The sequence below is a fragment of the Gopherus evgoodei genome, chromosome 4, assembly GCF_007399415.2.
Source record: "Gopherus evgoodei ecotype Sinaloan lineage chromosome 4, rGopEvg1_v1.p, whole genome shotgun sequence".
Taxonomy (NCBI): Eukaryota; Metazoa; Chordata; order Testudines; family Testudinidae; genus Gopherus; species Gopherus evgoodei.
Genome location: NC_044325.1, coordinates 807,178 through 879,266, shown reverse-complemented (window position 1 = coordinate 879,266; position 72,089 = coordinate 807,178). Strand labels below are relative to the sequence as shown.

General features: G+C 45.3%; 1 long non-coding RNA gene across 1 annotated transcript; it reads left to right on the top strand.

Moving 5' to 3' along the window:
- The first annotated feature begins 25,317 nt into the window (after positions 1-25,317).
- On the top strand, positions 25,318-41,967 carry LOC115649681. The gene is made up of 3 exons (XR_003999889.1): positions 25,318-25,329; positions 29,197-29,202; positions 41,866-41,967. It is a non-coding gene; the product is annotated as an uncharacterized LOC115649681 (long non-coding RNA).
- Positions 41,968-72,089: the final 30,122 nt, after the last annotated feature.

Below are 72,089 nucleotides of genomic sequence, written 5' to 3'. Positions count from 1 at the left end.
CAAGTCAAACCTCCCCCAGATAACTGGCCCAACCCTGAAGCAAAGCTGTTGGCTAATGTTTTCTATTATTTTTAATTTTATATGGCCTGCACAACTTGGTTCCAGGCCAGGATCAGAATGAACATGCCAAAGCACAATGCTAGCAAATGTTCCAGTGGTTCCCAGGGCTTTCCTCGGGAAGCAGTTGGAGGGTGGGAATCCCATAATAAAGTGGTGTTGTGACAGCAGGCTAATCTCATCTTGTAGATCCAAATGGTTTGGTGGTTTGGATGTGTGTCTGATAAGCCCATGAACACTTGGATAAGCATTGAAATTAAAATGAACTTTTATAAATGCTTTGAGATTCAGCCATCCCTCAGAAGGAAAGGTGAAAATTCGCAGCTGGGCAGTGAGACAGGTCTGTGAATTACTATGTGTAAAAAATCTCATTTCAATGTTTTTTAAAAATGGGAAATTAGTTGGTTCAGCAAAACAAAAACCAAAAAACAAATAAAACCACCCCAGAAACAAACAAATAAACAAACAAAACAAACAAAACAAAAAAACACCCCAAGTAGCTGAATGCTCGTGGAAAGGAGACACCTATCAATGTGCTAAGATTGGAGTGGAAAACCACTGTGAGCAATGGCTATCGTTGATGCTTCTCAGCATTGCGCTCTCGTGCATTTTTCACCTGGCAGTAAGTACCGAGATAGTAAGACAAAGATCTGGAAACACAAATCAAGCCTCTTCTCTCTGTCCCCATCTCATATCTCCCATAGCTCACAATACATCCCAGGGTCAGTGACACGCTGAAATTGGAAGTCTGCTGAGGCCAATTCATCCAGCTTTTAGACTAGCTCACCCTAAAATCAATAAATACGATACGAATAAATGCACTTGCAGCCCACTAACTTCTGATTACATAAGTACCCACTGAAATTCCAGAGTGAGCAAGATCACTCCATTCTGAGAGTGGCTCTCCCCCCTGTGGATAAGAACACAGAAGATACATAGGTAAAGGTGGACTGGGTGCATGCCTTACCCTGCCTTGCTCCAGATTGGAATAAAGGCACCACAATGTAGTAAAGCTGCTCAGGCTAAAACAAAGAAACCCAGAAAAACTCTTTACGTTTATAAGAAGATGAACTAAGGGTTAAGTAAGAGGCCTTATAAATCTAAATGCAATCTTCTCATTACAGGCCACGTGTTAATGTCCCCTCGCTGTCCTGAGCTGAACATGCCCGGTTCTTTGCAGAGGCTGGCATCCTTCTCCTTGGGGCTATCTTTTTGCTGCAGCTGGTAAAAGTAGGCCTGGGAGCATCAGCCCTCAGGGCAGAGCCCTCACCTGCCCTTTCATGCGACTTTTTCCCTCTGGATCTGGTTGAACTAACTGAAGAGTTTGGTGCCTTTTTACCCACTTGAGAATGGGATTGGCTCCACCTTTGGAGATGTCTTACCGAGCATGCACCAAGTGTTCCCCCCCGACGCCCCGCTAGTCCCAGACTAGCTGAAATTAATGGAAGCTGCTCCACACTTCTGGCAAACAAACTGACTCCTACTGCTTAGAGAAGCAAGTGCCAGAGGCCTGGGCTAGACTCTGATGAGCCAATGTCCTATGAACCACATGTTGGGCCCAGAATGTAAATATCTGACACAAACTGTCCTGTACCCGCTGTGCCTTGCTAATCAAATGACTCTTCAGTAAGGCATTTGACACGGTTCCACATGGGGAACTGTTAGTTAAATTGTAAAATATGGGGATGAATATGAAAGTTGTAAGGTGGATAAGGAACTGGTTAAAGGGGAGACTCCAGCGGGTCATACTGAAGGGTGAACTGTCAGGCTGGAAGGAGGTTACTAGTGGAGTCCCTCAAGGATCGGTTCTGGGACCGATCTTATTTAACCTTTTTATTACTGACCTTGGCACAAAGAGCGGGAATGTGCTAATAAAGTTTGCGGATGACACGAAGTTGGGGGGTATTGCTAACACGGAGAAGGACAGGGATACTATTCAGGAAGATCTGGACCACCTTGCAAACTGGAGTAAGAGTAATAGGATGAAATACAATAGTGAAAAGTGCAAGGTCATGCACTTAGGGATTAATAATAAGAATTTTAGATATACGTTGGGGACGCATCAGTTGGAAGCGACAGAGGAGGAGAAGGACCTTGGGGTATTGGTCAATAGCAGGATGACTATGAGCCGCCAATGTGATACGGCTGTTAAAAAAGCAAATGCAATTTTAGGATGCATCAGGCGAGGTATTTCCAGCAAGGATAAGGAGGTGTTAGTACTGTTATATAAGGCGCTGGTGAGACCCCATCTGGAATATTGTGTGCAGTTCTGGTGTCCCATGTTCAAGAAGGATGAATTCAAACTGGAACAGGTCCAGAGATGGGCTACCAGGATGATCCGAGGAATGGAAAACCTGCCTTACGAAAGGAGACTCAAAGAGCTTGGCTTGTTTAGCCTGGCCAAAAGAAGGCTGTGGGGGGATATGCTTGCTCTATATAAATATATCAGGGGGGTTAACGTTAGGGAGGGAGAGGAATTATTTAAGTTTAGTACTAATGTAGGCACGAGGACGAAGGGGTACAAACTGGATATTAGGAAGTTTAGACTTGAAATTAGACGAAGGTTTCTAACCATTAGGGGAGTGAAGTTCTGGAACAGCCTTCCGAGGGAAGTAGTGGGGGAAAAAGACTTATCTGGCTTTAAGACTAAGCTTGATAAGTATATGGAGGGGATGTTATGATAGGATAGTTTAATTTGGGCAATTGATCTTGGATTATCACCAGATAAGTCTGCTCAATGGTCTGCGGGGAGATGTTGGATGGGATGGGAACTGAGTTACTGCAGAGAATTCCTTCTTGGGTGCTGGCTGGTGAGTCTTGCCCACATGCTCAGGGTTTAGCTGATCGCCATATTTGGGGTCGGGAAGGAATTTTCCTCCAGGGTGGTTTGGCAGGGGCCCTGGAGGTTTTTCGCCTTCCCCTGCAGCGTGGGGCATGGGTCGCTTGCTGGTGGATTCTCTGCAGCTTGAGGTCTTCAAACCAATTTTGAGGATTTCAATAACTCAGTCCTGGGTTAGGGGTTGTTATAGAAGTGGATGGGTAGGGTTCTGTGGCCTGCCTTGTGCAGGAGGTCAGACTAGATGATCATATTGGTCCCTTCTGACCTATGAGTCTATGAGTCTATGTGCCTCCCTGACTCCATAGTATCAATCCCAGCGTTGCACTATGACACAATGCAAGGCTTCCTTTCCGAGGCCTTTCGTTGATGATAGAAATTCCCAACAGCTGGAGCTTGAAATGATGGGGGGACAGGGCATGAGTGGCTGGACTCTCCTGAGCTCCATGCAGTTGAGATTCTCGTATGAGACTCCACTCCCAGTAAAAATCCATAGCACGGCTGGGTGAGCATTGGGCAGTGCAATAGTGAAGTGTTAGTGTTTAACTTGTCAACATTAGACTTCAAGGCTAGACCCAGAAGTGAGTGGAGCCAGTTCACCCCTCCTCATGCTGTGTTTTCAGGCTGTCTGAACACCTGCACAGCTGTCACTTGAGTCATTTACATCTATTTAACATTTTGAAGTTACTTTTCCAACCTTAAGGCTAGAGGCTTATTTTCTAATTGAAAGCTTAGGTTAGGGCAGCAGGATTTGAGCCTCCAGAAAATGCATGGGTTTGCTGAGCCGGACCAGTTTGACTCTTGGAGAGTCTATTTTTCCAGCATTGGGTACCTGGCTTCAGACACAGTGCTCCGAGTCTACCAGAAGATACGTGATTTGATGTGTTTCTGAAGATGGTGGCATGTCTGTGAAGTGATACAGTGCAATACGGTAGCATTGGTGCAATTAGACATTGCTACAAGATTCTACAGTTCCATGTCACTTCATACAGGGCAGAAAGAATCTGAAAGACAGTCCTTCTTGAAGTAACATATCTGCTGTGCCTTGCTGCATGTGATACTAAATGCTGCAACAGACAGAAAGTGGACCAGCCAATGACAGCCACCAGAAGGAAAGAAAACTTCAAAGAAAATCTCGTTGTATTTTTAAAATGTGTTTTATGTCATTGAAAACCTCAGGCCCAGGTTAAGATGAGAAGTTGTGACATTCTAACTCTGCAGGAGAGTTTTCAACAGGCAGGGGCAGCTCCAGGCCCCAGCACACCAAGCGGGAGGTCCTCCGAAGCCGAAGGCAGCCTGCCTGCCGTGCTTGGAGCGGCAAAATGCCTAGAGCCGCCCCTGTGAACAGGTCTTAGAAAAATTTCATTCAGAAATTGTTTTATATGTTCTCTGCATGAATGAAACAACAGTCAACAAAATTAATGTAGTTGAAAGTGGAAGCTGGTTGAGCCTTCCTTGTTCTTATTTTTCTCATAGACCATGGCAGTCAATCTATAACCATGGTGTACACTGGACAACTAGTGCGAATGGCACTGTGTGCTGGCCAGCCACTGACTGCTGTAAATAAATGTAAAAACCAAATCCAAATTCCATTCAGCTCTAATTCCTATTTGCTGTATAACAATAGTCATATGCGCTTGGATCACAATGAAATTGAATGCCTTTGTTTTCAACTCTTGGCGTAGTTCGCCGCTGTCTTACTCTGGTTTTATAATAGCATAACTGCATTGAAAAGTCAGCATTAAACTGCAGGTGAACAGTAACGAATCAGACCCCTTATTTTTTGCCATACATATTCCAGACCACAACATTTCCATTCATCTGTATGTGAACTGCATGCACTCTATCTTGAGCTAGTTGCTAACGCTGTTTGATACTCAGGCTACATCATCTCTTTCACACTTTGCAGTTGCAATACTCCATTGTGACCTTTCGAGAAGGCCTTTAGAAACTTGAAGAAATGAAGGAATAACTACTTTCCAGGAGCAATAATTACATTTTTCTTTTATAGTTTTTCCCCTAACCTTTAGAACACTGCAGGTACATTCTCAGTGACACTCAGGCTAAATTCATATTTGCTCTGTCCATCTACTTAAGCTCTGGTTTGTCGTGTAATTAATTGAATGGCACACACAGAGTAGCGCTGGCCACCTGAAGTCTTCTGAGGGCTGCTGGTCTATTGATCTGGCACTACAGCAGGAAGAAGGCTATTATAAGCACTGTGAGAGTCAGATCTATGCACCCAGGCCTTTCTGCACTCAACAGCTCATTTCTTTGTCTGGTGGCTTGAATTGAAATTGAAGAACATGAGCTGAATATTTCATGCTGTGGTAGAATGAATAGATAAAGAGTAGTGAAAGCTTTAAATGAAGTATTTTCTATAGTTAGCAGAGAGACTGCTGAAAGATCATTTTAGCCCTTTTCTCCTGGTATTATAAAGAGAATTAGAAAATAGCACATGATAGCAGTAAAAACAGAAACATTCCAAGTGGATTTGGGAAATTCTTTGTTCACACGCAGTGTAGACAGATGCAATTAATTTTTTATACATATTGCTCCAAAGGAACACTGTTACTTGAATGTTTCACCCACATCTCACACTCTTCCTTGAAAACAAGATTTATTGGCCTCAACTTGTAAACAGCCCCGTGCCTTGTTCATTTCCTTCTTTCTGTGCACAGCCCAGTAAGTCATAGGATTATTTAAGAGCAAAGCCCTCACGGAAATAGGCTCTCCTCCATTGAAAGCTATCCCATCGTTCTACTCATCTGCAAAACCTTGGCATCTGCAGGACTGTGCTGTTCATACAAAAATATTCTATAGGGTGGGAAAGCATCCAAACTTGCTCGTGCTCCCTACAGCTCGCACATTGCACGGCACAGCCTGGCCAGCATGCCACATGGCACAAGGCTGCAGCATAGATGGGGGTGCATACAGATTATTCTCCACAGTCGCTCCATCTCCCAAGAAGACCCAGTCTGCATCATCTAACTTACCATTTCTGTTGGGGTCAGTCTACATGCGGAAATGTTCCAGCAGAACTAGAGGGCTACAGTGATGTGCGACACCTCCCCAAGTGACCACTCCTCTTCAGCAGGCAAAGCGCCGTTTTCGGGGTTTGTTTATACAGTTTGTAGAGCAATTGGGGAGTTGTACCAAGACCAGCGTAGTGCTACAAAGCTGCTGTGGTTCTGCTGGTATATTTCCCTGTGTAGGCAAGTCCTTAATCATGTATCCCTGTTGAAAAGCAAAGCACAGTTAGGTCTGTCTCCCCCCATGCACTCAAATTTACACTGATGGCTCCATGCATTGCCACAGGAGAGACCAGGCAGAGCACTGGCCTGGTAGGGCCGAGAGCTCGGGGCAGGCACAATGGGTTCCCTGGGGCGAGAGGGCTCCCATCTGCCCCTTGGCTGCAGGCCACCAGCTTGCTCTGTGCACTTCCCGGACAGAAGTAGGAATCAGACAAGTGCCTGTGACTGATAGTGAGTCCCTGGCATCTCCCCGCTGGGGTGGTGGGCAGGGGGAAGGACCCTCACTTGGCTCTCAATGTAGCTGTGATGTTCTGTGGGGCCAGTGCTAGCCATGGCGTTCAGGGCGAGGAAGGACCAGACAATCACAAGCTGCTTGGCGCGGCCTCAGGTGGGGAAATGAGCAATGGCAACCACCTGGGTGAGGCCCAGACATGCCTAAGGACAGGGTCCTCGTGTGGTCATTGCCGTCTCTGCCTGGCAGGGCCCTCTCCACAGCAAACGTCAGGATCGCAGCAGCTTTATTGGCTTCATCACAGACAATAACTGTTGCCATATTCCTAGGCTGGCCCAGCCCCAACCCATCCAGGAACCAATCTATCACCCACAGAGGCCAACAGCTGGCTTCCCACTGCTGCCAGTGAGCGTCTCCACGGACATTCGGTGCCTGCAGTGAGGCAGTGTGGTCGAGTGACCAGAACTCTGGGCTTCGAGGCAGGAGACTTGGCTTCTGTTTCTGCCTCTGCCACTGACCTGACTTGCAGGGTGACCTTGGGCAAGTCACCTCAGCACTCTGTGCCTCAGTTTCCCTTCCAACCCTGGGCCTGTGTTGCCTATTTGGAATAAAAGCTCTTTGGGCCAGGCCAGTCTCTCAGTGTGCCTGTCGAGCCCCTAGCACAAGGGGACCCCAGTCCTGGTTGAGCTTTTCTGTGCTACTGCAATACAAACAATTTACAAAGGGCACATCTCCTCCAGGAGCCCCCTCCCCCTTTCGATGGGGACGTGGAGTTTGCTTTAATTTGTTTCCAAGCCCTTTGTCCCTGGCTGCAGTTGAGAGGAGGGAAAGGGATCATATCCCTTATTGTCGATTATCCGCCTGCATGTGGAAGAACATATGTTCTCCATTTGCTATGAAGAGTTGGCCATTTTCTCTCTTTTCAGCAAGTTCATCCTGTGCCTGAGCATGGCTCTTCCAACCACACCTCCCCTATGATTTGAAAAGTTGCAATCCTCACCAAGGACCAAATGGGTGACAGAGGCTGAGGACAGGAAGCACAGTAGGGAGCTTGGAATAAACAAGTGTCCATTGCAGCAGGGACCGGGAGGCAGCTGTGCCCTTTGTTCTCCACCTCCCACCTCAGGTGAGTGCCCTAACCACAAGTTAGACACCATAGAGTCATTCTCACTTGCTCTTCAAGGACTAAAGTGGAAATATTGAGCGAGCCTGACTCCAGAATACCCCAGAGCACAGGGCACTTGTGTAGGAGGTGGGAGACCCTGGTTCACATCTCTGCTTGGACTCAGGTCCAGTGGGGACTTGACCCTGTATCTCCTACACCCTATTCCTGGGTCAGTGTGCTGACCACAGGGCTAGCAGGTCCAACGGGTGCCACCATCATTCATTTTGCAGAGAAAATGGAAAATCTTTTTCTGTTCAACCAGCAAACTGAAAAATCAATTATTTGAACAGCTCTACTGGGAAGAAAGAACAGAAATCCTGGCAACGCGATCCGCTATTACACAATTTCTGCTCTTAAGGGGAGCAGAAATGACCAGAAATCTCTAGAAAAAGAAATCTGTTTCATAAGACACTCAGGCAACTTACACAACTAGAAGTTATTCAGAAAATTCCTATCAGCTTCAAAGCAGCGAGGTGGCTATCCAAACTTCTGCAAGGGTCATCGGACTTGTGCACTGCCCTTAGTTCCAGAACTGGGTCATAATGCATCAACGCAGACCCACAGCTCCCAGTTTGTTTGTGTGAAGTGCGGGCGGACTCAGGCCGCTGTCTTATCTGGATAATGCGACAATGGTGTAACTCAGCAGGAGAGATTGCGACTCACTGAAACACCCTCAGCCTGAGAGCCTGGTATTGCTCATTTGCATTTCATGTTCAGCTCCTGCTCCCCCAGCCTCTCGCTGCTTTGTTCAGAACTTTGTAACAATTTATAATTGTAACTATTTATTTTCCCTCTCTCATTTTGAGGTCCCAAGAGGCTGCTTTGGACAGATCCTGGAGCTTGTCTTGACTGGGGAAGAACTTCATCTCTGTAGGTGCAGTTACAATGGGGCGATGCCCTAACACTGACACTCTGATGCCTGGGTGGCTCATCTTCCAGGGGAGATGCACCTGTGTGGCTAGCTCCGTGCACCCCTGCTCCTGGCCACATGGCTGCGGGTGTCTATATCTGAACTGCAGTGCACCCTTCTTATCTGCAGGGGACCCGGTTCCCATCCCAGGTTCACCTCCGGAGCAGCATGCAGGCCTGACAGAGGAGAACAGCTGGAGGCTCACTAGGAATCCATTGAAGCAAGGAGCATCCCTGGCAGGCTGGCTCCGTCCCCTCCTGGTGGGTCCTGCCCACTCCTCTGGGCTGAGCTGACTGACTCCAGCCCCAGGAGAGCAATGATTGCAAGAGGGTTGCAGAGGTGGGTTACTGCCAGAGACGGCAGCCATGTGCCAGCAGCTCCAGCTCCAGGACTCTGCCCTTGGGAGTTGCATCGTTACGGTGCCCGCTCACCCAGGTACCCGCTGCCCTCTCTGCGTTTGCATGTTGACTAACTTGAGTCTCTGGGAGGGAGAGGGACAGGGATACTCTGGGGGCAGGGGCAGCCTCACACTCACAAAACTGGGGGCCTGTGGTGTGAAGGGCTGGACAGCGCCTTGGAAATGCTAAGTGCCACTAGCCTCACGAGAGCCAGGGCCGGCTCCAGGCACCAGCGTAGCAAGCAGGTGCTTGGAGTGGCCAATTCAAAGGAGTGGCACTCCGGCCGGTATCGGGGCGGCGCGTTCATGATTTCAGTGGAAATTCGGCAGTGGGTCCCTCATTCTCTCTCTTCGGCAGTGGATCCTCCCTCTCAATTCAGCGGCAGCTCAAAGACGAAGTGCTGCAGAAGAAGCTGCGTGACTGAGCTGCTGCCGAAGTGCAGCCACTCATCTTTTTTTCTTTTCTTTTTTTTATCCCTGCTTGAGGCAGCAGAAAAGCTGGAGCCGGCCCTGACAAGAGCAAAAGGCAGCTGAGGGCAGAGAATCAAGCCAAGTGCATCAGTGTATCGCCCCTAACTGAAAAATGTGGGGCTGCCCTTTGCTTCCCAGAGAAGCCTGAATCTAACACAGTCATGGGGTTTTGGTTCAGCTACAAACAGGGTGACCATATGTTCCCAAAGGGAAAACGGGACACAGCACAAGGCTGGCCCAAGGCCCCCCACACTTTGTCCACTCCCTTATGGGGCTGGCCCGGCCCAAGCCGCTTTCCCCTGCGCTCAGGGCTGGCAAGGCTGCTCTCCCATCTCTGCTTGCATGTTCCCCCATCCCCACCAGGGGTTGCTTCCACTTTTTTGACAAAACTGGGCATTTGTCCCATTTGCTCTTGCCAACTGATGAACAAATGCCTGACTTCACCAAAAAAGTTGGGATGGCTGGGACAAGGCTTAAAAAAGGGACTGTCCTGGCCCAAGTGGGAGATATGGTCAGCCTAGCTCCACAGCTTCAAGAATACAATCACGTGGCTTCCTTGTCACTACCATCAGGCAGAGCAGAGATTGTGGAGAAAGTATCTCCTGCTTTTAAACTCGGGAGTCAACCAACTTCCAGATCCATGAGAATTCAGTCACATTTCTCTGGAGAAAGTCTCCAAGGAGCCAGTTTACTCTTGGAAAATTGGAAATATGCCTGTAAGAGTTTGTGCTCCCACCCCAAAGCACACAGGGATGGAGCCACGCTCACATTCTGAAATACTCTGTAAACCCTGACTCTGGTCTGGCTTAATGAAAGGGCGTTGTCTGGGTTTTTCTTTGTTATTATAAAAAAGCCAATTTGTCCACTAGTGTCCTTCTTTCTAGCTGCATGAGAAGCAAGTTAATGCTGCACTCCATTCAGTCTCACAGAAAATAATTACAGCTCTCTGACAACCCAGCATTAGTCAATTGCTTTTTTCCTCCAGGGTTTCTTTGGAGAAATCTCTACCAAAAAAAAAGAAAATATCAACAAGGTTGTCATATATAGTTAATCATTTCTGTAAAACACGATTGAGGTTTTAAAAATTGAAGGGGTTTAGATAGTTTGGCTTTGATTGTGCTACCATGGTAACAGACGTGTACAGGATACTGTAAATAGCAAATTGCAGGGCAGCCTTTATCAATGCACAAAATAAGGGAGAGCATCCAGGATGAAATCACTGACTAGGGTGCATTTATCTAAGCTATTAAACAGTGAACTATCTGAAACTTGAAAGCAAAATCTTTGAAATGGGGTTTGTATCCCGTCCCACAAAGTCATTTGGATGGGTGACATTCCTTATTGTGACGGGATCCTCAGGTTGCAACCTGGAATTGGGGTGTCTCTGTGCCCCCTTAACTCTCCAACCTGGCTATCTCTCATAGTGCATTGCTAAATAGCAACCCCCTCCAGGCACTGTTATCACTCAGCACAACAGCATGTGGAGGCCCACACCCAGGTAGATTGCATGAATGCTCCCAGAGCCACTCATGAAAAACACAGAGAGAGGCACCAGCCAATTCCCCCCACCTTGCACCCCAGAGCTGTACCGTCCTGCCCTGATCAAAAGCCTGACCAGTTTATGACCCAGTCTGATCCCTGTCAATGTGGAGAGGACACGCGCCAGCCTTGGTGAACTGAACTGAGATTTCCACACACTTCAACCAAAACACACTGTTTTAGGTAAAATATAAAACAGTTTTATTATCTACAGAAAGTTAGATTTTAAGTGATTTTCAGTGGTAGGCATTAAAAGGTCAGAAGAAAATAAAAGAAAAATCTAAATCTTAAACATTATTACAGTAGGCAATATTTAGATGAAGTAATTTTCTCACCCCATTGGATTGCTACAGTTCTTAATACACAGACTTCTCCCTGAATCCTGGACCAGTCTCCACAGTTGAAGTCTTTGTTTTCTCAGTTGTTCTTGTTGCTTCCAGCGTAGGTGAGTGAGGAGAAAGGCAAAGGCAGCCTGCCAGTGTCCCCTATTTTATATCTTCAGTCCATGTGCCTAGAAGACACTTGCCCAGACATGTCCTGGAGGCTTCGCGGAGTTGAGCAATCCCTGTGGTGTGATATTGTGCAATTTTGAGTCATAGAGCTGAGCAATCCCCAGTGTGTGGTGCTTGGGCAGCCCTCATTAAATTATAAATCCCTTGATTACAATACCCCTAGTAATTAACAGTCGTTGAACACCCTCCCAGGCGGGGGTACTTTGTATGTGCTAGCAAATTTACAGCATAATTCAGTAACAACCATACGCAAAATCCCTTAACTTGATACATGCCAACAATATACATATTTGAACAGAAAAACAGGTTTCAGCAGATCATGACCTTTCATATGATATCTTACATGGCATGCTTTGTATGAAACATATCATAATTATATGACACTGATGAATATGGGGGTTTCAGGGTGCTGCTTTGAGGTACAGAATGCCACACATCTGCCTAAGTTCACTGCAACAGGGCTAGTCACTGACTGCCTTGAAGGCAGTGTGTGTCATGGTCCTTTCAAGTTTTAACAACGTAATTCCCAGTTGTTGCTAGAAAGCCTCTCCTTGTACTTTTGCATCACTGTGAACACTTCAGCTTTCCTCACTGGCGTTAACTCAGTGTAGACGTACAGTCAGGAAAATAATTAAAATGTTTTCTTCATGGACTGTATTTTCTAAATGGACAACCTACCTAATTCTCAATTACTTAGGGACAATCTCCACTCATTGGTATATTTTGCTTTCCACAATCAAATCTCTGTACAACTTTTCATGAATGATGTACCCGAACACTCGGATTCTAATATCTAAGCTGTATTGTTAAATCTGTTCACCTAAATTTGGATTACTGCCAATTATGTACTCTATGTATCATGTGACTTTTAAAAACTAACTTTACATTTGTGGATAATCTAAGCACTTTACCTAGATGTACAGACAATCTTTTCCCAAGCTATGTATCAGGGCCACCCAGAGGATTCAGGGGGCCTGGAGCAAAGCAATTTTGGGGGCCCCTTACATAAAAAAAGGTTGCAATACTATAGAATACTATATTCTCATGGCGGCCCCTGGGGCAAATTGCCTGACTCCCACCCCGGGCAGCCCTGTAATGTATTATATGTATTTGTTGACATTAGCTTTATTAAAGATTTCCAGTGTGTAGGTATCTTGGCATCCAGCCAATAAAGCCAAGAAGGGATGGAAGGGGTGTGCCTCCATTTCTCCTTCTACACAGTAGTCCATATTCATTATGGTTCTCTACTGTGATAAGCTTTAAGTCTCTTTACAGGTAATAGCTGAGAAGCAGGATTACCAGAAGGTTTCTTAACATTACAGGTTGTCCCAGTTACCATTCCTAGCATGTTCAAAGGCTTTTCCCCAAATTGCGCATAATCTATTTTATCACAAGGTTTCATATCAGTATCAAAATCCTTATCACAAGGTTTAACAGTAACTGCAAATCTCTCATACCATGCCTTCTGCTTAGACAGTCTGGCCTGAATTCCTCATTTTATTCATTGATTCTTTTTCATATACGAGAACAATAACATTAAATGGATGCTGCCATTGCTCACGCTGGCTTTGAGAGACCCGTCCATTTATCCAAACAGTGGTTAAGTTCTATGAGCCAAGACTGTAGCTCATTTAGTCTCTTCCATGGCAAAAACATGCCCTGTTTAGTTTACATTAGTCTTGTGGTAGTGAAGCTACAGTGAAGTTGAAGGATGTGTTAAGGTGCAATCAAAGACTCCCGACTTGCATGGTGTAATGTTAACCCCTCCCCCCGTCAGTGTTCTGTAGTAAAACACCGAAGTGTGTATTCTACGGTCTGTCTATCTCAAGTACCTATGCAGTCTCTGAATGCCTCATAACACCCCTGGGGTAGGCCAGGACTCCCATCCCCATTTTATAGATAGGGAGCTGAGGCACAGAAAGGCTAAACGACTTGCCCAAGGGCACGCAGAATCTGTGTGCTGGGACAGTGATTAAGCCCAGGCCCCCAAGTCCCAGACACAGCTGGGTGGAAGATGGGTTTCCCATCACAGGAACATTTTTGAGATTTCAAAAAAAATTCCATCCTGAATCAGGACAAAAAGTTAAAATCTCAAACATTTTCATGGACTGACAATCCCTGCCCTCCTCCCCGCCAGCCAAATTTCAGTTGAGGTCAATCGAAACATTTCCTTTCCACTTAGGCCTTTAAAATTTTTAAATATAGTTAGCTGAAATTCTTAATGAAAATTCAAATCGAAATCCAAATTGTTTGATTTGAAAATATTGAAATTGATCATGGATGCCAAAATATCTCATGGAAAAATTCCTGACCTACTCTTGTCCCAGACTAGTGGCCAAGCCAGGGGGTCATGCCTCTTCTTTGTCATCTGTTGTGCCAGCCAAAAAGTGGATGTGATATTTATTCCTGTAAGTTAAGTAAAGTTTATATACAGCTGGGATTCCCGTGGAAGGTGGTAACATGCCCTGTCGACTTGCAGTGAGGGGTAAGCTTGAAGAAATGTCAACACTTCACATTGGCAGCGTGACATTGTCATCAAAAGAACTAAGGGACCAATCCAGGGCTCTGTGTAGGTGGAGAGACCCATGTGGTGCCCCATTGCCATCTCTGAGCTAGAGATGGGGCAGTGTGATGGGTCTCTAGCTGCATGTGGTGCACATTGCCGAATGATAGAGAAGTCACTGGGCGTGAGGTTTGTTCAACAGGACACTGCATCAGGAACATGACTTGGACAAGCCCTGAAGGCATGTGAAAGCAGACTGCACCGAACACTCTAACACACATGCGGAGGTAATGAAAATAGTGGCGTAAGTAACACAGTGCTAGTAACGTTTGCAGTTTTATCATGAGTCTCAGGATATTTGGTGTTTTTTTCTTAAGGCCCCAGTGTCATGTGATTAGGAGAGAATCTCAGCTTTCACTTTTTTTACCGTAAGTTCCTAACTCCTGCTACTAACAAACTGAGTTTGCAAAGAAAAGCTTCAAAATGTGAACCTAAAGTCTAAAAACCCAGAAGTGCAAACACAAGGAACCGCAGGCAGAGTATATTTGACCATCCCATGCCTTAGGGGACTGGCTCATGGTTTGTGATGCAGGGTTGCCATGCTGGTAACATCCCAATAAAGGACTGTACCAAGGTGTAAAGGACGGGCTCTTTTTCTTGTGCGGTGCCAATATAAGTTGTTGCTATAATAAGGATGTGGATGAAGATGCACCTTTGCTGGTCACACCCACTAGAGCACCCATCAGCTTCTTTTCTTGTCTCTGTCTCCTGCCTCCATCATTCTCCCTAATGCCTGAGTGTCTCCCTAGCCCACCGAGGGCCTGTCTCTTGCTTGAAGCTCATCTGCGGGTGGGTGTGTCCACATTACGGGGCCATATCTGAACATCCTTCTTGCCATCCCCGCATCCTGTGCAGAGAACCCAGGTCTCTGACAGCACTAGGATAACTCAACCTGCCAAGTGAACACCGTTGATGTGGCTAAGGATCTGTGGGAAATGAGAACTTTTTTGCCTAGCAAGCCTGTAACTCCATGTCTGACTTTCAGAACAGCATACTGCTTCCCTTAAATATGTGTCTCAGACTTCGGGGTTCTGCCTCTCAGTATTCACATCTCCCTGAGGTGCTGGGAGTCGTTATGGACTTGCACTGAGGGTAGATCACCACACCTGCATGCTACACAGCGCCAGCCAGGCTTTAGTGAATGTGCTTTTATAAGATGCTGGCTTAAGGGGGACTGACGCAGCAGTCTATTGCAGATTCCAATGAACTGCATCCAGCTGGCAGCATTACAAAAATGAGCCTCCACTGGCTCAAGCCAGCATGACATGTTAACATTTTCTCCTAAAGCCACAGCTCTATGATGGCAGGGGATTTGTTAATGTTAATAAATATTTATATTGCAATATTGCCCAAAGTCTCCAGTGCCGATTGGGACTCCACTAAGGGTCAGGCACTGTACTAGCATAGCTAAGTACACAGCCCAGGCCCAGGAGCTCTTACAATCTACAAAGACAACTAAGATTTCTGCCTAAACTTCAAAACCAATACTCTCTCCAGAAGCGATGATAAAGGATATTTTAATGTTGTTATGAAACTAGGTTTAACAGAGCACTAGAAACTACACCCAGGGAACAGTCCTGCTTTCTAGGGATGGTAAGATGACCTGCTATGTCTCTTGCGTTCTGGTAGGGTGACCAGATCGCAAATCTAAAAAATCAAGATAGAGCATGGGGAGTAATAGGATCCTATATGTTACTGAAATATCGGGTCTGCCTAGCTGAGAGCCAATAACAGCCTGACAGGGATAAGGAAAAATGCTTTATTTTGCAGAAAAAAGGAGAGCTTGTATCTTGGTTTAAAAGACTTTGTCTTACACAAATTTTACAAACCTTTTATACACATTTAGATAAAGACCCTTGCGTGTTAACACTTGATTGGTAGTTGTTAAATAAGACAGGCTCTTTCAAAATTTTCTAAGAAAGCCTCGGTGTCATCACCTGCCTTGTAGGTGGGAAATTTCCTGTGCTGTGGAACAATCATTGGTGCAGGGTTCTTAGGATTGGCTGTGTTTTGTTGCTTAGCCTTTTCTAATTCCATGGCCTGTCGGTGGGTCTCCCTCTGGAGTTCTATCGGTCTTCTGTAGGCTGCCTCTTCTTCTTCTTCTTGTTTCCTTCTGTGGGCCACCTCTTCCTCTTCTTGTTTCCTTCTGTGGGCCACCTCTTCCTCTTCTTGTTTCCTTCTGTGGGCCATCTCTTCTTCTTCTTGTTTTCTTTTGTGGGCTGCCTCCTTGGCTGCTTGTTCTCTTTTGTAGGCTGCCAGTTTGATGTTTTCTTCCTTTTCTTTCAGCTCCACCTCTTTTTCTCTTTTTTCCAGTTGTCGCCTGTGGTCTGCTTCTTTGATTTGTTCTTCTGCCTCCCTTTTCTCCTTGGAAGTCATGGTTCCTGTTTTCTTGTGTTGGGGTGCCCTCTGGTGTTAACTGCCTGAAATGCAGGTTCTCTGTTGCCTCCTGGGGTCTGCCTAGCAACAGTGCCTTTTTTTTTCTCTAGCTAATCTTTTAAATGTAAAGTAAACCAGAAAAACCTCTTTATTTGCATGTGTATTGTGCTGGGTACTTGACTCTCAATGGGAGTGCTATTGTCTAACAAAAGACCCTTTGTCACAGCTTGATAGTTCCTTGCATAATATGCAAGCTACTGCCAGGAGAGAACAGAAAAAAAAATTCTCTCTGGTTCCTTTTAAAACCAAACCTTCTCTGCTTAAAAGCCCCTAGCAGAGAAAAGAAAAATATAATATTCCTACTGGCTTCTGGATTCTATCTTTCCCACAAGGCTACACACCATGTCATAACATTTCTTCCCAGATCTGGACCTTAGCGTCCAAAATATGGGTGTTAGCATGAAAACCTCTGAGCTTAGTTACCAGCTTGGACCTGGTATTGCTGCCACTAGCCAGGAATTATACAGTGCCTAGCTCACTGTGGTCTCCCCAAAATCTTCCCTGGGGGACCCCCAGACTCAGATGCCTTGAGTCTTACAACAAAGGGAAATAACCTCCTCCCCTTGTTTCCTTGTTACTCCCTCCCAGGCTCCCCTCCCTGGACGACCCTAGGAGATTCCCTGCTTCCAGTCCTGGAAACACAAGTACGGAGAGAGCTAATCTCTCTCCTCCCTCACCCAGAGGGTATGCAAAGTCAGGTTTAGTAAATCTAACACAAAGAGATTTTCCCCCTGACTTCTTCCTCCCACCAATTCCCTGGTGAGCTGCAGACTCAATTCCCTGGAGTCCCCACTAAAGAAAAACTCCAACAGGTCTTAAAAAGAAAGCTTTATATAAAAAGAAAGAAAAAGGACATTAAAATAGTCTCTGTATTAAGGTGACAATATACAGGGTCAATTGCTTAAAAGAAAAAAATGAATAAACAGCCTTATCCAGAAAGAATACAATTTAACACATTCCAGCAACTACACACATGTAAATACAAAAGAAAACAATATAAACCTATTGTCTTACTATCCTTGTACTTACAACTTGGAAACAGAAGATTAGAAAGCCTGGAGATAGAAAGATCACTCTCAGAGCTGAGAGGGCACAGACACAAGACAAAGAACAAAGAACTCAGACACAAACTTCCCTCCACCCAGATTTGAAAAAGTCTTGTTTCCTGATTGGTCCTCTGGTCAGGTGTTTCAGGTTACTGGTGTTACCCTTTTACAGGTGTAAGAACATTAACCCTTAGCTCTCTGTTTATGACAGCTTCGCCTGGAACTGATACCTCCTTATCTATTGCTGGGAGTGGACTACATCCAACCTGATCGAATTGGCCCTATCAGCGCTGGTTCTCCACTTGTGAGCTAACTCCAGTCTCTTCATGTGTCATTATACAATGCCTGCATCTGTAATTTTCACTCCATGCATCTGAAGAAGTGGATTTTTTACTCATGAAAGCTTATGCCCAAATAAATCTGTTAGTCTTTAAGGTGCCACTGGACTCCTTGTTGTTTTTGTAGATATAGACTAACATGGCTACCCCCTGATACTTTCCGCATTTGGTTTGAAGTAGGGTGATTTCCCTGAATAACACATTGTTTCATGTGCCTCAAGAAGGCACTGCACCAAGGCTTTGACACAGCACCTCAGGGGACCAAAGTACTCAGCAGAATAGGAAACAGACATATCCCACATAGGAACACACAGTCTCCCTGTATCTGCAGTTGCAAACAAAGGCACCAGCCCCTCTTTCTTCCCTAATAAAGAAGCTAAATGCATTTATTAATATGGAGCATTATTGCAATACTAATGTTAACATCCCAAAAACCCCAGCCAGGGCCCTTGAAGAAAGGATGTGAATGCCATCCCCTGTGTACTGCTAAGTGCATGTATCTGAGTGCAGAATGTCATATACAAAAGTGACCACTTTCATACTGCGGTCAATTAGATCTGAGTCGATATAGAGAAGGGCCCTCTTCTGTGCCCATCCACTGTATTCAATGGAGCTGTGCCATTTTACACCAGCAGAGAGGATGGCCCATGATCCTGTCACATCATTTCATGTACTAAAATTTGAACCTTTCACAGGATAATCCTCATCTCATAACTCAACATCACTGCACAGACAAATTGCTCTTTATAATGATACAAACCACTATCTATGTGTATGCCATGCAAAGAGTTCCAGTCATGACTGAATTGCAGCTTTAAATCTCTTAAATGTATGTGTTTAAAAACTCAGCCATAATGTTACTTCAAGTTTTTTTTCCCCCATTCTATATATTTTAGTTCTCAGAATACACTAGAAATGTATATTTTGGATACATTATATCTATGATAATATAAGAGGATGAGAAAGTTGTTAATAATTTATTACACAATTCTTTATTAGATTTAGCTCTCAACTTCTGTGCTTTCTGACTTTGAAGCAATTAGCCAGTCAATTTTGAAAATTGTCTATGCATGTCTTTCAAAACTGAGAACGAAAAATTCCCCTTATCAAGTTAAGCAAACAAAATTTAATCTATATTCAAATATGAATTGCTTTGCACTTGTCTCCAACTCTGGGGACCTGGCCTCACATTTGCCTAAGATTATAGGGTAAATGAATTTTGTGATCTTATTTTAGTCCCAAATGCACATTTTCATACATCTCAAAGTCTCCTTTCTTTTTTTTTGGCAATTTACTTCTGGAAAAGCCCAGAACTGAAATACCAGGGGACTGAGAGCATCGATCCGCACTGGACTTGTTAGTTTCTTACATCTATAAATACTGAAGTACATAGTTTGGCAAAAACATTGAAATAAATATTAAGAGGATAATTTTGAAAAGGGCCGCACTCTAGGGAAGCTGTGCAACGTGTCCTTAGTCACATTTACAACCCCCTCTTTTCCTGTATTCCAGTAGCAGTTTGCACAGGCAGTTTTGGTGATTGCCCATGGAAATACCTCGGTTTAGAAGCAATTATCAAGCATTACTGTGGGCAAGTGTTGGGTTTCTCAGGTACAGTACATCCTTAACTTGAAAGATTCTAAAACACAAAGGTGTGTTCTTTGTTCCCGTCAGGATACACAGTTTGTACTGAGAACAGTTGCCCTATCTGTAACAATCCCATTGTTCACCTCATCCTGTATAACACAATTAGGGCTTGTGGGAGTTTCTTTCAGTTTTGAAGTTGGGTCCAGACCTTTGATCCTTCATATAGTGATTCCATAACTGGCTAATGCTCTTAATTATTCACTGAATTTGTCCCTTTTCAGCTTAAGAAATACAGACAGCGGGAATAACCCTTTCAGTCCATTTTGAGACAATCAAGATCCCACTAGGTTTTAAATTACAGCCGCCACATCACAAGGGTGGGAGAGGGTGAAGGAGCGTCAGGGAGGGCCACTGCACAGCAATACATTTTCTCCATGTGCTGTCACGCTCTGAGAAATGTACCACGTGCATAGCCTTTCCCATGGCTTGGTTCATTCTCATGGAAATAACAACGTTCACAAGTGAAAAGAAAGGTTTGAAATCCATTCAAGGGCTTCAGGAGACACCGATAGTACCTTTGCCAGATCTCTTGGGGATGAAATACGAGACACTTGTTCACAATGTGCTCAATGGTCTGGAGGTCTCCACATTCACAGGGTAGCAAATCCTTGATTCTCCATCTGTGCCTAGGATTCTCCATCTGTGCACACATCTGCCACGTAGCGTCCCAATACCATTGATGGTGGTCCACTATCTTCAGCAGAGCAAGAAATAAGGCAGTTCAGTGGTGGGACCATGTATGGGAGGTACTTGTTCACATCACAGTTTGCCCATTGTATCTGCTAGGTGTCTGTTGCGTTGAAGGTGGATGACAGAACAGCTTATCCAGCCCCCTAGAATGGTCAGCGGGACTTAAGGTGGGTGCAAGGCAGGTGAGTAAGTTTCTCATGGAGCAGGAGCTGTTGGCTAGTGAGAGCTTTCTTGTACTTGTGCAATGTAGCTATCTCTCACTGCGTGGTTGGGGAAGGATGTTTGCAAGGACTGGAAGCCAAGACAGTAGAGTAGACATCAGGGTGTTAGTAACAAGTCTCAAAGCTGCATTTAGCTGGATATCAAAGAGTTCTGTGTGTGAGACTCATCCCCAAACAGGTGTGTAATACTCGGCCATGGAATAAACTAAAGCCAGCATTGCTCTTTGTAGCCTTCAAGCATCAGAAGTCCCGTGAGAACCTGCTCGTTTTTGGATGCAACTGATGCAATTCTTCACTTTGTGACTCACCTGCTTCAGTTGTTAACAGGTTAAGGCTGCATTGAGAGAGACTCCTAGGTAGCAGGGGTTAAAGTTGTGGGTGGCTTTCTTGCCTTGTGACAGAAGTTTATGTTTAGCATCCTCTTAGCTTCAGAATTGCTGAGATGGGGAGCTGACGGCACCATTTTTGATGGATTGGGTTTGAGCTGCCAATACCCAAAATAGATTTCCATTCTCATCAGACCAGCATTAAGGGTTTCTTCCACTTTCTTGAGTGTCATGGCTTGGGTCATTAGTGCCAGTTGTAGGCATGACTGAACTGTCATGTTGGGCACATCACTTACATATAAGTTTAAAAGGTCTGGTGCTGGTACTGATCCCTGCACACGGCCATTCTGCACACTCTGCTTTTGGCTACATTGATTTCTGAGATGGCCATGGAGGGTTTGGTCTGAAAGGACTTGTAACCCACACACCATCTAGCTGTGGTGTTTGGTCCCAGCTAGTGCCATTGAGACCATTGAGCGAGATTCATGAGTCTGATCTACAGCCTTAGCTAAGCTCCCTGTGGCTTTTAGCTCATGCAGTTAGCTCCACAGGTCCCAGGTTTGATCCCATCCACTGATGACTGGGGTCTGTCAGCATTATAAGTGGGGGCTCATCTGGGATTTCAACTGAGAAGTTTCTGAAGCTCAGGATGCAATTCCTCAGCTAGGGGAAGTATGTAACCCACACACCTTCTGGGTGTGGTGTTCTGTCCCATCTAGTGGCACCGAGATGACTTAGAGGAAGATTACTGAGTCTGCTCTACGGTCTTAGCTAACTGCCATGTGGCTTTGAAAAGTCATGTGCTTTTAGCTCACGCATTGGAGGCTCATGCACTTAGCTCCAGAGGTCCCAGATTCGATCCTGTCTGCCAACAACCAGGGTCTCTCAGAGTTACACACTGACCTAATGAGTTGAAAATGTCTGGGTGCATTGAAGCAGGTTGGATGGCTTCCGCAGGAGGTGTCATAGGCTGACAACAAGTCGATGAAAGCTGAAGCCGTTTAAAGCTGCTGACTTGTGGAGGCCATGCAACCACTTGGTCTCTGGAGCGATGGTAGCCACCTTCACCTGGGCCACCCTGTTATGTGCACTTTAACCTATTGTACAAATAAATGCACCCGGGTGGAAGACCGAAGATCATTTGTTGATCTCCCGGTCAAAATAGTGACTTTCCCCTTGGTTTGGAATTCCCGTTACAGTTAGCATTTTGGTTGGGAGATGTCCAGGTAATCTCCACGCCGGAATTTAACATTGAGAGGGAAGAAAACAAAGTAAGAGAGGATACAGCTGTGGGCAGAAGAATGGATATAAGGAGGAAGGGTAGTGTAGATACCAGTCTAATAGGTGATACTGGTTTTAGAATGTCTGTGCTTAACTGGGAGAAGAACGTCAGTGAAACCAAACAGCAAATATTAAGATGTTTGTACACTAATGCGAGGAGCCTAGGTAACAAAATGGAGGAACTAGAGCTACTGGTGCAGGAAGTGAAACCGGACATTATATGGAGAACAGAAACATGGTGGAATAGTAGTCATGACTGGAGTACAGGTATTGAAGGCTATGTGCTGCTTAGGAAAGACAGAAATAAAGGCAAAGGTGGTGGAATAGCATTGTATATCAATGATGAGGTTAACTGTAAAGAAATAAGAAGAGATGGAATGGACAAGACAGAGTCTGTCTGGACAAAAATCACACTGGGAAGAAAGCTACCAGAGCCTCCCCTGAGATAGTGCTTGGGGTGTGCTACAGACCACCGGGATCTGATTTGGATATGGATAGAGACCTCTTTAATGTTTTTAATGAAGTAAACACTAATGGGAGTTGTGTGATCATGGGAGACTTTAACTTCCCAGATATAGACTGGAGGACAAGTGCTAGTAACAATAATAGGGCTCAGATTTTTCTGGATGTGATAGCTGATGGATTTTTTCACCAAGTACTTGAAGAACCAACAAGAGGGGATACCATTTTAGATTTGGTTTTGGTGAGTAGAGGACCTCATAGAAGAAATGGTTGTAGGGGACAACCTTGGTTCGAGTGATCATGAGCTAATTCAGTTCAAACTAGATGGAAGGATAAACAATAATAAATCTGGGACTAGGGTTTTTGATTTCAAAAGGGCTAACTTTAAAGAATTAAGGATATTAGTTAGGGAAGTGGATTGGACTGAAGAACTTGTGGATCTAAAGGCGGAGGAGGCCTGGAATTATTTCAAGTCAAAGTTGCATAAATTATCAGAAGCCTGCATCCCAAGAAAGGGGAAAAAACCATAGGCAGGAGTTGTAGACCAAGCTGGATGAGCAAGCATCTCAGAGGGATGATTAAGAAAAAGCAGAAAGCCTACAAGGAGTGGAAGATGGGTGGGATTAGCAAGGAAAGCTACCTTATTGAGGTCAGAACATGTAGGGATAAAGTGAGAAAGGCCAAAAACCATGTAGAGTTGGACCTTGCAAAGGGAATTAAAACCAATAGTAAAAGGTTCTATAGCCATATAAATAAGAAGAAAACAAAGAAAGAAGAAGTGGAACCGCTACACACTGAGGATGGAAAGGATGTTAAGGATAACCTAGGCATGGCCCAATATCTAAATAAGTACTTTGCCTCAGTCTTTAATAAGGCTAATGAGGAGCTTAGGGGTAATGGAAGGATGACAAATGGGAATGAGGATATGGAGGTGGATATTACCACATCTGAGATAGAAACCAAAGTCAAACAGCTTAATGGGACAAAATCGGAGGGCCCAGATAATCTTCATCCAAGAATATTAAATGAACTGGCACATGAAATTGCAAGCCCATTAGCAAGAATTTTAATGAATCAGTAAACTCAGGGGTTGTACCGTACGACTGGAGAATTGCTAACATAGTTCCTATTTTTAAGAAAGGGAAAAAAAGTGATCTGAGTAACTATAGGCCTGTTAGTTTGACATCTGTAGTATATAAGGTCTTGGAAAAATTTTTGAAGGAGAAAGTGGTTAAGGACATTGAGGTCAATGGTAATTGGGACAAAATACAACATGGTTTTACAAAAGGTAGATCGTGCCAAACTAACCTGATCTCCTTCTTTGAGAAGGTAACAGATTTTTTAGACAAAGGAAATGCAGTGGATCTATTTTACCTCTATTTCAGTAAGGCATTTGACACGGTTCCACACAGATAATTATTAGTTAAATTGGAAAAGATGGGGATCAAAATGAAAATTGAAAGGTGGATAAGGAACTGGTTAAACAGGAGACTGCAATGGGTCGTACTGAAGGGTGAACTGTCAGGCTGGAAGGAGATTACTAGTGGAGTTCCTCAGGGATCAGTTTTGGGACCAATCTTATTTAATCTTTTTATTACTGACCTTGTGTCATAAACAGATAGCTAAGGGTTAATGTTCTTTTACCTGGAAAGGAGTAACCTGAAACACCTGACCAGAGGACCAATCAGGAAACAAGACTTTTTCAAATCTGGGTGGAGGGAAGTTTGTGTCTGAGTTCTTTGTTCTTTGTCTTCTGCCTGTACTCTCTCGGCTATGAGAGGATTTTTCTGCCTCCCGCTTTTCTAATCTTCTCTTTCCCAGTTGTAAGTACAAAAGATAAGATAGTGATTTATATGGTTTTTATTTTGTATTTACATGTGTGTAGTTGCTGGAGTGTTTTGAAGTGTGTTCTTTTTGAATAAGGCTGTTTATTCATATTTCTTTTAAGCAATTGACCCTGTATTTGTCACCTTAATACAGAGAGACCATCTTTATGTATTTTTTCTTTCTTTTTATATAAAGCTTTCTTTTTTAAGACCTGTTGGAGTTTTTCTTTAGTGGGGAACTCCAGGGAATTGAGTCTGTAGCTCACCAGGGAATTGGTGGGAGGAAGAAGTCAGGGGGAAATCTGTGTGTGTTAGATTTACTAGCCTGACTTTGCATACCCTCTGGGTGAAGGAGGAGGTTGGGGGGGAGGTTGGCTCTCTCTCTCGGTACCTATTTCCAGGACTGGAAATAGGGAGGGTGGAATCCCTCTGTTTAGATTCACGGAGCTTGCTTCTGTGTATCTCTCCAGGAACCCAGGGAGGGAACACCTGGAAGGGAGAAGGGAAGGGAAATGGTTTATTCCCCTTTGTTGTGAGACTCAAGGAATTTGGGTCTTGGGGTCCCCAGCGAAGGTTTTTGGGGGGACCAGAGTGCCCCAAAACACTCTAATTTTTTGGGTGGTGGCAGCTTTACCAGGTCCAAGCTGGTAACTAAGCTTGGAGGTTTTCATGCTAACACCCATATTTTGGTGCTAAGGTCCAAATCTGGGAATATGTTATGACACCTTGGCACAAAAAATTGAAATGTGCTAATAAAGTTTGCGGATGACACAAAGCTGGGAGGTATTGCTAACACAGAGAAGGACCGGGATATCATACAAGAAGATCTGGATGACCGTGTAAACTGGAATAATTATTAGTGAAAAGTGCAAGGTCATGCATTTAGGGATTAATAATAAGAATTTTAATTATAAATTGGGGACGCATCAGTTGGAAGTAGTAGAGGAGGAGAAGGACCTCAGAGTATTGGTTGATCACAGAATGACTATGAGCCACCAATGTGATATGGCCGTTAAAAAAGCTAATGCAGTTTTAGGATGCATCAGGTATTTCCAACAAAGAGAAGGACATGTTAGTACCATTATATAAGGCCCTGGTGAGACCTCATCTGGAATACTGTGTGCAGTTCTGGTCTCCCATGTTTAAGAAGGATGAATTCAAACTGGAACAGGTTCAGAGACGGGCTACTAGGATGATCCGAGGAATGGAAAACCTATCGTATTAAAGGAGACTCAAAGAGCTTGGCTTGTTTAGCCTAACCAAAAGAAGGCTGAGTGGAGATATGATTGCTCTTTATAAATATATCAGAGGGATTATTATCAGGGAGGGAGAGGAATTATTTAAGCTTAGTACCAATGTGGACACAAAAACAAATGGGTATAAACTGAACACTAGGAAGTTTAGACTTTAATTAGACAAAGGTTTCTAACCATTAGAGGAGTGAAGTTCTGGAACAGCCTTCCAAGGGAAGCACTGGGGGCAAAAGACATATCTGGCTTTAAGACTAAGCTTGATAAGTTTATGGAGGGGATAGCCTACTTTTGGCAATTAGTTTAGCAATTGATCTTTGATTATCAGCAGGTAAATATGCCCAGTGGTCTGTGATGGGATGTTAGATGGGTTGGGATCTGAGTTACTATAGAGAATTCTTTCCTGAGTGCTGGCTGGTGAGTCTTGCCCACATGCTCAGGGTTTAGCTGATCACCATATTTGGAGTCGGGAAGGAATTTTCCTCCAGGGCAGATTGGCAGAGGCCCTGGAGGTTTTTCGCCTTCCTCTGCAGCATGGGGCATGGGTCACTTGCTGGAGGATTCTCTGCAGCTTGAGGTCTTCAAATCACAATTTGAGGACTTCAATAACTCAGACATAGGTTAAGAGTTTGTTACAAGACTGGGTGGGTGAGATTCTGTGGCCTGCATTGTGCAGGAGGTCAGACTAGATGATCATAATGGTCCCTTCTGACCTTAAAGTCTATGAGTCCATGAATCTATGAGCACAATGGGGCGGGGAGTGGTGGTACAAAGCACGAAGGAGCTTTTGCTCAGAAATTGTTCTACTGACAAACTACCCAAGCCCAGAATGATTCCTCTGGGATCAAAGCGGGGCTGTGATCCTCATGCCCAGGGACTGATGAATTAGTAGCACATCACCTCAAGACTCCATCGGCTGAGAGATTTCTCCCAATGTAACTCAAATGAGAAGCAAATCACATGCCCTGCTGTCAGCTGTGCCTGACTTTCAGGATGCCAGTGGAATCTCTATGTCCAGCGAGCTCATGTTGCCACAGCGTTTCAGGGTCAGCCCTTGGGGATCTAGGGAGAAAAGCCGTCCGGCACTTTTCATGTCTATTTGTAAGAGTGCTCACCCACCCAGAGAAATGGGCCCAGGAGAGCAGGAAAAGAGTAGGAAGGCCCACAGCTTCCTCTGGAGCAGTGTCTGATGAACTGTCTCCTCAAGTGTGACTCTGAGACAGACCCGGTTTCAGACCCTGCCTCATTAGCTCAAGCCGCAGAGACTTCTGCTTGTAGTGCACTCCCTGGTAAGGTGGCTAGGATGGCACCTGTCACATATACAAAGGATCAGTCCCACATAAGTGCCAAAATTAGAGCATCATCTGTCTGGAGAATAATTAGTATGCGAAGAGCAAATGACAGCAATTCTAGGCAGGAGATATATCTATAGAGAGATACAGAGATAGCTCCTTCCTAGTGTTCTCATCTATATCAGAACTCGAGTGTGATGCTTTTTAAAGCGCATGGGAGAAGATGGAGATCACTTCTCAGTTATAAAGTCAACTTCCTAATATAAATTGTATAGCAAAAGCTCTTTTTATGGTACTAGACTAGCAGAGACAATAAAGAAGCAAAATTTAAAAGCACTTTATCTTTAATACCAAGAGTTGATCATATAGTAACTATTGCTAATTTTATGAGCTTTAATAACCTATACACAGAGACAAGCTACAGAAAGCATGAATATTTAATAATGAGGATACAGAAGGGCTAATAGCAGAAGCTGAATTTGCATCTTTTACCTGAAGTTAGACAGGAAGCTATAATATCAAAAAGTAATGTCAGGTTTGACTGAAAATAATGCTTTCTAATGGTTTTTGGTCCCTTCAGTTCAAGTTTCATATGTTGGTCAGAAATATATATATATATTTATATAAATATAAACTCTGTTGACTGACTCCAACAAAGAATTTGCCTCATGGTTTTTCATGGTATAGTGTGGATTATCATCAATCAAATAAAATAGTATAAATGCACAAAGCTGACTTTCCCGTACTTGGAGCAGGAGGAATATAAAAGGTACTGGGGAACTGTTGGCAGTTTTCTTTACTAATATTTTGGCCTATTTTAAGAAGAAAATACAGATACTCTTTTACTGAGGAAAAATGGAGAAATCAGTATGTGAATGAGAACAGAAGCTATTTTATGTCACCTTAATAAACATACTATATGAAACAAGATATACTGAAAAAACAAATAATCAAAAATGTAATATCTGGCGTTGGCAGATGAGTGGGACTTTTGGACTTTTTGAAGGCCAATAGCTAGCCTTTGAAAATAGTTGCCTTCCCCATAGAAAGTAGGAAGCGTACTTTGTATTTTTCCAAAGGACCAGAGCTATCAAACTTTCAGCACAGCGAAAATGCAATGCCTGTTGAATTAAATGTCAATGACATCTTTTAGCCCATTGATTTATGGTTACTTCAGGGTGCTAGCTGCTCCAGAGTCTATCTGCTTGTTAGGATGGGTAGCTGACAGCTCCGTACACAGCACTTTTCCTGTATGCATTTGTACAGCTACGGGTAGGGCGTGACCCTGTACCCACTAAGTCCCATTGACAGCCGACCATCGGTGAATGATGGTGAGATCCCGGCTGCGTTAAAGTCAATGTCAAAACATCCATTGACTTCACTTGGGCTAAGATTTCACCTGGAACATTGGTCCCACTTTTGGTTCAGGCTATTTGGGGTCCAATCTTGTCATTGCAGGACAGCTCACCCCAGTCACACAGGCTGGGGGAGACAGTGGCCAACACCCTCCTAATGGACATCCTGCCACGCCTACTCTCCTACCCCCTCATGCTTTCATTGTACTGAGCAAGCATATAACCAAGTGTCTCTAAATCCGCCCCCCAGCACCCATGGGCCCCTCTGATCTGCCACCCAGGCTGGATGGTTATGCTTGTGTTACCATGTCAGGTTCTGTGACAGGGTTTCTAACAGGAAAGCTGACAGCCTCTGAAATAGTGCAGCATGAATTGTGCTGGTCTAGCACCACTTTCAAACATAAAGCACAATCAGTTTTACCTCGGTAACCTGCCATTGTGCCATGTGGTTCTGATATCTTTACTACAGCTTTAATTAACTGGCCATCATTGTCATCTGTGTGCTCACATGGCCAGTAAGGATTTGCTGAGAGGGTCTTGCACTGTATCACATGAGCGTTACTAAGTATTGTGCCTAGACAGGATTCAAGGCTGGGGTCAGTTCTCCTCTCCCACAAGTTTTAGACTGGTCTGACTCCATTTACACAGTGTGAATGAGGTGAGAATCAGGCCTAGAAACTTTATAATGACAACTAAGGGTGGTGACCCAGTTCTGACCTCAATGAACCTCCTCTCCTTTCCCAACAGAAGAGCTTCCCCCACCCCTCAGAGTTTAGGAACAGTGTGGGGAAGGAGAACCCCGCAGTGCACCTGCTGCCTACCAATTCCCAGTTCTCTCCAAAGACCTTGCCAAGACCCCAACACACCGTTGGCTTTCCCATGGTTTATAAACCCAGGCTTGTAGTGCCAGAAGGGACCAGTGTCATTATCTACTTTGACTCCACCATAGCACCACCAGAGAACCTTGCCCAGGGTTCCTGTACTTCGGCGTGTCATAAACAGATAGCTAAGGGTTAATGTTCTTACACCTGGAAAGAAGTTCCTGAAACACCTGACCAGAGGACCAATCAGGAAACCAGACTTTTTTCAGATCTGGGTGGAGGGAAGTTTTTGGGTGTGAGTCCTTTGTCTTGAATCTATCTCTCTCAGCTATGGGAGGATTTCTGTTTCCTGCTTTCTAATCTTCTGTTTCCAAGTTGTGAGTACAAAATGGTTTGTTGTTTTATATTTACATGCCTATAGTTGCTGGAGTGCTTTAAATTGTATTCTTTTTGAATAAGGCTGTTTATTCATATTTCTTTTAAGAAATTGTCCCTGTATTTCTCACCTTGATACAGAGAGACCATTTTTATGTATTTTTCTTTCTTTTTTATATAAAGCTTTCTTTTAAGACCTGTTGGAGTTTTTCTTTAGTGAGGGACTTCAGGGAAATTGAGTCTGCAGCTCACCAGGGAATTGGTGGGAGGAAGAAGTCAGAGGAAAATCTGTGTGTGTTAGATTTACTAGCCTGACTTTGCATACCCTCTGGGTGAGGGGGGAAAGAGAGATTAACTCTCGGTACTTCTGTTTTCCAAGGCTGGAATTAGAGAGGGTGGACTCCCTCTGTTTAGATTCACGGAGCTTGTGTCTGTGTATCTCTCCAGGAACACCTGGAGGGGGGGGGGAGGGAAAAGGTTTATTTCCCTTTGTTGTGAGACTCAAGGGATTTGGGTCTTGGGGTCCCCAGGGAAGGTTTTTGTGGGGACCAGAGTGCCCCAAAGCCCTCTAATTTTTTGGGTGGTGGCAGCAGTACCCGGTCCAAGCTGGTAACTAAGCTTTGAGGTTTTCATGCTAACCCCCATATTTTGGACGCTAAGGTCCAAATCTGGGACTAGGTTATTGACACGGGGTGAGGTAGAATAGACCTGTTAAATAGACATCAAGTCTGAACTTACACTACAAGGGATACAGAATCCTCCACAGCCTGTTCCAATGGTTAATTACCCTCTTTGCTCCCTCACAGACGGGCAAATACTTTCCTCTAGTGCCCAGAACAGCCTGATGATTCTGACACTGGAAAAGGCATGGTCTTGTTTGATCACAAGACTTTGAGTCAGGATCCCCAAAAGCTCATCTTGGCTCTGACCCTGATTCACTTTCTGATTAGAGGCAAGTCACTAATCTGTCTATTTCCATTGGCTGAGTACTTCCCCTTTAAATGTCTTACTCTCTGACTTATGCCATGGTGTATGGGGCCGATTGATGCACGGAGTCATCCATGCCTGGGAAAGTCTGAAGTGGAGCAAACAGAGTGCAGCAGGAAGGGAGAACTGGAGGCCCAGAATCCTGTGGTGAAAGAGGGCGACAGCCCCTTATTGAAGGAAGATGAGGCAAGAGGTTGTAAAGGATGGAGGAGCAGTGGCCATAGTGCTGGTCAGTGTGAGAGAGGGTGTGTTAAGTCCTGGCACCCAAAGATTTGCAACTGTGGATGTCTAGGGGCAGATCCTCATCTGATGTAAACAGTCACAGCTCCACTGACTGCAGGTAGCTATGGCACTTAACACCAGCTGAGGATCTGTCCCTAAATTCTTACCCCATGTGCACTTCCGAGCCTCCGTTGTTGGTGTATCCCTGAGGATCTAGTTTGTCAGTTCCCGGGGTTGGGAGGAGGGGTATTTTCCAAGGGCATGACCTGAAACACAGCGGGCAGCATTCACCATGACTCATCTTGGTGATACACCAGTGAGTCATCACTCCCAGAGTGCAGCTGGCCTGAGCTCCATACTTCCGGGCTGAGATTACCCCGGTGCTGCAGGGGACTGGGTGCCTCCCTCACTGCTAATAGACGATGTATCTAAATCCCCCAAGCTGTTCTGGATGTCTCAACCCGCGAAGAGATCATGTGATTTGGAGAGTCACCATTGCCCACATTGAACATTCCTGCTATGGCACCTGCTGCACTGACTATCCGTAGCCTCTTCCAAGGCTGTTTGGGGAGCAGGTAAAATTACCCAGTGACAGAAACGGTCACCTCCTACTTTGAAATAAGTCATTTGTCTCTGAACTCATTTCCTGTGATCAACGGCTGTACAAGAACAGTTCAGAAGAAAGATTTTCCGTTTCATTTCCAACAAAACTGTTTTAAAAATATCTGTTGTGCATTTGAAAGAACACTTTAAATTGTGATGACCTTTTGGCCTGTTCAGCTGATATCTATAATACCACTGGCTTCATACTGAAGCGAGACAATTATAACTTCAGTATCTCCTCAGTTAGACATGGATTAGTATTCATGGTGGGAGCGCGTAGAGTTCTAGTACACTTTCTCCTAAACTTTCCATATAACTCCTAGTTACGGGCTCTTGTGATAATCCCTTTGTGAAGAAGAACCCTGTATCGGGAGGAGGACAGACAAGCTGGGAATTTGCTGAATGCTCCCATGGAAATGCTGCACTGGCTGTGCATTACCTTGCCGCTAGCTTGGTCTCTAGTTGGATGTTCTCTTTTTGCTGTCCTCTGGCACAGCCAGTACAGTTACTCTGTATGGTGTCCCAGGTGACTTCTTTGTAGGCAGCAGCACCACTGCTCAGTTGGCTTGGAACAAACTCTGAGGAAAAAGGGAAAGACAATCTGTAGGAATTGTCCTGGAAGTCATGCCGATGGCAGAAATCCCACTAAAAGAGCTCTGAGTGGCTCAACTGGGTCGCAGATGCGGAGCCATCCCTAACAAATGACTTGCTATTGGACATTCTATTCTTCTGTTTCACAGATTCTAAGACTAAAAGGGACCACCACCACCAGCAGCTGGTGTGACCTCCTGCCTAGCATGGGCCAGAGAACCCATCCTGGTAAACAGCACAGGGATGTGAACTTTGTCCAGCAGGACCCAGTGTATGGCACCCTGGCTAATGGTCACCCATTAACAACAGCATGCTAAGATTTATCACTTAGCCAGTTCCAATCCATGTAATATATAGCACGTTATTTTTGTATTATGCGCCTTTCTAATTGGAAAATCAGATGGTAGGGAATTATTAATTGTAGGGTGGTAGCACCTAACGATTCCAGCTCAGGTCCGGACCCCATTGTGCTAGTCCCTGGACAGAGACAGTCCCTGCCCCGAGTGCTTTACAAACTGCATTGCTGCCCTCGCTCTCTCGTCATGTGCAGAACTGAACATCGGTTTGAATTCCCAATCGTTGCTCCGCTCTTCCTGTGTATTGCGCCCCTTCTGTTTGCTTCCCACAGACACATGCAAATGGGGTTTTGTTCAGCCAAATGTTTGGGGAATGGCTCTTCTGCAGGCAAAACCCCATTTGTCTCCTGTCTGGTCTATGCTTTGCTCACTGCCAGTGCTGGAATTGCTCCCTTGCTCTGCTACACTGCTTCAGTGGCCTTGTCAGAGGGTGCCAAGGAAATAATAGCCTGGGAAACAGGTGACCAATCACACACTGTGGATAATAAATAGTCAGAGCAAAAGACAGGTAACATGAATAGTATGAGAAAAATCCTTTGCCTCAAATACATTCACACAAGTGTTAAACAAACAGGTTAATACAAATTAAATTATGTGTATGAATAATGTATGAATAGGAAAAAAAAGCAGGAAATCAGCCAGACAAATCTTTTCACAAAAGGAGTAGAAAAACTCACAGAATCCATTATAGGGGAATTGCTAGATGAGACCATAACGCAATGTGATGAGATTAGAATTCTATATGCTATGTTACAGGTTGTTTTTCCCTTTTTTATTCCCATGTAAATGATTAATCAAAGTAACTTTCCCTGGCACCATAAGTACAGAACCTAAAATCCATGCTCAGATATTCCAGTGATGGGCATCAACATCAGAATGTGGAATAAAGGACAGAAAATGTATGACGGTGCCTGGAGCTTCAGATGCAGAGCTGAGGAACGTATTGGATGCCTCTTATAATAATTACATACAGATTCTGGAGTGTCAGCTAATGCACTTGCAACTCAGATCACTTTCAGCCTATAACCCCCCATGACATATGAAATGCCGAGATGATTAACTTTACTAAATGATCTTTGGTGCACAGTCACCTTTCTCTTTTGCTCAAAGAGCTCTCCTGGATACCATTAACAAGTGCTGTCTACATGATTTTTCCAGTGTCCTTATTGACCTTTGCTGGTGACGTTCATAAATATAGGGCTGAAGCTCTCCTTGATATTGAATAACTTTCTACAGCCAAGGGGATTAGTGCATTCGAGCAGTCAGACTGTGAAACAGACATCACTCTTCAGCTCATTATAAACAGAAATCTGATTTTATTTCTGGACATGAACAAGTTTAAAATATTTCGGTTCAGAAAGACAGGTTTAGTTTTCACCTCTGGGCTCCTAAATGCAACAAGAGAAAACATAGTCAGTTGTTTTTCAAACCCAGCTTGCTACGAAGGTGGTGTAGTTGAATTGCACTGCTGGGCTCTCATAGACTGATTGATTTAAGGTCAGAAGAGACCATCAAGAACATCTTATCTGACCTCCTGCACATTGCAGGCCTCAGAACCTCACCCATTGTCTTTATTTGCTGTCTTCTAAACAAAATAGAAACTAGAGGAACTACTGTGACAAGAGAAAGAAGTCCTTGTTGGTGCTTCACATCCTTCTGTGGTAGGAAATGAGGCCTCTGGACTTTTATGGGTTTTATTAGCAGGACCTGAACTGAAAATACAGATCTGTATGGGAATTTCCCCAAAGTCTGGGGGCCAGCAGAAGTGGGGTGGGATCAAGTGTTTTTGGCAGGTGTGCCTCTCTTGCTATGCCAACACCCATGCTATAGGTAGAGAACAGATCCGCCCCCTAATCAGAGCTAGAACTAATCCACTGGACAGGTGCAGTCCTACACAGTCCACCTTGTAAGCCCCAGGCAGAATGAGCTGTGATAACCTAATCTAGAGATGAGCAAAGCCTGGCTCTCTGTGGTTAGGACAATGATTATCCAGGTCACTTTCCTAGCTTGTTAATAAAGTTCCAACCCATTTAAAATGCAAGCAGAGTGTACATCTTGACAGCCTTTTGAGTCAGTGAGTACCATCAGAGAAAGAGGCAAATGTAAAACCAATGGCAACACACATCAAATCTATATGCATTCAGCACAGGCCTGGGCATCATCCAAGCATTGTTACATTATGGCTTATTGTAAAAAAAAAATTACATGTAGAGCTCCCTCATGGGGTGTGTCCCCCCACAGGCAGTGAAAGGTTTTTTCTTGTGGGCCTGAGGCCAATTAAGTCACCTCACTGCAGCGGGAGGGTAGACCAAGCTGACTTAGGGATGATGTCCAGCTTGTGGAGGAGCTGGGTGGTGACTGTGAAGGCTGGAAGTGTGGAGCAGAAGGGGGTTGCAGGGAGCACAGAAACGAACTCTGTGATCACTCTCTGGGACTGAAATGGAGAAACTGGGAGGGTCAAGGGAGAAGTTGGCCCTGGTAGCCTCTCTTAGACAGAGAAGTCTGGCAAAGAACCCAGAGAGATCACAGGAGCCACGAGGTGAAGCAGACTCTGGCAGTGAGGAACTCTGATAACAGAGTAGGATCTGGGCTTCCAGGGAGAGAGCCCTAGGAGGGGTCCATTTGGGGAACAGAAGAGAATGAAACGTCAAGACCAAGGAGGGCAGAAGGAGGTTTATATTTGTATTCTGAGTTGGGATTTTTTGGGGGAGAGGATTCCCAGGGAGACCCCTGTGACTCCTGACCCTGCAAGATGAGTGAGCCTCAAGAGGTGAGGAAAGGATGTTGAAAATCATTTTCCTGGTACATGTATCAGGTTTACCAAGACTCATTTTCCACACAAGCATTCCTTTATTAGTCCAAAGGCCACTTGGTGCTGGTTACATCCAAAGGACAAATATAAGCCTATTCACACTGTATCCTAGCTACAATACTGGCCTACCTATTGGCCAAATATTCAAAATGGGATTGGGACTGGGAGATACCTTCTGATCATGGCTCCAGTTCTGAGAAAGAAACCCCTAAAAACCTTGCCTTTTTATACTTTTAATAAACAGGTGATGCCATCGCTGGTTTCATGCCTTACCTAAGGCCAGATGAGGCATTTTTAAAAATGCATTAAACAAATCTGTACAGCCAATTATTTACAGCAAACCATGTTTTATTTATTTCTATTACCTCAGCCCAAATCTTAAATAAGATAATACTGGTATGTCACATATCACTACAAGTTAAACACAAACAGCTCTTATTTCTCATGATTTCATTAGTCTTTTTGGTCACATGATTTGGGCCTATCGCTCATGCTAACATCCAAACTCAATTTAAAACCATTGTTAACCCAGGTCTAATGTGGGCCTATATCTCCACAGAGGGTCTGTTTAAAAAGCTATGGTATGAAAAAGTCTAGAGAGGTGGCAGGTGTGGGCAGGGCTAGACAGACCTTGCCTGCTCACTAGAAGGCCCCGTGGGCATGGATTCCACTATCAGCCACCTGAGAAAGTGGCATGAAGCAGGGCATGAGGGCATTGGAAAGCCCAGCAAAGAGGATGTGAGGACCATGGGGCCCAGAGTTGGGGCCAAAGACCTTTTTGCAAGGATGTCTGGACTTCTATTGGTTGGACTTTGTCATCCCAAAAGGGGTGGAGACTAAATCATGGCTTGTCTGGAGGGCCAAGTTATGGGAAGGGAGATGGTCACTGGCCTGGACCAACCGTTGGCAGGGGGTGCTGCGCATGAGAGAGCAGCTGCACCACATCCAGCCACAAGGATGCACTCTCCTGGAGAGACGGCATTTCATAGAATCATAGAAGATCAGGGTTGGAAGGGACCTCAGGAGGTCCCTTCCTTATGGGGAAAGTGGTGGATGTGATATTCCTTGACTTTAGCAAAGCTTCTGATACGGTCTCCCACAGTATGCTTCCCAGAAAGTTAAAGAAGTATGGATTGGATGGATGGACTACAAGGTGGATAGAAAGCTGGCTAGATTGTTGGACTCAACGGATAGTGACCAACTGCTAAATGTCTAGTTGGCAGCCGGTTTCAAGTGGAGTGCCCCAAGGGTCGTTCCTGGAGCTGGATTTGTTCAATATCTTCATTAATGATCTGGAGGATGGCGTGGACTGCACCCTCAGCAAGTTTGCAGATGACACTAAGCTGGGGGGAGAGGTAGATACGCTGGAGGGTAGGGATAGGGCTCAGAGTGACCTAGACAAATTGGAGGATTGGGCCAAAAGAAATCTGATGAGGTTCAACAAGGTGGAGTCCTGCATTTAGGACAGAAGAATCCCATGCATTGCTACAGGCTGGGCACCGACAGGCTAAGCAGCAGTTGTGCAGAAAAGGACCTGGGGATTACAGTGGATGAGAAGCTGGATATGAGTCAGCAGTGTGCGCTTGCTGCCAAGAAGGCCAATGGCATATTGGCTGTATTAGTAGGAGCATTGCCAGCAGATTATTCTGGGAAGTGATTATTCCCCTCTATTCAGCACTTGTGAGGCCACATCTGGAGTATTGCATCCAGTTTTGGTCCCGCTACTACAGAAGGGATGTGGACAAATTGGAAAGAGACCAATGGAGGGCAATGAAAATGATTAGGGGGCTGGGGCACATGACTTATGAGGAGAGGCTGAGGGAACTGGGGTTATTTAGCCTTCAGAAAAATAAAAGTGAGGGGGGATTTGATAGCAGCCTTCAACTACCTGCAGGAGGGTTCCAAAGAGGATGGAGCTTGTCTGTTCTCAGTGGTGGCAGATGACAGAACAAGGAGCAATGGTCTCAAGTTGCAGTGGGGGAGGTTTAGGTTGGATATTAAGAAAAACGTTTTCACTAGGAGGGTGGTGAAGCACTGGAATGGGTTACCTAGGGAGGTGGTGGAATCTCCTTCCTTAGAGGTTTTTAAGTCAGACATAAAGCCCTGGCTGGGATGATTTAGTTCGTGCTGATCCTGCTTTGAGCAGGGAGTTTGACTAGATGACCTCCATAGGTCTCCTCCAACCCTAATCTTCTATGATTCCTCACCTTGGGTGGAAATTCTCTATTGAAACTGGTTTTCTACAGAAAACTGTTTGTTTGTTGTTCTTGTTTTTTAACCAAATGTGTGTGTGGGGGAGGAATTTGTGTGTGGAAAATGTCTGCCTGCTGAGGAAAAATGTGCTTGTCAAGGAAGAAGTGAAAACAAAAAGCTTTTCCAACAAAAACTTTCAGGTCTTTCAATTTTGTTTTGTTTTTTGACGAAAAAATGAAAATTTTCAACAGAAAGAAAAATATTTTTCCAGCTAACACTAATTAAATATAATGTGTAAGAAAATATTTTATCATCAACACAAACAACATGAGCACTTGAATAAGCAAAACTACTTGAATGATTTTTTGCAGAAAGCAAACACAGCAATATTTGCTAATACATCAGTTGGCTGTTCGAAACCAAACTTTAGTACATACTTGCACTTTTTTTTATAGGAGGTGGTAAATAGGTTGTAGGAATTGCTCCAGAACCATGAGAGACAGAGTGGGTGAGGTAATATCTTTTACTGGCCAACTTCTCTTGGTAAGAAAGACAAGCTTTCAAGCCACACAGAGCTCTTCTAGAACCGTGGACATGCATGGTGCAAATCTGTCCAGGTACTATTTTAGGAAATGAATTTTTGAGCTTTCAGCACACAATGCCACTAAGTCTGCCACGGAAAACCAGCTTCTAAATTATTAGGCAGCCTAAACTTTTCCTCAAATTTGAATATTTTAGGAAAACAGAATTAAGTTATAAAACAAGTGGTATTTTTGTAAATCAGAACTGTCAATGAGATGAATGACTTTTATATATTATGGCATGAGAAACCCCTTCAAAGCACTTTCTCTGCCACAATGGGTGCCCACAATGCACCAGCAGTGCTCTGCATTAACTAGCCTCCACTCTTCAATTTACAACCCCGTTATTCTCTTGCTTCTCATTTCACTTGTTCTCTGTGTGCTTCTTGATCCTGGGTTCCATTTCATTCCATGACGAGCTCCTGGAAGCCCCTTGGTAGTGCTGTTTTTAACATATTGAGAGTCTCTGTGGGTCATTTCTCCAGCCCAGTGCCAGAGACTGTTTAATCTGAAGCACAGTCTAGCTGAGATTCCAGTACAATGTAATGGAAGAGCAGAAATTCAGAACACTATGCTGACACTCAGCCCAGGAAAACCAGCGATTATCTTCTCCTCCTCCATGGCACATGGTCATAGGTCTAGATCTGTGGTGGGTTAAATGAGATCACAGCAATGCATAGTACCTGCTCTTGGGCATGGAAGCTGAGAATTGCTGTATCTGTCTCATTTCCACAGGAATAATCGCCTCCTTAGTCACTGTTAAAAGGACAGAAGGCCGGATTCCCTGCTGCCCTGCACCTTGCGCTGTAATTTCCTTCTCTGCAGACTGAGCTTAAGCATGTGACCATTCTGTTCTGGCAGCTTTTACAACCACTTTGCTCTCATTGCACAGTTGCCAATGAAGACACATGATGCAGGGCAGAGGAGGATCATAACAGTGATTCATTCAGGGTAACAGCTGCCCTGGCTCCAGCAACAAGCATGTTTGGAGGCGAATTAATGCCAAAGAGGGACATGGCCTTTGTGCAGGGTCCCTGGAGTGAGGGGAAAGCTGAGAAATCTTTGCTCTTCTTTGCTGGTGATTTCAAGCCTCTGTGTGCCCTACAGATAAGTGCACAGTATAAGCCATCCAGCTGTGGCATCACAAAGGGGCCTATTAAGCAGGGAAAGCTCACAACACAGTTAAGAGAGGGTTTTTTTGTCTTTTGTCTATTTACCTTTTTTTCATTCTGTGTTTTAATTTCTTTTCTCCTTCCTTCTGTGGCAGAAAAATGCAAAAGACACAATATTTTCCACTGGTTCTGAGGGATTACAAAACCGCCCCGCTGCCAGGGACTGGCTCAGTGGGCTGCCAACTAACCGCTGTTATTTTTATTCTAGCTCATACTCCATCTATCGTCATAGAGATCCGGAAATGAGTATTGATCAGAGCAGTGTAAAACATGTAATTTTCCCTTCACAGGAGTTTATGCAAATGTTTCCCTTGATTTCAATGCGCCCAAGGAAGTCTTTTCATTGAAGTTTGCTTTCAGACAAACCTGACATTCACAACTAAAGTCCCACATTTAACCTAAAGCAAACAGAATCACAAACTTTGCCCAGTTTGATGAGAAGCCATAAACTGGGACCAAGCTGGCTTGAAAAGCTGATGAACCCTAGAGGTTTTTTCCCTAGTTCCACTCTGAGTTGCGAATCTGTAACAAATCCCTCAACCAGGTGAGCTGCTCGCAGTGTCAGGTTCCACACTGCACACAGACATAGGGTTGACTACAAGTGCTGGAGTAGGCATGACAATTTCAGTGGGACACTGGACTGTCTGCAGTACCCTCTGTCACATGGCTGGAAACTGGAGAGACAGCAGTAGATCAAAACACATTTAAATGTAGGTGGAAATAAAATAGAATAGCAGAGACAGGAAAGCTCGAGTGTGACTATTTCCTTCTCTCCATATGGATTATGGGCCCAGAACTAGGCTCTGTATGTCAGCACTAGTAGCAAATACAGAGTAAAATAACCTCCTACCTCCTTCCTTCTACTTGAGATCCCCCCAAAGGTAACTTTATGGCTATAAACGTAGCTGCCAATTAGAAATTTTATTAGACCTATGCATTTTTTTAAGACCTATTAGACCTGGGGCTGAAGGGACTAATGTTATCTTGGGTTGCATAAATGGGAGAGAGGACTATGCAATGCCCAAGGGGAAGCACGATTTTTTTTCCCACTCCCTGGGCTAGGTGTCAGTTAGTTGTTTTTTCTTAGTTTAACCCCAACATTTTTCAAATGTTTTGGCTGGGCCAAAGTTCTCTCTCATTCCTGTCTCAAAGACAAGCCAGCAAAACCAAAGGCACAGCTGTCTCTGCACAATCAATAGCATCCAGAGTGCTTAGTCCTCAAGTCTCACACTGACTCTCCAAAGCTGGAAATCGTTTATTCAGAATTCAGTAGCCAATGGGGAAGTCAGCAGTTCCTTAAGAGCCGTCAGTTTGTCATCATCATACTCTGAGAACTGTAAAATGACTATTTCCAAAATAATAGTGGACAGTCTGGAGTCTGTTTGAAACTGGACAGTTTCTTTAATCAGCAGTGGCTCAATACCTGCTGCAGGTTTCCAGCCTCTGTACACTGCACATGTCCAGCCTCCACTGGGTACTGTGAGGCGCCGGGCTAGACAAGATCCTGCCCTGTCTCAGGTGTGCAGAGAACTTTCCATTTCGATGGAAATCACTGGCATCAAATGGAACAGAGCTCAGACAATCTACAGCAGATGCGTGGCCCCATCTCTGAACTACCCGAGGAAGGTCTAGAATTTCTGGGGGAAGATGGGGGCGGAAGTGGCTCTGTGGGATAAAATCATAGAATCATAGGCCTGGAAGGGCCCTCAAGAGGTCATCTAGTCCAGTCCCCTGCCCTCATGGCAGGACCAAATACTGTCTAGACCACCCCTTATAGACATTTATTTAACCTACTCTTAAATATCTCTAGAGATGGAGATTCCACAACCTTCCTAAGCAATTTATTCCAGTGCTTAACTATCCTGACAGTTAGGAAGTTTTTCCTAATGTCCAACCTAAACCTCCCTTGCTACTGTTTAAGCCTGTTGCTTCTTGTCCTATCATCAGAAGTTAAGAAGAACAATTATTTTCCCTCCTCCTTGTAATAATCTTTTATGTACTTGAAAACTGTTCTCATGTTCCCTCTCAATCTTCTCTTCTCCAGACTAAACAAACCCAATTCTTTTCAATCTTCCCTCATAGGTCTTGTTTTCTAGACCTTTAATCATTTTTGCTGCTTTTCTCTGGACTTTTTCCAATTTGTCCACATCGTTCCTGAAATGTGGCACCCAGAACTGAACACAAAACTCTAGTTCAGGCCCAATTAGTGCAGAGTAAAGCAGAAGAATTAGTTTGTGTCTTACTGACAAAACTCCTGCTAATACATTCCAGAAGGATGTTCTCTTTTTTTGGAACAGCATTACACTGTTGACTCATATTTAGCTTGTGGTCCACTATGACCCCCAGATCTCTTTCCACAGTGCTCCTTCCTAGGCAGTCATTTCTCATTTTGTATGTGTGCAACTCAATTTTCCTTCCTAAGTGCAGAACTTTGCATTTGTCCTTACTAAATTACATCCTATTTTCTTCAGATCATTTCTCCAGACCTTCCTCTCAGTAAATAAGGGAGTAAATTGTTCCCTATGAAATTTGTCCCAACTGTTCCTGGGTCAGCCAAAGGGAGCCACTGGACAGCAGTACCAAGGACTCCCTAGCATGGTCCTTCCAAACCTTCCCAGGTCATGGCCACCCCCATGAATGTAATGGTCTAGACCTCCTCTCTGAGCAGGAAATTGGCAGTGTCTTATGAGGACATGTCCACTGTATATTTCACAAGAGTTGTCTCTGCTGCTTTGGACAAATAGATTTGAGTCCTGCTTTTCTTGCATCACTTTTCAGGGGAGATTTTCAACAATAGAAATAGGCCTATATAGGCACCTAACTACCACCAACTTTCAATAACATTCAATCAGATACATACAAATAGTACAATAGGAATAATTCCGTATATCCAGAGACTTATCCCTTGGTAATATCAACCTACTCCTCTAAATGAAGGTCAGCCCATTGCGATTCAGTTAGCCCATGAATGGATCACAGGGGCTGGAGGCTCAAGAGATTATTTTACCTCTGTATTTTACACTGGTGCAAGCTCTGCCAGAAGCAGTTCTGGAGCCCACAATTCAAGAAGGATGTTGATTAATTGGTAGAGCTCAGAGAAGAACCAGAGAATGACTAAACGATTAGAAAACATGCCGTAGAGTCACAGACTCAAGGAGCTCCAGCTACTGAGTTTAACAAAGGGAAGGTTATGAGGTGACTAGATAACAAGTAGCTACATAGGGAACAAATATTTGACACTGGGCTCTTCAATCTGGCAGAGAAAGGTCTAACACGATCCAATGGCTGGAAGCTGAAGCTAGACAAATTCAGACTGGAAATAAGGATTACATTTTGAACAGTGAGGGTAACTAGCCATTGGGGCACCCTACCAAGGGTCATGGTAGATTCCCCATCACTGGCAATTTTTAAATTAAGATTGAATGTTTGAAACAAACAAGTCACAATTATTCTGCTGCCTTGGTGAGTCATTATTCATTGCTCCTTGCTTTGTTTAAAAGTCATAATATCTTTTTATTAGCAGCTATGTGAAGAATGGATTTCTGAGTATAGCATGGAATTCCTACTCTCGTCTGTAACTGGCAGCATCTCATGCCACCTGCAACTTGCCTCTGCAGTCTGACTGGCAAAATACCCCTTGGGAAGAGCATCGCCTCCATTCATAATCCAGCCAAGCTGTTTCTGGAGGGTGCAGAGAGAGAGATGGATGCAGCTTCAGAAGGGTTATCAACAGATACCTTTTGTGGTACCAGATGGAAGCACTTACTCTCAAATAACGAATCATAAAAACTTAGTCTCTTTTTCAAACTAGGCTAAGCAATGGAAAGGAAGGGACCTTTCTCTATCCTATAGCAAATACGGGTGTCAAATAAGCTTTGGAGTCGTGATATCAGGCACATCTTTACAAGGGTTTACACATAACTAGTAGGGATTTGTCAAGAGCTGCCTTCTTTGCAGAACCCTTCCGTATCCCAAACTTTGGGGATCCGAATAAAATAGACTTTCATCACCTCTGTGTTTGTTTTGTAAAGCTAAAGACACCCTGTTTTTCTCATCACAGAGGCTGGAGAATGCACACACATGCATGAAGAGGAACTTATATCTAATTCCCCTGGGTATTGGTGGCTGAACGAATGGGGAAGGTTCTAGAGCTCATTGCAGAGGGGTAAATACTGGACTGGTTTAGAGGAAGCTCTCACGGCCCCTCCAGAATTCTGTGTCTCAGGGAATGTATATCTCAGCAGATGCTTTCACTTTGCTCAGATCTTTCACAAGACTGTTCCTAGAACTCTGAAAGTTTGCAGGGTCCTTCATGTCTAATAAGTCGAGCATTTTCAGCCAGTGTTTAGGTGTGTGTCTGTCTGTGTCTGTGTGCTCACATCTCCCCCAAAAGGATTGAAGAGTGTTTGCATGGAACATTTTGGGGAAATATGTTGGAAAAGATCACTAGCAGCTTGACCTCCTCCCCCTATAATGTTAAATATCACCAATTACTGCAGGGGGCATGACTCAATACAGTGGCTAACCAGGCCAGCCCCCTGACACTGGGCCAGGAGGAATTCCAGGCAGACAGGAATTCTATCACCACAAAGATAGATGCAGGTAGGAGGGGAAATCACCACTCACTCTTCCAATTCAGCCAGCACTGCAGCAGCTTTCCCTGTCCAAGCCTCCATCTACCATCCACCTGACTCCTCTCCACAGCCTGACTCTCAGAGAACACCCATCTCTCCCTCTGATTCATGGCCCTAACGCCCAGCAACTCTCCTTCCCCACTGCTAGCCGGCAACAACGGACATGGCACTTGTAACTGAGCTGTTCAGGGCTGGCAGGCCAGGAAAGTACTCAGGGTGGTACCCAGGGCCTGGGAAGGAGTACCCAGCCAGAGGAGTACCCAGGGCCTGGGAAGGAATACCCAGATAGAGGAGTATCCAGGGCCTGGGAAGGAGTACCCAGCCAGAGGAGTACCCAGAGCCTGGGAAGGAGTACTCAGACGGAGGAGTACGCAGGGCAGTACCCAGGGCCTGGGAAGGAATACCCAGATAGAGGAGTATCCAGGGCCTGGGAAGGAGTACCCAGCCGGAAGAATACCCAGCCGGAGGAGTACCCAGCCGGAGGAGTACCCAGGGCCTGGGAAGGAATACCCAGATAGAGGAGTATCCAGGGCCTGGGAAGGAGTACCCAGTCAGAGGAGTACCCAGAGCCTGGGAAGGAGTACCCAGCCAGAGGAGTACCCAGGGCAGTACCCAGGGCCTCGGAAGGAGTACCCAGATAGAGGAGTACCCAGCCAGAGGAGTACCAAGGGCCTGGGAAGGAGTACCCAGCCAGAGGAGTACCAAGGGCCTGGGAAGGAGTACCCAGCCAGAGGAGTACCAAGGGCCTGGGAAGGAGTACCTAGCCGAAGCAATACCCAGGGCCTGGGAAGGAGTACCCAGATAGAGGAGTATCCAGGGCCTGGGAAGGAGTACCCAGCTGGAGGAGTACCCAGGGCAGTACCCAGGGCCTGTAAAGGAGTACCCAGATAGAGGAGTATCCAGAGCCTGGGAAGGAGTACCCAGTCAGAAGAGTACCCAGCCAGAGGAGTACCAAGGGCCTGGGAAGGAGTACCTAGCCGGAGCAGTACCCAGGGCCTGGGAAGGAGTACTCGGCTGGAGCAGTACCCAGGGTCTGGGAAGGAGTACTCGGCTGGAGCAGTACCCAGGGCCTGGGAAGGAGTACTTGGCTGGAGCAGTACCCAGGGCCTGGGAAGGAGTACTCGGCTGGAGCAGTACCCAGGGCAGTACCCAGGGTCTGGGGACCCAGAGAAGTACCCAGGGCCTGGGAAGGAGTACCCAGAAGGAGCAGTACCCAGGGCCTGGGAAGGCATACCCAGACAAAGGAGTACCCAGGGACTGGGAAGGAGTACCCGGCCAGAGGAGTACCCAGGGCAGTACCCAGGGCCTGGGAAGGAGTACCTGGCCAGGGGAGTACCCAGGGCCTGGGAAGGAGTATCCGGCCAGGGGAGTACCCAGCCAGAGGAGTACCCAGGGCCTGGGAAGGAATACCCAGATAGAGGAGTACCCAGGGCAGTACCCAGGGCCTGAGAAGGAGTACCCGGCCAGAGGAGTACCCAGCCAGAGGAGTACCCTGGGCCTGGGAAGAAGTCCCCAGCCAGAGCAGTACCCAGAGCCTGGGAATGAGTACCTGGCCGGAGCAGTACCCAGGGCAGTACCCAGGGCCTGAGAAGGAGTAGCCGGCCAGAGGAGTACCCAGGGCAGTACCCAGGGCCTGAGAAGGAGTACCCGGCCAGAGGAGTACCCAGCCAGAGGAGTACCCAGGGCCTGGGAAGAAGTACCCAGCCAGAGCAGTACCCAGAGTCTGGGAAGGAGTATCCGGCTGGAGCAGTACCCAGAGCCTGGAAAGGAGTACCCAGCCGGAGCAGTACCCAGGGCAGTAACCCAGGGCCTGGGAATGAGTACCTGGCCGGAGCAGTACCCAGGGCAGTAGCCAGGCCCTGGGGAGGAGTACCCAGGGCAGTACCAGCCAGAGGAGCCTGAGTCTAGGTTCCTGTGTCGAGCCAGTGGGTACCCACCAAAAAACACCAGTCCTGGTTTCACTGGCTCCTCACTGCAGCCAGACCAATGGTGCAGCCCTTCAGGCCCATTGCACAGAGCTGGTACCATAAAGTCTGGGGTGGACTGGCCAAAGGAAAGCATACTTGTGTATGAAATTTGCTAAAAATGGCCAGCACTCTGTGCTACCTTTCTCACTTATGCTGACCCCAACAGCCAAACAACCAAACCATGTGCCTAACCCACTGGCTTATAATTAAGCACATTCTGGCTGTCCGAGACTTATTGTCAATCTCAAAAATTTTACCATTGACTTTTGACTGGAAACAAATCTTTGCCTGTTGTGACAAAGTTCCTCCTCTACTTTGGTGGGTCCTGTGCTTATTGGCAGATTTGCTCACCTCAGTGATCTGCCCCACAGTCTGGACCAACTCCTCCTGTGTCTGATCAGGAGTTGGGAGGAACCTCTACTCTGGGTTCCAGCCCCAGGCCCCATGGATTTGCAGCTGTCTATAGAGCCTCTTGTAACAGCACTGTGACAGCTACACCTCCCTGGGCTACTTCCCCAAGGTCTCCTCCAAACACCTTCTTTATCCTCACCACAGGACCTTCCTCCTGGTGTCTGATAACGCTTGTACTCCTTAGTCCTCCAGCAGCACAGCCTCTCACACTCAGCTCCTTGTGCCTCTTGCTCCCAGCTCCTCACACACACTTCCTCTCCTCTGGCTCCACCCTCCCTGACTGGAGTGAGCTTTTTTTTAAACCCAGGTGCCCTGATTAGCCTGCCTTGATTGGCTGCAGGTGATCTAATCAGCCTGTCTGCCTTAATTGGGGTTCTAGCAGGTTCCTGATTACTCTAGTGCAGCCCCTGCTCTGGTCACTCAGGGAACAGAAAACTACTCAGCCAGTGACCAGTATATTTGCCCTCTACCAGACTCCTGTACCCCACTGGCCTGGGTCTGTCACACTATGTTCAGTGACTGTTTCTTTAAACCTATAGGCCTTATTTTTTTCTTCTCTGTCTCTGACACTCCTCAAATACAATTATACCCAACGTTAAAATTACATGCAAATAAAGCACCCCAGCACCTGTGGCCTCCAAGAGATAAAACCATTTCCTCAGGTAGCTGAAAGTGCTTGTCTGAGTCCTTGGCTTCAGCTTGTTCCCTGGAGCAAGCCCTGATCTCGGCAAGGTTGTGTGCCCTGGAGTGTTTTCTGTGAATGGCTCGGATAGCAGTGACGTTACTGACAGCAAAATTCTCTTGGGTCACTGGCCCTTCAATGGCATTAGTATCAGTGAGAATAATGGGATGTGGACAAAATTAAATAATATCAACCCAGTTCATCTTCACTGTTCAAAAATTAAATGAAAATTAATGGGAGCACATGGCTTTGTGGGTAATTAACTTCCAAAGCGATTCCCTGTAATGTCAGACCAGCTCTCAGCCCCTTTACTGTCAGCAAGGTTAGGTCAAACTCTATTACTCCCTCCACAGTAATGTGCTGGAATTGAAGCTAGACGGCGTGACATCCTCTCTAAGGAATGCACAGGCACACGAGCTACATCAGGGAAGCAGCAAGCCCTGAGGACAAAATAATTAGTAGATTAGCAGGGCATAGCAGAAGCAATCTGCAGAGAAAATGTTACAGTCTAAGCTAGTGGAATAGCGGCATCAAGCTAGTCTCTTTCACCAGCAGAAGTTGGGCTTGTCAAGGTTCCTTCCCCACTCTGAACTTTAGGGTACAGATGTGGGGACCTGCATGGACACTTCTAAGCTTAATTACTAGTTTAGATCTGGTATCCCTGCCACCATCCAGATTTTTCAGTGTCTGGATCACTCCCTTTCCCCCCAAAACCTTCACCTCCCTGGGTAGCCTTGAGAGACTCCTTCACCAATTCCCTAGTGAGTCCAGATCCAATCCCTTGGATCTTAAAACAAGGAGAAATTAGCCATCCCCCCTCCTTTCTCCCACCAATCCCTGGTGAGTCCAGATCCAATCCCCTTGGATCTAAAAACAAGGAAAAATCAATCAGGTATTAAGAAAAAATGCTTTTAATTAAAGAAAAGAAAGGTAAAAGAAAACCCTCTGGGAGAGATTAGCATACCAGCTCCTCTTACAGACAACAGATTTCAAACACAGAGGATGTTCACCTGGGCACAAATTTAGTTACACAAAAAATACCCAAATACCGAATTTGATTCTACCTCTAATTGCATAAGACAGGTTACAAAGAAATAAACATAAACCAGTTTGTTCCTTTCTAAAACTTACTACTCTGATAAGAGGCTGGTTCCTTGATCTTTTCCACTCCGGCTGAAAATGAAACCCTAAACAAAGGAAAAACTTCCCTCCTTCCTTTTGAAACATCTTGTTCCCCTATTGGTACCTCTGGTCAGGTGTTAGCTAGGCTAGGTGAACTTTTTAACCCTTTACAGGTAAAAGAGGCATTAACCCTTAACCATTTGTTTATGACAGGGCCAGTAGCAGATATTATGTCACCCACCTTGTCTCTCAAATATCTGGGATCCACATGGCTACAACAACACCACAGACATCAACTTCGGTATGAATTCAAATCTGTACATGAGCTAGAAAGAAAGGTAATTTTGAGCGCTCAACATTTTCTTTTCAGATGACCAAAGATTTATGCAAGGATTGCTTTCCTTGGCATGCTGGGCCTCCTGATGTTTGAAAGATTCCCAACCCACACCAAAACTTCATGCAACCCACCTGCCTTCCGATTCCACTCCATGCTTCAGCCATGCTGGTGGAAATGTGCTTAGTAAAGTCCCTTTTTCACACCTCATCCTGTGCCTCAGATGTCCTTCCACCTGGTTCAACTAGATGCTGTCTCCTCTAAGGGCCTGGCCCATTGGAGTTAAATGGAAGTTTTTCCTTTGACTTTGATGGGTTTTGGATCAGACCCTAAAACCCCTGCAAAAACTCACCTCTTGTGTGAGACCCAGAAGAAATGATTCAATAATGATAACAACATTTAGAAAATTCCCAAACCCCAACCTTTCAGTCCAACTCTCATGACGTAGGTAGGTGTGTCAGAGTAACCCGGTCATCTTATTGATGGATCCCTTGACCTTTCTCATGCTCCTCCACCTCCCTTCCTGTTCTTACTCACACTCTTTGCATCACATCCTTATTAGACTGTAAGCTTTTTGTGGCATGGACCACGTCTTTCTATGTGTTCGGAAAAGCACCTGAAACACATTTTGGTGCTTACAATATAACACCAAACACTATCACATGATTTGACCAAGTTCGGCATTTACACAGAGGTAAATCAAGAGTGACTCCATGGAGGAAGCTGTGGTGCACGTGAGACTGAAATCAGGCCCATTAAGCACAGTTAGCAAGCTCTTGTTAGGACTTAAAGTACTGTGGTGTGGTTTGGATACATTTAAAACACCTTCTGAGAGGTCTGCATTTTCTGTTCCTGTTCCTTAATCACCTTTGAGCTGTTGATGAAGCTGAGTGACCTGCCGTTCTATTACATGCCCCTTCTGTGCATGTGCAATGGCGGCCAGGGAAGCAGCACAGACTGGAAAGCAATAAAGGCATTGAAGCATTTTCCCATGAAGGATGTGACTTTGCATTAGAGCTGATGGGGAATTTTTCAACAAAATGTTGTTTCCTTGTTGTTGGAAAATGCTGGTGAACAAACCTGGAACGTTTCGCAGACATGTAACAGTTGTCACAAAACTTTCCTTAGAAGGTTTCTGAGGCTGAAGATGAGCTAGAGAGAGTGATACTCATCTGGCTCTGGAATAGCCAATAGCTATGCGGGTAGGGCACTCTCGCGGGCTATGCAGCTTCAAGTCGCTGCTCTGAGTCAGGGAGCTCTTATCTGGACATACAGCTCCTATGTCCCAGGTGAGTGCACTAATCACCAGGCTATAAAGTCAATCTATCAGTCCTAGTGTCTCATGCGGGAACTCTCCCACTATGTACAAATAATCACAGGGCAAAAGAGGGAGACTGACCCTGTAGGCTGTGGTCAGAACACTCAGACAGAGATGCACATTCAAGGCTCTGCTCAGAATTAGGTATTGCAGGGACTTGAAACGGGCTCTCCCATTTCCTAGCTATTCTGCTCTTTTGCATTCTCTGGTTTTCAAAAGAAATTCAAAATGGCTCAGTTTCACCTTAAAGCGAAATGAGAAAACTGATTGTTGGATGGAAAACCATATCCCACCCTTGACTTTGCGTGGATAATGTTACTTATCAATCAGATAGACCCTGTACATATCTCTAAGAGACAGGCATCTTCTTTGAGGGATGTCAGAGTCATCAGACAAGCAGATATAGGCTCCAATCATTATCTTTTAGTGGCCATGTTACAACTTGGTAACATGTTATCAGTGGTTCACAGTCATGCTGGAAAGGCGTAACGAGTGGGGTCCCACAGGGATCGGTTCTGGGTCCGGTCATGTTCAATATCTGCATCAGTGATTTCGATAATGGCATACAGAGTACACTTATAAAGTTTGTGAACAGCACCAATCTGGGAGGGGTTGCAAGCGCTTTGGAGGATAGGGTTAAAATTCAAAATTATCTGGAGAAACTGGAGAAATGGTCTGCAGTAAATAGGATGAAATTCAATAAGGACCAATGCAAAGTACTGCATTTAGGAAGGAACAATCAGTTGCACACATACAAAATGGGAAATGTCCGCCTAGGGAGGAGTACTTCAGAAAGGGATATGGGGATCAAGTTAAATATCAGTCATCAGCGCAACGCTTTTGCAAAAAAAGCAAACATCATTCTGGGATATATTAGCAGGAGTGTTGTAAGCAAGATGCGAGAAGTAATTCTTCCGCTCTACTCTGCCTTGATTAGGCCTCAACTGGAGTATTGTGTCCAGTTCTGGGTGCTACATTTCAGGAAAGATGTGGACACATTGGAGAAAGTCCAGTGAAGAGCAACAAAAATGATTAAAGGTCTAGGAAACATGACCTTTGAGGGAAGATTGAAAAAATTGGGTTTGTTTAATCTGAAGAATAGAAGACTGAGAGGGGACATGATAACAGTTTTCAATTACATAAAAGGTTTTTACAAGGAGAAGGGAGAAAAAATGGTCTTCTTAACCTCTGAGGATAGGACAAGAAGCAATGGGCTTAAATTGCAGCAAGGGTGGTTTAGGCTGAATGTTAGGAAAAAACTTCCTATCAGAGTGATTAAGCACTGGAATAAATTGCTTATGGAGGTTGTGGAATCTCTATCATTGAGGATTTTTAAGAGCAGGTTGGACAAACCCCTGTCAGGGATGGTCTAGGTAATACTTAGTCCTGGCTTGAGTGGAGGGGACTGGACTAGATGGCCTCTCAAGGTCCCTTCCAATCCTATGATTCTAACTTGAACTCCAGAAGCTCGCAAAGATGGATAAAAAAGACTTATGCCAATAAAGAAATTCAGAGACAAAAAACACAGATCAGATTGCACTTAGCAACCAGTCCAGTGTTTTACAGGACCAGTCTGATGAAAGTCTGGAAGACAGATGGTCAGACTGGAAGTCGTCGAGACAGCAGGAGAAGTAGTGGGCCTTCAAAGTGGGTGAAAAAAAGATACATGCTTTACCTCTGGAACACGGTCAGCAATGGGTGAGTGAAAAGTGCTGAAGGAAAAAAAGGAACCGTGAAAGACAAAGGCAGATCCCATAGGGACAAGTGTAAGATACAGAGAAAAATACAAAGAAATGAAGAAGAGATGAAGGCAAGATAGAAATGCCTGGGTTGAGAAGAAGGCTGCTGAGGCAGAAATAGCAGCTATATACAATAGTGAATGACATTTCAGGAAGAACCAAATAATCACAGTTGACGTCCATCAGGGAATCTCACAGACAGAGGTGGAATCCATAAGAAGAACAAGCCAGACAACGGAAAGAACATTTTCACTCCATATTAAACTGTCCAGAGCTGAAGATCCTGTACACATGCAAGAGAAATGCCAATGCTAAGTTAAAAGAGGGACTGATAACATCAGATGAAATTAAAATAGACATCAAAGGCTTCAGAGGAAAGACACACTGGGATTGACAGAAATCAAGCAGAAGTACAAAAGGCAGGAGAACAAATTATGACTGAACATCTAACAAAATGCTGCAACAAAATATGGATGAAAATATGAGTGCTAAGAATCTGGAAAGGTGACCTTAGTGCATGACCTGCAGAGATGTTGTACTGCTCTCAATCCTGGGCAAAGTATTGGTTACCTTATTCTGAACAGAATATAAAAGACAGTGGATGAAATATTTCAAGAACATGCTGGATTCTCTCCAGGTAGATCATATTGTGAACGGACATTCATTATTCAACAGACCACCGAAAAAGCTACTGCTTGGTAAAAAGCCATCTTAATAAACTTATCAACTTTAAGAAAGCATTTGATAGTTTCCACAGAGAGACCCTGTGGAATATTGCTTGATGCTATTGGATACCAGACAAGCTGATCAACATAATAAAGAGTTTATATGATGGAAGTAGATGTGCAGCAAGATCAGCTACAGCTGAGTGATTTGATATTGTAATTGGAGTGAGACAGAGATGTGTCTTTGCACTAGAAATAGACTGACGAAGAAACTAACAACAGAGGGCACCATGGACAATGTAAAACGAGTTAGCGGAGATGAGTTCCACGACCTGGAATTTGCCGACAACATTGCTTTACTAAGTACGACGTGGATGGAATGATTTACTTACAGCAGAAGTAGAACAGGAAGCAGCAAAAATTGGATTGCAGAGAAAACCAAGCTTATGAAGGTAGGAAACTGAACAACAGATGCAAATATGTATGTTGCTGGAAAAGAAATTGAACAGATTTCTGCTTTCTGGGGAGTGTAATGATAGTTGAAGGTGGCTGCGATAGAGAGATTCATAGGAGGCTCGGAAAAGCAAACACCATGTTTGGAAGGATGAATAATGTGTGGTCAAACAGAGGTCTCCACACTAAACTAAAAGTCGGATTAAACCATGCCCTCATACTGACCACACTCTTGGGTGGAGCAGAGACTTGGCAAATGACCTTGGCTAACAAGAAGAGACTGGAGGCTGCCCATCACAGATGGCTGAGGCAGATACTACATATTTCATGGAAAGACAAAATAGCAGATGTGAGAGTAAGAGAGCTGACAGAGCAGGACACAGAAAATATAATCAAAGAAAGAAGGGCCATGTGGCTGGGACACATTCTCCATATGGAAGATGGGAGACATGCTAAGCCAGCATTGAACTGGGTACCTGAGGGAGGAAAGACCAAGGAGGAACTGGCAGAAGAGAGTGATAGAAGATATTGAATGGATTGGGAAGAATAACCGCAACTACTAAGCAACCATCAATGGAGGAAGTGGAGTACTGCCTGATATGCCAGCAGACACTAAAATCTAAGGGGTGGACAATGAGCTGAACATGAGCTCCCCGTGTGACACTGTGGCCAAAAGAGGTGAAAGAATATTGGTGCAACCATGGCTGGAACATGGTGTGCAACTGTGGCATGCACAATTCAATAAGGAGGTTAACAAGTTGGAGAAAGCTCAGAGGAGATGAGAATGATAAAAAAAACCTGGAAAACAGGGTTAGACTTACAGTGATAGACTCAAGGAGCTCCATATATTTTGCTTATCAAAAAGAAGGTTAAGGGATGAGGATCACACTTTATAAATAAATACACGAGGCACAGACATTTGATAATAGATGAGCTCTTCAATCGAGCAGACAAATGTATACGAAGATCCAGTAGCTGGAAGTTGAAGCTGGACAAATTCAGACTGGAAATAAGACGCAAATTTTAACGGTGAGTGTAATTAACGACTGGAGATATTTACCAGCAGTCGTGGTGGATTCTCTGTCACTGGCAATTTTTAAACCCAGATTGGATGTGTTTCTAAAAGATCAAACCAGAATTAACTCAAGGGCCATGTCTACATCTAAAATTTTGCAGCGCTGGTTGTTACAGCTGTATTAGTACAGCTGTATAGGGCCAGCGCTGCAGAGTGGCCACACTTACAGCAACCAGCGCTGCAAGTGGTGTTAGATGTGGCCACACTGCAGCGCTGTTGGGCGGCTTCAAGGGGGGTTCGGGGAACGAGAGAGCAAACCGGGAAAGGAGACCAGCTTCGCCGCGGTTTGCTCTCGCGTTCCCCGAACCCCCCTGCAAACCGCAGGGAAGGAGACCTGCTTGCTCGGGGAACGCGAGAGCAAACCGCGGCGAAGCTGGTCTCCTTTCCCAGTTTGCTCTCGCGTTCCCCGAACCACCCTGCAAACCGCAGGGAACGAGACCTGCTTGCTCGGGGGTTCGGGGAACGAGAGAGCAAACCGGGAAAGGAGACCAGCTTCGCCGCGGTTTGCTCTCGCGTTCCCCAAACCACCCTGCAAACCGCAGGGAAAGAGACCTGCTTGCTCAGGGTTCCGGGAACGCGAGAGCAAGCCGGGGAAGGAGACCAGCTTGATTACCAGAGGCTTCCTCCTTCCACGGAGGTCAAGAAAAGCGCTGGTAAGTGTCTACATTGGATTACCAGCGCTGGATCACCAGCGCTGGATCCTCTACACCCGAGACAAAACGGGAGTACGGCCAGCGCTGCAAACAGGGAGTTGCAGCGCTGGTGATGCCCTGCAGATGTGTACACCTTCAAAGTTGCAGCGCTGTAACTCCCTCACCAGCGCTGCAACTTTCTGATGTAGACAAGCCCAAGGAGTCCTATGGCCGGTGCTATGCAGGAGGTCGCACTAGATGCACACAATCAGGAGGAAAGCTGCTTTGAGGGAATGTCACTGTTTTCTCTCTCTGGTGTAATGAAGATATGTAAAAGCCCCTGGTCATGCCTGGTCAGTGATCACTTAGGTAAACAGTTGTTAGCAAGGCCTGACTGCAACTGTGAGAGAAATGTGGATTTGCTTAATGGGAAATGTTAGGAACAAATGATTTAAGAATAAAAAAGGGGAGATTTCCATAGCAACAAAGAGGAAGAGGAAAAAACAGTCAATAAACATTCAAAGAATTACTTCCATTCAAAACGGATGTTCCCCAAATCTAGACCAGCAATGAACAGATTGGTAACGTAAAATGAGAAATGCTGTCAGGCTAAATATGTTTTCTTTAATAATTAATTCTGAAGATTCACATTACATGAAGTGAAAATAGGATAGTTGCCAACATGGAAAGTCAACCAAAATGCACTTTGCTTATTAATAATCCATTGCTTTACGCAGTGCCAGGTAGATGGGGTCTATCATTACTTCTGTGGTGATAGCAGATTATAATTTCCTAAGAAGAGCACAGGGTTAACAAAGGAACATTAATTCCCAAACAGCTATAAATTTTTCACTTGCTAAAAGCATCTTGTAGAAGGGTATCTGTTCTTGTGACTGAAATATAAAGGCAATACCATGCATAGCTAATCCCTGTGATCTCAGGGAAACCTCTAGCAGTTTCAGAGAATGATTTCACTTGATTTCTGAGCTCGCACCTCTATGTTCAAGGCAATAGTGTGTCCAAATCACATCCAAACCATTTTGGTCCATCTGTGTTTAACTGTTAGTGAATTCTTAGGAAGCTCAGTGAAGGAAGATCTGAAATAACAGTGGAAAACTTGTCTTTGGAAATGAAGACCAGAAGTTTCCTTCCCTTTCCATTATATCTGCAGGAAATAACAGCCCCTGCCTGCCGGAAGGGATTGATATGAAAGGAGGCAGCAAAGTAACGGGGAGGCAGGAGGGAGATTGAAGAAGAGAAGTGAAAAGGAACACATTATCTCCTCAGCACTGAAATGCCAACAACCAAGGTAATTAAGAGGAGTGCTGGTCCAATCTGAGCTTTCCACAGCACGGGCAAAGAGGACCATCTTTACTCACAGTGTTAGTTTCTCCCAGGCAAGTCTTCAGTTTGTGAAACTGTTGACATAAAGGTCAACTAAACCCTCTGGGTGGGATTTTGAAAGGAGGCAAAGGGCCAGATATTCAAAGGTATTCAGGCACCTATCGGTGCAGGTAGGGACTTAGTGGGATTTTCGAAAGAGCCTAGGTACCTAAGTCCCACTGAAATCAGTGGTGCCTAAGTCACTTAGGCGCTGTAGAAAATCCTACACACTTGCTACTTTTTAGGCCCTTTGTTTCCATGAGTGATGAATGCTCTCAAGGTGCTCAGAGCACAACATTGCTGAGTGGCTGCATGCTGTATGCCTCATGGTGATGTGTGTTGTGTTCGCTGTGTGCCTCACAGTGACGTGTGTTGTGCTCTCTGTGTGCCTCATGGTGATGTAACGATGCTACCTCTTGGGGGGACACAACTGAAAGAGGCAGTCAAAAAAGCAAACAGGATGTTAGGAATCATTAAAAAGGGGGTAGAGAATAAGACCGAGAATATATTATTGCCTTTATATAAATCCATGGTACGTCCACATCTCGAATACTGCATACAGATGTGGTCTCCTCACCTCAAAAAAGATATACTGGCACTAGAAAAGTTTCAGAAAAGGGCAACAAAAATGATTAGGGGTTTGGAGAGGGTCTCATTCAAAGAGAGATTAAAGAGGCTAGGACTCTTCAGCTTGGAAAAGAGGAGACTAAGGGGGGATATGATAGAGGTGTATGAAGTCATGAGTGATGTTGAGAAAGTGGATAAGGAAAAGTTATTTACTTATTCCCATAATACAAGAACTAGGGGTCACCAAATGAAATTAATGGGCAGCAGGTTTAAAACAAATAAAAGGAAGTTCTTCTTCACGCAGCGCACAGTCAACTTGTGGAACTCCTTGCCTGAGGAGTTTGTTAAGGCTAGGACTATAACAGCGTTTAAAAGAGAACTGGATAAATTCATGGTGGCTAAGTCCATAAATGGCTATTAGCCAGGAAGAGTAAAGAATGGTGTCCCTAGCCTCTGTTTGTCAGAGGATGGAGATGGATGGCAGCAGAGAGATCACTTGATCATTACCTGTTAGGTTCACTCCCTCTGGGGCACCTGGCATTGGTCACTGTCGGTAGACATATACTGGGCTAGATGGACCTTTGGTCTCACCCGGTACAGCCATTCTTATGTTCTTATGTGAAGTATCAATTCAGGACAAATCGCTTAAAACAGGGCAGTTACAGCCCAAGGTTGGGGTTTTTCCACCTCTTAAGGCAAACCAAACCAGCCAAATAGAGAGGACTTTGGTCTCACCCCACTGGCTAACCACAAGTCACACAAGAAATTCCCTGAGATACTCCAGTTTCCCAGTATCACCACCAGTGCCACTAGATATGGAGACGAATGGTTATGAAAACCAATACCCCGGTAAAAGAAAAAAGGTTCTCCTGATCCAAAAGGACCAATCCCCAGACCTAGACCCACAAATCATGCTGTTGCCAATCCTTTAGAATCTAAAATCTAAAGGTTTATTTATAAAAAGAAAGAAATATAGATGAGAGCTAGAATTGGTTAAATGGAATCAATTACATCCAGTAATGGCAAAGTTCTTAGTTCAGGCTTGTAGCAGTGATGGAGTAAACTGCAGGTTCAATTCAAGTCTCTGGAGTACATCCCCCGCTGGGATGGGTCATTCAGTCCTTTGTGCAGAGCTTCTCTTTGTAGCAAAGTCCCTCCAGAGGTAAGAAGCATCCCTCTTGGAGCTCTTTATACATGACAGTTGATGGTAGCAGTCTTGGAAAGGCAGTGCACCTCCAGCTCTGCTACTGGGATAGTCAAGGTTCATATATTCTCAGAGAAAAACAGATTCAGCTCACAGCAAAATACACAAACATTCACCAGGTGGCAAGTGTTTCTTTTCCTAATCTGTTAGAAAAATTAGTGAGAAAAACAAAAATGCTTTTCTTTCTTATGTTAAAAATATGTATATAGATAAAAATAGTTGTGGGATTTAGAGACGATTATTAAAGTAATATTCTCAGCAATGCACAGGCAACAAAATGCAGAAAATTGTCCATATGCACCCTGAGAAATCCTTCAATTTTTCGATTTCTGCATGGAGTGTTAGGCTTTGTGGGCAGTAATGTACATGGACGTACCGTACGTATGTCTCAGGATTCAGTCCCTGTTCGGTACCTCCTTGAGTGTGGGTCTGGGGATTACTCCACTCAGCTCTGATGCCCCTCTTCCAACTGGTTGCTCTCACTATGTCCCTCCTCGCTCTCCGGGACGCTTTTTGTGACTCAGCCCTCTGGCCAGATGTCCCTGTAGTCCTCCCCTTCTGGGGTGTCATAGCTCAACTGAGTCTGCTATCCGCATGCCATTCCAGACAACCAGCTGCTTCAAGGCCAGGTCCTGGGTCTAGTAGGGAAATCTGCCTGCCCATTACTCTGGATTCCAACCCACGGACTCGATGTCTAGCAACTACGCTCTGCTTGCTCCTTGCTGTGGAGTGTTTTTGGAATGGATTTCAGAAGGACAGAGGGCTCACATTAACACTAGGCTGTTTGCTGGACAGCATCACATTATTTGAGGCTTGATTGTTTCTCTCAACTGCCTCTCTAGACAAGCTTCCTATTCCTGTTCTCTTCCGTGGGGCTGCCTGCTCTGCATGTGATTACACCTCTCTCCTATTGTAGCTGATTGAGCTTAATCTAGGGCGCAGGGAAAATCATATAAGATGCACAAAATGCTAATGTTCTCCAAATGCAGGCCATGCATACCCATGGCACGGTCCAACATTATTACCTGGAACAACCAGGCATTAAGGAACGTTATGGAGCCCTTCCAGAGAGAATGAGAGAGCTCCTCTTCAGACCATCACATCGTCTCTTGGCAGAGCCAAACTGCCTTATGAAACAGGAAACTGTGGTTCTTCCACAGCAATAGACCGTACATTGCAAATGACTCTGAGCACCCTGCCAAGCGTGTCACTGGCCAGTTGCCCTATAGTAAGGAAGCAGCATCACAGGCAGCATGAAAAAGCCAATGGCATTGGTGAAGCCACAGAGTTCCTGCCAAGTTTGCTGTTAGAAATGAGACTCACTCACATTCCAAGCTGGGATAAGTCCTCACAGTCAATTCACAGCAGCGATTCACAGATGTGCAGGCTCCAAGGCCAGAAGAGACCATTGTGATCGTCTGCCCGACCTCCTGTCTATCACTGGCTGGAGACCAGCCCCCAAATCATTCCTGTTGGAGCTAGAGCAGATCTTTCAGAAAAGCAGCCAATATGGATTTTAAAATTGTCAGTGATAGAGAATCCACTAGGACCCTTGGTAAGTTGTTTCAGTGGTTAATTAACCTCACTATTAAAAAACTGCCCCTTATTTCCATTCTAAATTTGTCCAGCTTCAGCTGCCAGCCATTGGGTCTTGTTCTACTCTTTGTCTCCAGCTGAAGAGCCCTCTATTATCAGATTTCTGCTCCTCATATAGGTACTTAGAGAGTCACCTCATAATCACCTCTTTGTTAATCTAAACAGACTGAGTGCCAGGAGTCTATCACTCTAAGGCAGGTTTTCTAAACCTTTAATCATTCTCTTGCCTTTCTCTGAACCCTCTTCAGTTCATCAACATCCTTCTTGAGTTCTGAAGAACAGAATGGGACACAGGATTCCAGCTGTGGTCACATTAGTGCCAAATACTGATGGAAAATAACCACTTTACTCCTACTCAGGATTCGCCTGTATATATATCCTAGGTTTGCATTAGCCCTTTTGGCCACAGGGTCTCACTGAGAGCTCATGTTCAACTGATTATACACCATGACCCGCAAATCTTTTCCAGGGTCATTGTTTCCCAGGATAGAGGCCCCCATCCTGTAATAAAGCCTGCATTCTTTGTTCCTAGATGTGTACATTTACCTTAGCCATACTAAAATGCATACAATTTGATTGCGCCCTGTTTACCAAGCAATCCAGAACATTCTGTATCAGTTTTAATTAATTATCACTTGCCCAATGTTTGTGTCATCTGCAAACTTTGTCGGTGATGATTTTATATTTTCTGTCAGATTATTCATAAAAATGCTAGATAGTGTAGGGCCCAGAACCAGTCCCTTTGGGCCCCCACTAGAAATGCACCTACTCAGTAACCAATCCCCATTTAGTTACATTTTAAGACCTACAAATTAGCCAGGTTTTAATCCACTTAATGTGTGCCAAGTCAGTTTTATAATGGTCTAGATTTTTAATTAAACAGTCAAGTCAACGGCACTAAGTCAAACACCTCACAAGAGTTTAAGTGTGTTACATCAGCACTATTACCTTTCTCAGTCGGAATTCTCATCTCATCAAAAAAGGTATCTAATTAGGATCTATAGTTCATACACTGATGATGCATCAGCTTACACCAGCTCTGAATTTAGTCCCTGGTTTCTAGGGAACAGAATAATTCATTCTGCTGTTTGAGCACACCCTAATGTCGAGAGCAGCTGTGTATGAACATAAGAACATCCATACTGGGTCAGACCAAAGGTCCATCTAGCCCAGTGTCAGGGACTCTAACCCCGACGGCAAAGTTCGTTGTCTGACTGCGAGAGAGACAGGCAACACCAGCAAGGTCAGATCAAAAGCTCTTTATTGACAAGTGCACGCATCAATAGAGAGCAGCTTGTCTCCTGAGAGAACCAGCCTGCCCTTTACATCTTAGTATAAGCCTATATAGACAGTTCCGTCGCATCATAAATTATTCACTGGAGCAACCCACCCCCTTCTTCTAATAACTAGAAACTAGACACCTTTAGTATACATGCATGCCTAAAGTTAGAAATGTAGGGGAGTTAAAAACAAACAAAGAACAGAACCAGGGAGTGAAAACAAGGAGGCTGGGAAACTAGAGCTCTTATCAGTTCTTCGAAGGAGCTGCCCGAACACAGCACATCTGGTACTATGCCAAGAATGCAGCTTTTTTCTTATCTTACTTTTTCCCAGCACTTGTGAGACATGCTGCTGCTTCTCAGTGTTTTCCACTCAGGGATTACCCACAGACCTCTGTTAGCCTGACTTTGGTCAGGTTGGCATACCTGGTTTTGTCTGCTATATCTTTATTCAGGACTAACACCAGTATCCTGTCTTCCTACAGCAGCCAATGCCAGGTGATTTAGAAGGAATGAACAGAACTGACAATCATCAAGTGATCTATCCTGTTATCTGCTACCAGCTTCTGTCTAGAGACACCTGGAGCTTGGGGTTGCATCTCTGCCCTTCTTGGCTAATAGGCATTGATGGACCTCTCCTCTCTGATTCCATGTGTGAGAGACCAAGCTCTTATGGTGGCTCGATGGAGCGGCACATCCCTGACAGCGGCTGGAGCAAGTGTGGGAGTGTGAGACAGGAGACCAGGCTGCTCTCTTTCCCTCTCTATTTCACACAGAACAAATAAGAACAACTGGGGGGGGAAAGTCTGTGTTTTAATAAACCCTCTAGTTAATACTAAGAATGTGATTGCACAAATCTTCTGTGTGTGAGCGAAGTATACCTAGAGACCCACTTGCCTGCCCATCAGCCCAGCACATGAATCCACACTGAACTGAAACCCAGCTGGCAGCAGGTTTTTAGAGCCTGCATCCCTCTCCTCTGCCAGGGCCTGCTCTGTAATGAGGGCCAAACTGGCTCAGCTGCAGACAGCCACCGGAGAAGACTTTTGTGTCAGAGAACAACACAAAGCTGGAGGGACAGATCCTTTCCTTCTGTGCTGCAGCACAGCTGGGCTGTGGCTTTATCGCTGGCTGTGGGGCTGGCAGTGGGCATGGGACTTTCCGTACAGAATCTAAGTGTATGCTTCTGTGCTGTGTGCACCGTGACACTAGCAGACCAGGTGTCAGCTCATGCCAAGGCCCCTAGGCCCCACTGAACACTGACAAATGCGTGGCTGGAGCCAGTCTGGCTCACCTGTGGGTTTGCATTGTTAACATAGGGATTAGATTTATAGAGCTGTGTTTGAGCTTTATGAAATGCTTGTGAGTTACAGAGTAAACACTCTGATACAACCTTCTAACAATGCATGCAGATGTTATTCATGAGATTAATGCAAGCAGCAACTGTAAAAGTGTTTGCTCCGAAATTAGAAAACCCCACAACCAGGAGAGACACATTACCAAAGGGTGAAATGCTGGTTTACCAGGACAGGTGCAATCTCCTGCCCAACAAAGAAGGCCCATGGACACTAGGCAAGTCACTGTGGAACATCAATGGACAAAAGACTTTGGTGATTGCTCCCCCCACTCTCATGGGGATGGCGCGTGCACACAGCTTGGTCCCATCAGCTTGAACTCTGTGGGCAGGGAATAAGAAACCCATCAAGAAGCAATTGTTATCTCTGTGCTGCTTGGCTATCAGAGAAAGAGCTGGACTTCTAAGCATAAGCACGGGATCTGCAGCTGCTTAGCTTGGGTTAGCCCTAGAGGATATGTAGAGCTTGTACACTACAGCAGCATCTATTAATTTTTATTAACCCATGACTGTAACTCATCTGTGGGTGCAAGTTTACCTGGTTTAACCTGGTAAATAACTTTCTTATGTCAATTTCCTAGTTAATAAATTGTGGGTAGGGTTGGCTACAAGCATTGTCTGAAGGCTGGGACTATAACAGCATTTAAAAGAGAACTGGATAAATTCATGGAAGTTAAGTCCATTAATGGCTATTAGCCAGGATGGGTAAGGAATGGTGTCCCTAGCCTCTGTTTGTCAGAGGATGGAGATGGATGGCAGGAGAGAAAGTGGATAAGGAAAAGTTATTTACTTGTTCCCATAATACAAGAACTAGGGGTCACCAAATGAAATTAATAGGTAGCAGGTTTAAAACAAATTAAAGAGGGTTCTTCTTCACACAGCGCACACTCAACCTGTGAAACTCCTTACCTGAGGAGGTTGTGAAGGCTGGGACTATAACAGCGTTTAAAAGAGAGCTGGATAAATTCATGGTGATGAAGTCCATAAATGGCTATTAGCCAGGATGGGTAAAGAATGGTGTCCCTAGCCTCTGTTTGTCAGAGGGTGGAGATGGATGGCAGGAGAGAGATCACTTGATCATTGCCTGTTAGGTTCACTCCCTCTGGGGCACCTGGCATTGGCCACTGTCGGTAGACAGGATACTGGGCTAGATGGACCTTTGGTCTCACCCGGTACGGCCGTTCTTATGTTCTTATGTCTTTAGTGAGGGGTAAGTGGGGAAGTGACTTGGGACAGGGACTAACCTGAACATTGTTGTGATTTGGGGCATCAGGGACCATCTATCACAAAGGCAGGCTTTCCTGGGTGGCAAGATAGACCTTGTGCCCAAGGGGCCTGTGTGTAACTCCATGCTGACCCTGGTACAGTGCTTGAGGAGTTCACACTTGTGGGTCGGTGATATTTAAGTGTAGAACTCACGCCCAGTTGGGGGTCTGCGCACTGGTTTGTAACAGGCTGCTCTAAGGCTGGCACTCACAATCCTCAGCCACTCCAGACAGGTTGACATGCACAGCCACTGGCCATTCCGCTGGCAATCCCAAACCTAACCATGGCCCTGCGTGGAGAGCTGTGGACTGCCGCGGTGCTGCTCAGCTCCTCTGGACACGCTTTTGACAGCCCTTCGACTGCCCCGGAGCGTGGGTTTGGTCCCTAAGGAGTAAGCATGCTGTGTCCCCCGCAGCCTAGGGCTTGTCTCAGGAACAGGAAGTAGTGGGAGGTAAATGCTTCTTGTCTATTTTACCATAGTCAGTGCCTTGTTTTGTGTGGTGAGAGGTCACTGAAGGTCACTGCAGACACGCTGTGCCTGGCTCACCAGGGTAGCCAGCAGCCACTGGTTACTCTGATGAAAGGCACAGGAGACTCAGGGTCAAAGGAGGGCAAATCTCTGCTGGCATAGTGCTGAGCTCACCTGCACCCTGTCTTGCCAGGAGAACCAGTCTCATGACCAGACCATGAACCTTCAAGGCTGATTTTCACTCATTGGGTGGCATGAAGCAACCCAGAGGGATTCCCCCGATATAGGGTAATACTCTGTCATGCCCCTCCCTTATGGCTCTGACCGGGGCAGCTCCCGTGGATTTAAGGGGAGTTTGCAGCACCATCCTGATCTCAGGGATGAGCGTGGGAGGCTCCTGCAGAGGCAGAGCTGGATACTACCCCAGCTTGTCTAGTTGGCTGAGCTGCACTCAGAGAGAGGCTTCATGCCCCTGGCATCCTCCACCCTAGGCTGGCCATGCACCAGGACTGGTCTGAACTAAGCCTTGCTGCCCAGGCCCTGCCCAGCTGTCACATTCTTGTCAGTTTTACGTGTCTCCTAAGGCTTCATTTAAATCAGGAATTGTTTTCAGCCTCCATCATCCAACGTCTCAGAGACCATCCCGTATTTGAAGTGACATCAGTAATATGAACTGGGAGTGGAAGCAAAAGTAGGCTGAAAGCAACGGCAGTGTCCTCTCTGACAGCGTGATCTCGCTCAGGAGTAACACTGCACTCATCTGGCACCCAAGTGTCTATGGGACCTGGACTCTGTTCAGTGCTGCAAACTGCCCTCCTGCCCAGTATGTGCAGAGCATGGCCCTGCACTCTAGTCCAAGCGCCAGCGTGGGACAATTTGTGTATTTGGTGTTGCTAACGTCCATTTTTTTCTTTCAGTTTTTGAACACTTTTCTCTTTCATGTGTATGAAACAGAATCCAGGAGTGATTGAATAACGACATAATACATAGGACTGCTTATGTGCTCGCTTTTGAAAGATTGTCAAAGCAGCCCAGAGCTTTGGACAGGCACTTTTCATTGTGGAATAATGAAAACTGGAATAAATATATATTGTGTGTAGCATACTTTGAAAAGTTCCCTATTTCTTTTCCCTTGTACAATCTGTAACAGCAATAAATGCCGTGTGCCTTGTGTGCAGAACGAGAATTGGGCAAAGCAGAAGTAATAATTAGAGGCAATTTCATATAATTCTGATACTAATTTCTATGATTCTACCAAACATTGCAACATTTCAAAAATAAGAAAAATCTTGTAATAGGATTTGCATAACAGAGAGTAAAAAGGACTAATCCCTCTGTCAGGTCTAAGTATTTCCAAATAGTCCCTTATTGCAGGCTGAGTAAATCATTCTGCTCAGGATACCTTAGCAATCCTTGTTCCAGCACCTGGTTTGTGTGCCAAGAAGAGAGTAAGAGCCCAATCTAGGACCCGTGCTATTGCATTAGCGAAAACAGAGCCTGGCTGTAAAAGGAAACAGTTATCAAATGGAGAGAAATCCTCTAGGTCTGTGCATCCGCTAACCTGTGCATCCGCTAACCTGTGCATCCTCTGGGTGTGTGCATTCACTAACCTGTGCATCCGCTAACCTGTGCGTCCTCTGGGTATGTGCATCCGCTAACCTGTGCATTCGCTAACCTGTGCGTCCTCTGGGTGTGTTCATCTGTTAATCTGTGCATCCGCTAACGTGTACATCCTCTGGGTATGTGCATCCGCTAACCTGTGCATCCTCTGGGTATGTGCATCCGCTAACTTGTGCATCCTCTAACCTGTGCATCCTCTGGGTGTGCTCATCCATTAATCTGTGCATCCACTAACCTGTGCATCCTCTGGGTGTGTGCATCCGCTAACCTGTGCATCCTCTGGGTGTGTGCATCTGCTTACCTGTGCATCCTCTGGGTGTGTGCATCTGCTAATCTGTGCATCCGCTAACCCGTGCATCCTCTGGGTGTGTGCATCTGCTGATCTGTGCATCCACTAACCTGTGCATCCTCTGGGTGTGTGCATCCGCTAATCTGTGCATCCACTAACCTGTTCATCCCCTAACCTGTGCATCCTCTGGGTGTGTGCATCCACTAATCTGTGCATCCTCTGGGTATGTGTGTCCACTAACCTCATAGACTCATAGACTCATAGACTTTAAGGTCAGAAGGGACCATTATGATCATCTAGTCTGACCTCCGGCACAATTCAGGCCACAGAATCTCACCCGCATCTGCTAACCTGTGCATCCTCTGGTTGTGTGCATCTGCCAATCTGTGCATTCGCACAGCAATACAAGCTGGTGATTTAGAATCACAGAATATTATGGTTGGAAGTGACCTCAGGAGGTCATCTAGTCCTACCCCCTGCTCAAAGCAGGACCAATCCCAACTAAATCATCCCAGCCAGGGCTTTGTCAAGCCGGGCTTTAAAAACCTCTAAGGAAGGAGATTCCACCACCTCCCTAGGTAATCCATTCCAGTGTTTCACCACCCTCCTAGTTAAATAGTGTTTCCTAATATCCAACATAGATTTTCCCCACTGCAACTTGAGATCATTGCTCCTTGTTATGTCATCTGCTACCACGGAAAACAGCCGAGCTCCATCCTCTTTGGAACCCCCTTTCAGATAGTTGAAAGCAGCTATCAAATCCCCTCTCATTCTTCTGTTCTGCAGACTAAATAATCCCAGTTCCCTCAGACTCTCCTCAGACGTCATGTGCTCCAGACCCCTAATCATTTTTGTTGCTCTCCGCTGGACTCTTTCCAATTTTTCCACATCCTTCTTGTAGTGTGGGGCCCAAAACTGGACACAGTAGTCCAGGCCTCACCAATGTCGAATAGAGGGGAATGATCACTTCCCTCAATCTACTGGCAATGTCCCTACTTATACAGCCCAAAAGGCTGTTAGCCTTCTTGGCAACAAGGGCACACTGTTGACTCATATCCACTGTTCCCCCCTTCCCTCCAGTCTCTCCCATTTGGGTAAATGAAGGCAAAATGACACTGTTACTAACCTTCCCAAACATCTGACATCACAGGAAACCAAACCATGTATCCCCAACATTCAGTCCTGTATAGAATTTACTCTTCCACCCCAGTCGTCATACAGACCTTGCAGAGCTGATCGGTGACTGGCCGCCATTTTGGGTGCTGACTAACCCTATACTTTGTCAGTCACAAGAGTGACTGAAAAAAGAGGGCCCAGTTCTCTGTGGTGTAAAGGAGTGAAGTCCTATTGGCTTCAATGGAGTTCTGCCTACTTACACCATCCAAGAATTTGCCCCAGCACCATTTCAATCCAGTTCAGGTTTGCTGTGCTGGCCACAGGATGTTAACTCACTATTTTTTTTGCAGTGAAGTTTCAAGTGTCTCAGTCCTGTGCAATACACATAGGCAGAGTCACACCCAGAGCCAGAGTGACTTTCCAGATGGGGAGGTGAGCAGGCCACCCAGAGAGGCTGCAGACTGTTTTACAGAGGCGGCTTTAACCTAGTGGCCAATGTGGCTCTGTACTCATTTTCCACGTGCCCTGTAAGCAGGTCCAGCGAATGTGAAGGCAGCGGGATTGGCCATGATGTGCATTACATACAGAACAGGCACAGTACCAGGAATGAGAGTACTAGCTTCTGGGCCAAGGAACCTCCTCCTGGCCCTGCCTGGCTGGGGAACCCTGCGATTAGAAGCAGAGCTCCGTCACTGTGCCCCTTGGCTGGGTGGCCCAGTGGGAGTGTCTCTAGTTAACAAGAGTTAGCCGCCTGTACACAAGACGTGTGCCCTCTGCATGCTGTTTAGTCCAGCTCTACTGGGGTCCTTCTGTTGTGGTGTGTAGTGAGGTTTCCCCCTTTGCCCACCAGCCATTGCCAGCTGTGAAATTCTCCAGAGCTGCAGTGTAATCCTGAGGAGAGGAGTCATTTCCTCCCAACCATGTAGAAAGTCCCTTCTGAGCAGCCCGGCTACTGGAGCTGCTGGCTGGAAATACCACTGGCCACGCACCATTTGTTCTCACGCTGTGCCCTTAATAAACTGCAGCCTGCAGAGTCCTGCTCCCCAGGCCATGGCCTCCTACCGCTACTGGGTGGCGCCAGCTCCCCAGGACTTTGGGTTTAGGATTCACCAACTGCGTGTCACTGGCCCTGAGTAGCTGGTTCTACAGCCTTGGCACCATTTAACTCATGACTATAAATTCTGCTTTTCTAATGTCCCCCAAGAGCCAAAGGAGCAGGAAGAGGCTTGTACTTCCATGCTAGCAACTGTGTTATGTCACAAAAACTGCATTTCAGAAAACTTGTTAACAAGGCTTTTGTGCACCAGGTCATGCTCTGTTAAACAGGAAAGATAGCAGCCGGAGAAAACAAGAATTACAGCTCCCCAGATATTAACTATTAGCTGTCAGGTTGGGTTAATAGCATCCAAATTTTATTGCTCAAAGGCTAAGCTCACTGAATAAAAAAGCAACATCTTATGTCAGACCTCACTTTAATCTTTCTGCAGTCCTGGGCTGCTTAGGCTCGTTGATGTGTCAGATCTAGTCAGTGTCCCCGTCCTGTTAAAAGCATGCTTTTAAAATACAACTTTGATAGAAATTTGTCTGACATAAACCTTCCCCTGCCACGTGAAGATCAAAACCAGAGCTTCCACCGGGGGTTGGGTTCAAATCAAAGGAAAGAGAAACTATTTCTGGCCATGTGCTAAGTGCCGTCTTCTCCAAGTTCATTTCCCTCTTTCCACATTATGCTGGGCAGCAACTGTAGCAGCGGTCCCACCTGGGGAATTCGGAGTTCCTTGTCAGATGTGCTCGGTAAAGCAGAGCTTCTAAGGGTATGTCTACACTACCTGCCAGAGCAGCGGGCAGCGATCGATCCAGCGGGGGCCGATTTACCGCGTCTAGTCATAGCACGATAAATCGACCCCCAAGTGCTCTCCCATCGACTCCTCTACTCCAGCGCCACGAGAGGGGCAGGTGGACTCGATGGGAGAGCGGCAGCAGTCGACTCTCTGCGGTGAAGACACCCTGGTAAATCGATCTAAGTACATCGACTTCAGCTACGTTATTCACTAACTGAAGTTGCATAACTTAGATCAATTTCACCCCCCACCCCAGTGTAGACCGGGGCTAAGCAATGGCGTATGCTTGTGCTGCAGGTGTTTGTGCATGCGCATTAGCATGTGCTGGATTTCTCTGCTTTGACTTACAGTGATTATCAATGCCCAACCAAAGCGCTGAGCTTTTAGAACCAATTAAAATTCACAATGAAATACAATTGTTGATGATAATACTGAGCATATAGCAGTAACCCACCTATCAGCAATCATTAGAAGACTCAGCATCCCACACTAGCTCCCATTCTGCCCACTCCCCAAGGGCACAGAAGAAATAAAAGCCTTTGGTCTGTATCCAAGCCTTGGAGTTTGTGTCGGTGGACCAAAGGGGAATTGCATTCCAGAACAGAGAGGCTTTGGGGACAGCCCTTCCAGCAGCTCCTGCCTGTTTAAACCAAGGATGCTCCAGCTGCAGTGAGCACTGCATAGTAACAGGCTGTCAGTCACGTCACCAGCTCACAGACCTCAGCAACGCATGCCAGGAGTTCCTCCTGACCCGCTGAACATGCCCACCACTGGAGCGTAATGAACGGGCCAGTGCGCCTGACTCAGGGTGGAGAGAGGGTCTGGCTTGGGAGGTGATTGTCTCACTCACTAAGATGCATGGGAAAGAGTGTCCTGCTGGGGGTCTGGCCAAACACGCCTCAGGTGCAGAATTCATGAATTCTGGGGACCTCTTTTTGAAAGTCAGCTGTGTCTTGGAGCCTTCCCTGAAGGATACCAGTAATGCCTATGGAAGCCATTGACCAATGGGGCAGCTGGAGAGTCCTTTTATATATATTTCTCTCCTGCTCCCAATTTATTCTTTAAAAAACAGTCCTAGGAAATGCCATCTGTGATGCTGGCAAATCAGGTGCCAGCTCATGCACAGGCCCGTAGGCCTCCTCTGAATGCTGACCCATATGCAGCTGGAAACCAGTCTGGCTCACCTGTGTTATTAAAAGAGGGATTAGATTTATAAGACTGTGTTTAGCTATTTAAACTGTGTAAAATGCTTGTGGGATGCTGCATGTAGTGACCCCACTTATAACATCTGGTTCCCATGTTAGAACGTTCTATTAAGGGTTTGCATTGTAATTCTGTGTGACTGGAACTCACCAACCAGGAAAGGAGCACTAATTAATGCAGAAACGCTGGTTTCTTACAAAAGGGGCTAAATCCTGCACACAAGGATGCCCGTTGAAACCTAATGAGCCATTGTGAAACATCAAATAACAAAGACTTTTTTGATTGCTCACACACATACACACACACACACTCACAGATGAGGAGGAGACACAGATGGATTCGTCCCATCAGCTTGAACTAGGGGAGGAGGGGGTGGGAGAATAAACATCCCTGACAAGAAGGAATTATATCTCCATGCTGCTTGGGCTTGGAAAGGGCAAGATTTCTAAGCATAAGCAAGGGATCCCCAGTGCTAGGCCTGGGTTAACCTCAGAGAATGTATAGGGCTTGCATATTACAACAGCTTCTGTCAACTTTTGGAACCTAAGACTGTCACTTATTAGAGTGTGTGGATTTACCTGCTCGAATGTGGTAAAAAACGCTCATTTCTTTTTCTTAGTTAATAACCCTTTAGTTCATTTATTCTGGGTTTGGCTACAAGCATTGTCTCTGGTGCAGGAGCTAAGGTGCCATTGACCTGGGATAAGTGACTGATCCTTTGGGACTACGAGTAAGATGAATATTGTTGTGAGTTTTGGTGTAAGGGACCATCCGTCACAAAGGCAAGCTTTCCTGGAAGAAAAGGTAGGTCAGAGAACCCAAGGGGATTATCTGTGACTCCATGTTGAGGCTGTTATGGTGCTTGAGGAGTTTATGTTTGGTACTTGATTGGTGAAATCTAAGTATAGAACTCGCAACCAAATTGGGGTTTTGTGCCCTGGTTCTTCACAGCCTGCCCTGCAGTTGGGATTCACATTCCTGTGCCATACCAGACAGCTTGACAGCATCCATAAGCAACATGGGGAGGACTTGAATAGTTAGAGAATGCAGCAATCCCGCTTCTGACCAGTAACCCAGGTGAGTTTTCCTCCTGATGTCAAGACACTGCCATCTGTGTGAGTACTCACCCTCAGGAGTGTGGATTAGGTAGACTAGTCCAGAATCACATGGCTTAACTCTCAACATTCAGGAAATGTCAGTTCACCCCTTCTCTCTGTCCCTCTGGGAGTGGGTTACCCTGTGGTTACATAACCGTTAGCACTACTGGGAACACATTGAAAGTTTTGAAATTTCAACAAAAATAGAGGCTGGGACAATGACAAATGACAATTTCTCCAATAGTGGAACATACCATCGTATCCTAATATCATATCATAGTATCATACTGTCCTTCTACAGCCCTAGTATCTCATTTGTGTCTCATACAGATGGTCTGCAGCATTAAAGATATCCTTATTGCAGACCACCATGTAAGAGGAGATCTGGACCATCGGACTCTCTTGGCATGCCAGGGATAGCGTAGGACCTTCATGGATGATTGCTTGTCTCTTACCACCAGATCTCCAAGAAAGAGTGTAAGTATATGTAAGTAATTGTACATGATATGACCACATCTTGATATTACAGCTATCTTTGTATCTGGTTGGGAGCGCTGGTGTCTTTATTAATGGTGCTAATAAAAGTGGTTAAAGCTTTTCTTTGCTCTCGATGGGAAGGTTGTTGTTGTGCACATCGGGGTTCCCAACCGGATGCTGAACTAGATAACCTGCGTTTTATTGTGCCTGAACTCAATGGAGCTGCTCATGGAGTACAGTACTAACCAATCTGATTAGGGAGATAAGGTCATGCCCTTCATACTAATTTCCTGTCACTGAATCTGAGGATTGTTTTACATTTGCATAACTTTGTTTGTATCAATTCATTTCATACAGAGTTCAAGTCGATAGAAGAATCCAGGGTTGACTTAAAAGGAGACAAATCTGAATTATTTTCTGATCGCTGACCTAAGTGCCCTTCGATTGGCGGAGCCTGGGAAAGGCACGGTGAAGGTGGTTCTATCCTCACTTATAAGTCATGAATAACCCTCTTTAAGTCAGTGGAGTCCTGCTGGTGATGCAAATGAGAGCAGAGTCAGACACAGCGCTTGGAAATGAATTAGAATGCTACCAGATGCTCTGTCTGCTGGGACAAAGTTTCATTTCAATATTATTCAGTCTTGCAAAAAACCCAGTGTTAGCTCTTCGGGAACATGTGTGACACAGCATCCTAAAGGGGGAATGAGCTTTGGAGAGGGTCACTCAATATGCTATGGCAGTTGAGGTCCCACTTCTATTACTGTGTGCCATTTAGATTATGCTAGTGACTAGAGATCTCAAAAAAGACAGTCCAATTGTGCAAAGTGCTGTACATACACATAGGATCATAGAATGTCAGGGTTGAAAGGGACATCAGTAGGTCATCTAGTCCAGCCCCCTGCTCAAACAGGACCAATTCCCAACTAAATCATCCCAGCCAGGGCTTTGTCAAGCCAGGCCTTAAAAACCTCTAAGGAAGGAGATTCCACCACCTCCTTAGGTAACCCATTCCAGTGCTTCACCACCCTCCTAGTCAAAAAGTTTTTCTTAATATCCAACCTAAACCACCCCCACTGCAACGTGAGACCATTGCTCCTTGTTCTGTCATCTGCTACCATGGACAACAGTCTAGCTCCATCCTCTTTGGAACCCCCTTTCAGATAGTTGAAAGCAGCTATCAAATCCCCCCTCACTCTTCTCTTCTGCAGACTAAACAATCCCAGTTCCCTCAGCATCTTCTCATAAGTCATGTGCTCCAGCCCCCTAATTCTTTTTGTTGCCCTCCGCTGGACTGTCTCCAATTTTTCACATCCATCATATAGTGTAGGGCCCAAAACTGGACACAGTACTCCAGATGAGGCCTCACCAACATTGAATAGAGGGGAATGATCACGTCCCTCAATCTATGCCCCAATTTATGCAGCCCAAATTGCCATTAACCTTCTTGGCAACAAGGGTACAAGGGTAATATAATGG